The sequence below is a fragment of the Diadema antillarum genome, unplaced genomic scaffold (assembly GCF_040938485.1).
Source record: "Diadema antillarum isolate AM-2024a unplaced genomic scaffold, OU_Dant_1.0 seq00000501_RagTag, whole genome shotgun sequence".
In the NCBI taxonomy this organism is placed as follows: Eukaryota; Metazoa; Echinodermata; class Echinoidea; order Diadematoida; family Diadematidae; genus Diadema; species Diadema antillarum.
This window is the reverse complement of record NW_027271458.1, coordinates 417,450-489,538: the sequence shown is the minus strand read 5'-3', so window position 1 is coordinate 489,538 and position 72,089 is coordinate 417,450. Positions and strand designations below refer to the sequence as shown.

General features: G+C 38.8%; 1 protein-coding gene across 1 annotated transcript; it reads right to left on the bottom strand.

Moving 5' to 3' along the window:
* Positions 1 to 31,241: 31,241 nt before the first annotated feature.
* On the bottom strand, positions 31,242 to 59,987 carry LOC139733873 (uncharacterized). The gene is made up of 19 exons (XM_071644675.1): positions 59,936 to 59,987; positions 58,134 to 58,253; positions 53,265 to 53,473; positions 52,419 to 52,563; positions 50,906 to 51,031; positions 49,364 to 49,569; positions 48,811 to 48,958; positions 46,937 to 47,062; positions 45,886 to 46,094; positions 44,962 to 45,109; positions 42,596 to 42,753; positions 40,594 to 40,786; positions 39,697 to 39,834; positions 37,779 to 38,113; positions 36,772 to 36,919; positions 35,994 to 36,178; positions 34,022 to 34,177; positions 32,822 to 32,969; positions 31,242 to 31,705 (listed from the first exon to the last, which is right to left on the bottom strand). Exons 1-19 carry the CDS (start codon positions 59,985 to 59,987, stop codon positions 31,701 to 31,703), a joined length of 2,955 nt encoding a protein of 984 aa, XP_071500776.1. The 3' UTR covers positions 31,242 to 31,700.
* Between the last annotated feature and the right edge of the window lie 12,102 nt (positions 59,988 to 72,089).

Sequence of the window (72,089 nt, the reverse complement as noted above, 5' to 3'; positions counted from 1 at the left end):
ATCCATCAAAGTTATATGGACTTATTGTATCTTGTTAACACGAAACTTCGCATTATCGAACCTTATATCATTTCTGACTAATATAATAACACAAATTCTCCTCGGTAACAGTGTGTATAAACACAAGGAGCAAACGCAGAGGGATTCCTTCCTAACGTATTCGTTTGACCTCCCCAGTTAAACTTCGTATCACATTTCTTTTGTTTTTCTATGTTAATTTTTTGTCATATTTAGCTGTGACCATGTTCGTTATAAGCAAATTTTACATTGTAGACTTTAAATAACAAATTTTGGACCTGAATCCTTACTTCGTGATAACGAAATTTTGATAAATATATTCGTTCTCAAGGATGGACTACGTCACTGAGATTACACGTACGTTTGTACGTTCATTTACGAGAGATGGAAAAAAAAATTGTTTTCTTTGATTCCTCAGTATGAAAAGATAAACAAGCTTTTATAATTGAGAATTTGTAATATCTATTTAAGATTTTGCAGAGGAGTTTGTTCTCGACATGAAATTGCTGTTTGTTGTGAGTAGAATGCGTTTTCCAACTCAAGAGAGCTGCATTGTTTAATATCTAGTTTGTTCCGAACGTCCGTGAGCTATATGCGAACCTCCGTGATGAAAAATGTGCTATGTTTGTTGGGTTATAGAGACTGCCTGGATCAGATACATCTTAAAAAGGTATGTCATTATTTGGGAGTGAGGATTAAAGTATGGGATAGTGAAATAAGAGGTCAAAATATTGAGTTTCAGTAAAATGCGCGTAAAGTGGAGAAAGTGTTTAGCGGAAGAGCAATATTTCAACGGAAATTACGAATTTGGTTTCATCAGTACCATTACGTACAGGTTAAGAGTACAAGCTTGATAATCTGCCAACGCGTAAACATGTCCCTTAAGATATTTCGTTACCATTTTGAAGTGAATCGGATCTTTGCAAACTATGTTAAGTGCTATTCAAATGTATGCGCAGTACTATTCCTCACGGACGTTCGCTGCTCTGGACATGGTAAACTTCCGCGATGAATAAAAACTTGTTCCTCTTGGAAAATCCTAGTATAATCGGGTTCATATTAAAGCTTGACTTATATACTCTTTCAGGTAAGATAATTGATTTGGAGAATTTCCTACTTTTTAGATTTTGCCTTGGTTTGGCTCAATTGTACATCGTTCAAAATTCTGACCCGTGTATACATTATACACTGTTTATACTGTAATACTTATAACTCACATTTCAAATAGGCCTCCTCACTACTTGTCTGTTTAAACAATGTTAAACATACGCGCAAAGTTAATACATAAGTTGATAAATATTCATAATTTCGTATATGTGTGTGTTGCTTTTGTCCTGATGACGGTCTACAAATTTGACTTCATATAAAGGTTCAGATTGTAAGTTAGTGTGCACTTGTATACAATAAACTCTTTACACAACTGGGTCGATGTACTAAAAAGCAAATCAAGTTACATGAAATTGTTAACTTGCTTAAATAGTGAGAAACTGTTAGTTTCGTGTTGAATTGAAAACCGACACTGACTAAAAGCCTGCTTACATAATCATCTTTTACTATAGTCTTTGACGCCATAGTCACTGCACAGGAAACAGAAACAAGTCATCTCTTTAATGCATTTATTGTCAGAAATCACGTGCCACCACATCATGAATATTAGATACCGCCACTCATAAGGATGGTGCGAAGTAAGAGATTATGATGTACTGTAGAATGTGTGCCAGGATGGCGAATATTTATGATATTCCTTGCTTCATGATTTATCTAAAGATTTAATCGTATAAACATGCAATCCCATCACCTTAAAGGTAGGGGATACCTTTTACAGACCTCCCAAAATGCAGCAAAACATTAGATATGAACCTCAGGGGACTTGTTTAGGCCACTGCTGAGAAATTTGGAAGTCAACAGTTATCTACAATTTGAATAATGCAAAAAACTCAACTACTCTGTAGTTCTGTGTGGCAGCCACACTTAAGCCTTTTTGTTGCAGTCTTTTGTATTTTTTAGTCTATAAACACAAATCTAAAAGTATAAGAGCTGATGTAATAACATATAGAGTGTGTGGCAAGAATACGTATAGAAATGTTTGTAAGTTTTGATGAACTTTCTTCACAAAATATACATGATGGACACACATGCAGTGCATGGGTCTGCAAAGGTAGCCTAGTAATGTACTGGAATTTACGGTGAGCCCCGAAAAAAATTCAATTTAAAATCTAACGGTCATTAAAAATGTACTAAACGTTACATTCCACTTTTAATACTTTATGGGAGTTTCTGAAATGATACTCTCTTCAACATACCACTGTATTTATACAACTCTTCATTTAAGGCATGCAAATGGGATCCCCTACCTTAAGATATTCATAACAGAACAACTACTTAAAGATAACAACTACTTAGGGATTCATGATACACTATAGGGCTTTTTACACTTGTAAATTTTTGCTTAGCCCCGGACCAACGGTGGGGCTAAGGGGGGGGGGGGGGGGGGGGGGGGGGGCCTTAGCCCCACCGTTGGTACGGGACTATCCTTAGCCCACTTTCTGTTTACACTCGTTTTTGCCAAAGTGGGCTAGCCCCACCGATAGTACGGTACTATCTGGCCCTGCAAAATAGCAGGGGTTAGCACCGCAATTGCGGTGCCAAGCAAGTGAGTGTAAACAGAACGAAAAAATAATCCTGGGCTAAGCGACGGAGACGAAGTGCGACCCTCACTGACCAATCAGAAACGAGGTAATCAAGTGCTGCCGGTGCGTCCGTGTACGTGTACAGTACACAGCGTAATTATGAATATTCATGTGGTTTGGAAAGTCCGGGGCTAAGAAATACGAGTGTAAAAAGGTCAGTTTTCTCCTTAGCCCCGGACAAGAGATAGTACGGGACTAATTGGCGAGTGTAAAAAGCTGAAAAAATTGGTACGGGACTAACGATAGTCCTGGGTCAGAGAAAGTCCGGGGTTAAGAAACACAAGTGTAAAAAGCCCTATTCTCTTTACACAAATCTTGAATATCTGTATTAGTCTGGGTGCCAGAGGCTGAACCTTGTTTTACCGTCCACCCAATGTTTTTTGATGGTTTTAACCTATTTCGGGGGTGCTGAATCCGAATCTGGATGATGCAAATCTTGCATCCTTGAGGGTTTTGAGATATTCCAGATGGCCGCCAAAATGGCCGCCAAAACCGAAAATCCCACGTGTTTCCTTCTAAATGGTGAAATATTGAAAACAATTGATGGTTTTAACATTTTTCGAGGGTGCTGAATCCGAATCTGGATGATGCAACTCTTGCATCCTGGAGGGTTTGAGATATTCAACATTCAATATTCAACGGCCAAAATGGCCGGCAAAACCGAAAATTCCCACGTATTTCCTTCTAAATGGTGTGAAATTGAGAATAATTGATAATTCTATCCTATTTGGAAGGTGCTGAATCCGAATCTGGATGATGCAACTCATGCATCCATGAATTTTTCGAGATATTCAAGATGGCCGCCAAAATGGCCGCCAATTAAAACTGGAGATTCCCATGTATTTCCTTCTGAATGGTGAGAAATTGAAAACAATTGATGGTTTTACCCTATTTCGAGGGTGCTGAATCCGAAACTGGATGATGCAACTCTTGCATCCATGAAGTTTTTGAGATATTCAAGATGGCCGTCAAAATGGCCGCCAATTAACTCTTTATGTGCCATGGTGGGAAACCCCCTGAAGTGTGCCACGTTATTCCGAGACACGAAGGTAGTCATGCTTTGAAAAAGAATTCTGTTTTTTCTAATTTGTATAACCTCTACAAATTTCTGTTAGGATGGGCAAAATAGTAGGCAAAGTTAAAGAGGAATGTCAAACTTTGTTTCGACACAAATTGTATGACGAATCTATTTTAAATTTCTCTTTCGAATGACCAGTTGCTACATTACTGTAAAGGCATGACTTCTGCACATAAAACCGTGACAGAAACTTAGAATGTACAAGCAAATATAGACGGGAACACCGCTTGATAGTCAATCACTACATAGACTGCAAGCCGTGTATGAGAGAAACAAAAGCACGAAAACCGCTTTCATTGTGCCGCGGGATTAGCAGTGATTAGGGATTTATCGATCGGTTTTGGCGGCTTTGTTTGTTGAGCAGAATATGCGAAGTTGGCACGCCGTCGACTGAGCCGGACGTGCGAACGTGGCACATAAAGAGTTAAAACCGGAAATTCCCACGTATTTCCTTCTAAATGGTGAGATATGGAAAACAATTGATGGTTTTACCCTATTTCGAGGGTGCTGAATCCGAATATGGATGATGCCACTCTTGCATCCATTAAGTTTTTGAGATATTCAAGATGGCTGCAAAAATGGCCGCCAATTAAAACCGGAAATTCCCACGTAATTCTTTCTAAATGGTGAGATAAGGAAAACAATTTATGGTTTTACCCTATTTCGAGGGTGCTGAATCCGAATCTGGATGATGCAACTCTTGCTTCCTTGAGGATGTTGAGATATTCAAGATAGCCGCCAGAATGGCCGCCAAAACCGAAAATCCCCTCGTATTTCCTTCTAAATGGTGAGAAATTGAAAACAATTGATGGTTTTGCCCTATTTCGAGGGTGCTGAATCAAAATCTGGATGCTGCAACTCCTGCATTGTTGAAGATTTTGAGATATTCAATATGGCCGCCACAATGGCCACCCAAAACGGAAGTTCCCATGTATTTCCTTCTAAATGGTGACAATTTGAAAACAATTGGTGGTTTTTATCTTATTTTGAGTGTGCTGAATCCGAAGCTCAGATCCAACTCTTGCATCCTTAAGGGTTTTGAGATGAAAAGGATCGTCGCCAAAAAAGTCCGCCAAAACGGAATTTCATATGTAGACCCCCTATTTCCTTCTAAATGGTGTAAAATATAAAACAGTTGGTGGTTTTACACTATTTTGAGTTTGCTGAATTTGAAGCTCCAGGATACAGCTCTTGCTTCCTTGAGGGTTTTGAGATAATAAAGATGGCTGCCAGAATGGCCCCTAAATGGCCGTGAAAAACGAAATTTTCCATGTAAACCCTATGTTACCTTCTGAATGGTGTAAAATTGAAAACAATTAGCGGTTTTACTCTATTTCGAAGGAGCTGAATCCGAACCTGGTTGATGCAACTTTCGTGTTCTTTTTTAAGGGTTTTTGAGATGTCCAAGATGACCGCCAAAATAACTGTCAAAAATTTGACAATTTTAGACCCTATTCAGCACCCTCGAAACATGGTTGTTGAAATTCGTCCATTCTTCAGATTTTTTGGACGTCCAAGATGACAGCCAAAATAAGTGGCAGAATTCCAATGTTAATCAATGTTAATATATCTTTTTTTAATGGTAAAAATTTTAAAATAAATTGATGGCCTTACCCTATTTCGAGGGTGCTGAAGGTCTTTGAAGGTTTTGGGACATCTATAAATGTCCTGTATGAACGGAAACTCCTTAACATTTTCTTATACTTAAATGGAGAAGTATTGTGCTCTAACGGGAAGTGGGGGATTAAACCCATGCAGGGTGAAAAGCAATAATTCGTATTCTTAAATTCAACTCAGTTGAGCGAATTTGTCAAATCAGCCAAAAGTTATTGACATCCAAAATGACTGTCACAATGGTATTGTAATACACAGAGATATTCCGATATATCTCAAACGGATCTTTAACACGTACTGGAAAAGAAATAAAGTGATATTGACATCATACTGAAACGTACAAACACAAAGATACGACTGAAATGTTTTTATGCATAATTGTTATAAAATAATACTTGTCGTCGTCAATAATAAGGCTCCACAGATGTGTAGTGAATCCTTTTCGGCTATCACTAGAGTAAAATTAAATTATGGCATGTTGGTATTTGGTGTTGAAACTTGTCTTGTATTCTGACGAGTCTCGCCTCGTATTCTTATGAAACTTATCGCATATTCTGATAACGTCATTGGAAATGGTTGCATCCATGACCACGATAGTAGATATCAATTAGGGTAATTTCAAAAGCACTCCGCGCGATTATGATATTCGTAAGTACTGGATTATCAATTATTACCTTCGTGTGTGTTTGTAATAGATTACCTATATACAAATATATACATATTGTACATATACACATATATAATGTTACATCATATTGAAGAAAAAATTGAAACATAACTATAAAAATGTCCCACTCGTGTCTTCAACAATGTCATCAAGACCACCAATATAAACCAAATAACCAATTTGAGTGTTCATGGATGAAGAGATCAAAACTTCTCATGGATTAAGACAGGTAGGCCTAATGTTGGGTAATTTCAGTACACTTCTCTACATCACTATCACAATATGGTTTAAATGAACATGTCTTGTCCATTGATGGTTAGTGTTCAAAACTTATCCACTATATGTAGAGGAAAAAGTGTAATCTTGCAATTATTTAACCGCATCTGTAGTCTTGAAGGGTTCATTGCTGGCACACTCGTATCGTACCAACTCAAAGATATCCGGTAGAGCTGGTTTCAATGTATATACAGCAAGTTCAAACTATGCCACTGAAGAAAACATGAAATCTTTCAGAAAAAAAAAAAGAAAAGGGTAAAACCATCAATTGTTAGCAATTTCTCACCATTCATAAGAAGGAAATACGTAAGAGTTTCCATTTTTGCGGCTATTTTAGCGGCCATCTTGACTATCTCGAGGTGCATCATCCAGATTCGGATTCAGCACCCTCGAAATAGGGTAAAACCATCAATTGTTTTCTATTTCTCACCATTCAAAAGCTAATACATAGAAATTTCCGGTTTTAATTGGCAGCCATTTTGGCGGCCAACTTGAATAGCTCAATACTCTCAAGAATGCAAGGTTTGCATCATCCAGACTCGGATTCAACACCCTAGAAATAGGGTCGAACCATCAATTGTTTTCATTTTCTCGCCATTTAGAAGGAAATACATTGGAATTTCCGGTTTTACTTGGCGGCCATCTTGAATATCTCAAAAACTTCACGGATGCATGAGTTGCATCATCCAGATTTGAATTCAGCACCTTCCAGATAGGGTAGGATCATCAATTATTTTCAATTTCACACAATTTAGAAAGAAATACGGGGGAATTTTCGGTTTTGGCGGCCATTTTGGCGGCCATTTTGAATAGCTCAAAATCCTCAAGGATGAAAGAGTTGCATCATCAAGATTCGGATTTGGCATCCTCAAAATAGGGTAAAACCATCAATTGTTTTCAATTTCTCACCATTTAGAAGGAAATACGTGGGAATTTCCAGTTCGGGCGGCCATTTTGGCGGCCATCTTGAATATCTGAAAACCCTCAAGGATACAAGAGTTGCATCATCCAGATTCGGAATCAGCACCCCCGAAATAGGGTAAAACCATCAAAAAACATTGGGTGGACGGTAAAACAAGGTTAGGCCCAAAAAGTGGCTTTGGCACCCAGACTATTTATATAAAACCATAAAACTACACTTAATTACCAGCTCTTCCGACTTCCGAGGTTTTTTTCTTTATTAATCCTTCTTTCCGGCTCTCCAATTACAGCTGGTAAGCATTTGCATTGTTTTACAGTTATGCCATGTTTCTTTTTTCTTTGTTTCACTTTTGTTTGAGTATGTATGTGTGTGTGTGTTTTGTTTTTTTTTACCCCGTCTCTGGTATTTACTTGATTCTAACTTGATTTTTTCCCTCGATAGTTTGAGTAGGATAAGACGTCTAATTCTTAATTTTCTTAGGTCGTAGATAATGCACCGAGTCTGGAGTTGCTTGATATATGTTAATTACTACTAAAACTACTTATGAATGATTAAGAATAAACGAGGAAGATGAAGATAGCAAATATTCTTGGTAAAGAAATTGTTGTTCCAAGAAAACCGCGACTTCTTGTCGACTAAGCGCCCTGGCGTGGTCGATTTCTGCTCACTCACAATTGCCGCATTATTCTGAAAAGATATGGAAAGGAAATAGAAGTAGAATCTTTGAAAAATACCTTGAAATCAACCGAAATATTCATTATTGAAGTCTTTGAACTCTCAATGTTTTGGGAAACCATATACAAGACATGCATGGTGGGTTCTTATCAGTTAAACAAAATAAAATATAAAATGTTTAAAATTTGTGTTTTCCTTTTCAACAAAGGTAATTATGTAATTTTGATTCTCTGTTATGGACCAAGATGCGTCTGTTTGGTTGAATGATTCACATTTTTTTCATTTTTTAAATTTTTTTATTTTGTTGTGTTTCTTTTATCAAGTGGTAGACTATTTTGTCTGACTCCTGTCGAATTTAAGACTTAAAATAAATTCCAAATAGATATATGAATATATATATATTTTTTTCTATTGTGAGCTTTTTTATCGGACACACTCTTATTTCACTGTATAAAGCTATAACATGTTTTCAATGAACCATTGGCACAGCAGACCTTAAAATTTAAATCCTCTTTTCTCCCTCTTCTCTATGAAATCACGCCCCTAACTTTCTCTTTTTTCTAGTCATGTTTTAAATGTGTTAAATGCGTTTTAATGCGTTGAACCCGTTTTAAATGCGAAATGATTCGATTTTTATAGAGTTAAAACCGAGAGCTGATTCTGTAAACTGCATAAGCTGAACCCGAAAATCTGACAATGACATGCTACCAGTAATCAGTTGTAAAAAGGTACGGTTTACCATTGGGAGCGTTGATTTAAAAAAAAAATGTAGAAATGCGAAAATTCATTTCGGACTATACTTTTTTGTGAGTTTCTGACTTGGGCCGTCATATAAAGAAGCCGTTTTGTTTTCACCAGAAGAATAAGCATTGGGAATATAGATTGCCACATGATAGTGATATATCCTAGCCAAAATCTAGTATATCAAAAACTCTTACTGATGTGTTCTTCAAAAAATCCTTGCATACACTGAACCCGAAAGCAACTTCATCATTTCCTAAGCTTTGATCCAACTTTGATGAAATTTTCTGTGCTTTTAAATTGACACCGTTGCCATTTGCAGGCAGGCATTTCTCTGAACCTACTCACTATCATCAAGAAAATGTTTATTTTGATTTCTTTGCAAAACATTCAATTTTCTTCTCACCTTCGGTATTGTCGTCTTCCCCGGATTCAACATCTACGTTTCGAGGTGCTTGACTTTCTTCGGTATGCTCTGGTGAATGTAGGAAGAATACACGAAATTAAAAATGCGAAATAGCATCGACTGATTGTAGTAAACAGAATTACTGTGTACATGAACATTTGTGACCCTGCACCTCAAAACAAACAAAAAGTCGCCAGACATGAATTTTTAGTTAAGACCATATTCTGAAAGAGCAGACTTTAAGCTTTGAAATAATGTATAACTCAAATCAAATGGACTCTCCTAACCTATCTAAATATTGGAAAGAAGCACAAACTCAGGAAAAGTGTGAACTGAGAAAAGAGGCTCTGAAGTACAGTGTCTATTCAAGCGCTTAATCTTTACCAAACCGTGCTGGCTGTGCGATGAATAGGACAAAAACAGGAAGTAAACCACCAGGGTAACAACAATGAAGAAATTATCAGATTAAACTGAAATTAAGCATGCCTCATTAACACTTTCTGTCCATAATTAATGCCAACTTTCAAAGCAGTAGCACTATCCTTTCAAAAGTTGTTAGAGTTGAAAGTGAAGAGTGTGGACAAGGTTTTTAAGAAATGAAAAAGGGATTTTAAAGACACACCTGTTTCACACTATTCTACCAAAAATGTTCGAGATAAACACCAAATTTTAGCATAATATAAAAGAAGACCCGCTCTTTCAGAAAATATGAAAAAGTCAAGTTCGGCTGGGTTGACCCATTTCACTTATTTTCAGTTCTCACGCAAAATCAGTGTGTGCGACTTTTTGTTCGTTTTGAGGTGCACGGTCACATTTGGTCAATCAAGACTTTGCAACGAGTTTTTACAAAAATTATTCACCTTTTCTACTTGCTGTACTTGTCCTTGAATAAAACCTTTTGTTTGATATTTATTGTCACGAACTTCACGTGAAAAAAGAATTAACTAGCCTGAATGGGATTTGAATCCCCTTCACCTGATTATAGCTACTGCGTTCTTAGCAGCGGCCCTTAGGTAAAGCTTGGTAAAGGCAGTGTCACACCTGTCCGGGCAAGCTACGCGGGCTTGTGGCGAGGAGGTAGTTTAAAGCACGTAGAAGATTTTCCGCGGGCGGACAAGAATGTTTGCAATTTTCGCACTTGTTTCTTACTTACAAGACGCGTGCTACTTAGCTTCTACTTGCGTGCGTTCCGTGTGACTCGCGTGAGAGCTTTGAAACCGATCCATTTTCTGTTACGAGCGACTTACGGGGATTGCAAAGTACCTGCTTTGGAGTTGCCTGTGAGGTGCTACCGGTAAGGGTTTCCTACTTGTGTTCTGCGCGTACCTCAATGGGCAACTCCCGTGACTCTTCCGGAACAAGTTTTGAGCATGCTCAAGGCCTTGTCATACCGTATCTGGGGAAGTTTTGCGGCTTGACTTGCGGGGAAACAAATTTGCTACCCGCAGCTCTCCGCAGTTGGCCCGAACTTGACAGTACCTAGCACTTATGTCGTCCTTAGTTGCCCGAAGGTGCGCACGCTAGTCCAATTTTCCCGCAGCAAAGTTTTGAGCATGACCAAAACTATTCCCGGATGAGTCGCGAGGATTGCCCGAAGAGTTCCACGCAGAACACCCGTAGGAGGGCCGTAGCCGCCGCAATTCACAGGCATTTTGACCCACTTGAAGTAGGTAAGTTGCCCGCTGATCTATGCCTATGTAAAGGGAGTGCGTGCCATTTGTGGGCTCATTCTCTTCTTTGTCCTCTGTCCTCTGTGGCGTCGAGGACTACCTGGTCCCTTTGGGACAGGACTTCATCCGCCGAATGGACTTCAGCAGCAATTTGATGCATTTGCTTTGAATCTTCCGGGCTTTGTGGCTGTCCATCCACTGGACGTTCTCTGCCCTTGTGCACTTTCCGTCTACGGGGGATCTTCACTTCTTGAAAGCTAGTTGACAAATGATTGTTTGCCCATCCACTCGAGCCAGCCTATTGTTCAGACTAGCACTCACCTCGCAGGCGACTAGTACGCAGATAACACGCAGTTGTGGCGCAGGTACTTCTCAGAGCCCGTATGTCGCCCGTAACTGACATAAAAGAAGCTATCACGAAGCTATCACGTGACACCCACGCGCCTAACATGCAGTTCAACGGAATACACGCAAGAAGGACTTAGGTATCACGCGTTTATCATGTAATACCCACGCCAAACTCGCCCTAAACCTTGTCCGGCCGTAGAAATTATTCTGCGTGCTGAAAAATCCCCATATGCAATAAGCCCGCTTAGCTGGTGTGACAGGGCCTTTTTTGGCAGCGGGTAAATAGAGCCAGCGTGCGCACCTCCGGGTAACTACTTTTGAGATACATGCTAGGTACTGTCATGTGCGGGTCATCTGCGGGGACCTCCGGATTGCAAAAATGTTCTTCGGAAGTCGCACGCAAGGCTGGTGTGACACGGCTTTTAAGCTTGAATAGTCCCTATACTTCGGAACCTCTTATCTCAGTTCTCACTTTTCAAGAGTTTCTGCTTTCGTTCCAATATTTAGATAGGGTAGAACCTTCCGACTGAATTCAGTATCACATTGTTTTTAAAGCTTAAAGGGGCTGTACAGTACTGGTTGAGGTGGGGATTCATGTTTTTTTTTTTACATTCCTAAGTGAGATAATGAGAAACATCTTATGAAATATGAAAGAGCATGTTATTTTAAGAAGGATTCAACGTTTTTTTATGAAAATTGGTTTTCAAATGGCTGAGATATCCAAAACAGTAATAATGATAAAAGACTACTGGCCACAAATTTATTAGGATCTCTTTGTTTCACCTTGTTTTTGGATATCTCGGCCACTTCAAAACCCATTTTCATCAAATAAACTTTTGAGAACCCTTAGAATTGCATGCTCTCAGACACCTCACAGAGTGGTTTCTCAATATCTTGCAAAATTTTAAAAGCTAAATCATCACCTCGACCAGAACTGTACACACCCTTTAAAGTATGTTGTTTTAGAATATGTCCTTAACTGAAAATTCACGTCTGGCGACTTATGTTGGTTTTGTGATACAGGGTGTCTTTTTTCTTGTACTCTTTAACAATACAAATAATTTTGAACGTTTCTGTATATGTGACCCGCTACAACAAAATGGTCCTAAAATGGTCACGGTCGAAGCCGTGAAAATCGAGTTTGAAGTCAGAGCATCAAAATTGGTCAAAACTTACGATTTTCTGAATTTGACATATTGTTAGAGTCTGAGATGTCTTCTATCATCTGTCGAAATTTTGAAGCAAAATGATGAAAGGAAAAACCAAAAAATAGCGTTTTTCTGGGCCATGTTTTGTTGGCGTTTCAACGAAGCAGAAACTGGTTCGAACATTTGGAGTGAGCGCCACACATAGGCTCTGCCCCTAACAACGACCAGAGTGATCTCATTGGTCAGTTTGCTGCTTGCCGCTAACCGAAGCGTGAAGCTCGCACACTGCCCAGTCGACTGGTGCGTGCTGGCGGGGTGCGCTATGCCCAGCTGCTTATCCTGTCATCCTGGTCACTGATTGGTCGGTGAGGAGACCGCCGACGCTGTGTTTGAATGAGCATTTCGGGGGTTGCTAGGGCTTACCTTCTATTGTTCGGAGGTGAAAACTGACTCGCGTGTCCTTTGATCGTGATTGCGTCGCAAGGAGAACTTTTAGGGCGCTTTTCTCGAAACAGTGATTTCCCAGACGTATCGACGTGCTCTCTTTTAAACATCGATATCTCCGCAGCCGATTTTTGTATGATGTGTTATTATATCAATTTAAAGCAGAAAGATTAGGGATTTGTGTCATGCAACTTTCAAATAATCAACCTCGCCCGACTTTAGGATCATTTTTTTTTTTTTTTTTTTTTTTTTTTTTGTAGCGGGTCACATATCTTGGCGGGAAACAAGAAACATGAATTAAGGACAAAGCCGAGTTGTCAAAATTGTACTTCTTTATAAAAACAAAACAAAACACTGTGAGATAACCCAATGCAATTCTCTATGTTTTTGTACAGTTATACAACAATTGTCACACACAAACTGTAACCACGCACACACATACACTCACACATCAGGGGCGTCACCAGCTTTTTTTCAAGGGGGGTGCGCTTTGACACTAAATGTTTACGAGATTTTTTGGACAGACATTTGGAATATAGGAAGCTCTCAATCCCTAGACTTTTACTGTTTTTTGAGGAAAACCAAGCAGGGAAAGGCACCGGCGTAGCCAGGATTTCATCTTTTGGGGGGGGGGGGGGTTAGTATGTGAGGGAGCGAGCAAGGATGGGGGGAGGGTGTGGAAGTGTCAGAGGGGGTTGTACCCCCTATAAATGGATTATGGAATGACGGTGTGAAACGACAAATTACTGGCAGCGATATCAGGAGAATGGCATAACGACTTATACATGCGAGCGAGGGGGAGCGAGTGAGCTTGAAAATTTTGACATTTTACAGTCCTAAAAACTGCCATTTGTAGCCACACTTTTTTGCTTTGTAAATTAAGGGGGGACGCACCGGGCGCAACTGCTGGCAATTACTGGCAGCAACATCAGGTGAATGGCATAAAGATTAAATGCGAGCGAGCAAAGAGAGCGAGCTTGGAAATTTTGACATTTTACAGTCCCAAAATTGCCATTTGGCGCCATATTTTTTCGCTTTGGAAATAAAGGAGGGGTTGGGGCGCAACGGGCACAACTGCCGGCAATTACTGGTAGCAACATCAGGAGAATATGTATAACAATTAAATGCGAGCGAGCGAGCGAGCTTGAAAATTTTGACATTTTACAGTCCCAAAACTGCCGTTTGTAGCCATATTTTTTTGCTTTGGAAATTAAGGGGGGGGGGGCGCACCGGACGCAACTGCAGGCAATTACTGGCAGCAACATCAGGTGAATGGCATAACAATTGAATGCGAGCGAGCGAAGAGAGCGAGCTTGAAAATTTTGACATTTTACAGTCCCAAAACTGCCATTTGGAGCCATATTTTTTCGCTTTGGAAATAAAGGAGGGGGGCACACCGGGCGCAACTGCCGGCAATTACTGGCAGCGACATCAGGAGAATTGCGTAACAATTAAATGCGAGCGAACGAGCGAGCGAGCTTGAAAATTTTGACATTGTACAGTAAAAAACAAACAAACATGCCGTTTGTAGCTATATTTCTTCGCTTTGGGGGCGCAACGGGCGCAACTGCCGGTAGTTACTGGCAGCAACATCAGGAGAATTGCATAACAATTAAATGCGAGCGAGCGAGCGAGCGAGCTTGAAAATGTTGACATTTTACAGTCCAAAAACTGCCGTTTGTAGCCATATTTTTTTTGCTTTGGAAATTAAGGGGGGCGCACCGGGCGCAACTGCTGGCAATTACTGGCAGCAACATCAGGTGAATGGCATAACAATTAAATGCGAGCGAGCGAAGAGAGCGAGCTTGAAAATTTTGACATTTTACAGTCCAAAAACTGCCATTTGGAGCCATATTTTTTAGCTTTGGAAACAAAGGAGGGGGGCGCACCGGGCGCAACTGCCGGCAATTACTGGCAGCAACATCAGGAGAATTGCGTAACAATTAAATGCGAGCGAACGAGCGAGCGAGCGAGCTTGAAAATTTTGACATTTCACAGTAAAAAACAAACAAACTGCCGTTTGTAGCTTTTATATTTCTTCGCTTAAGAATTTAAGGGGGTGCAACGGGCGCAACTGCCGGTAATTACTGGCAGCAACATCAGGAGAATTGCATAACAATTAAATGCGAGCGAGCGGAACGAGCGAGCTTGAAAATTTTGACATTTTACAGTCCAAAAACTGCCGTTCTTAGCCATATTTTTTCGCTTTGGAAATTAAGGGGGAGGGGCACCGGGCGGAACTGCTGGCAATTACTGGCAGCAACATCAGAAGAATGGCATAAAGATTAAATGCGAGCGAACGGAGCGAGCGAGCTTGAAAATTTTGACATTCTACAGTCCCAAAACTGCCGTTTGTAGCTATATTTTTTTCGCTTTGGAAATTAAGGGGGGGGGGGGGCGCACCAGTCGCAACTGCCGGTAATTACTGGCAGCAACTTCAGGAGAATGGCATTACGACTAAATGCGAGCGAGAGGAGCGAGCGAGCTTGAAAATTTTGACATTTCACAGTAAAAAACAAACAAACTGCCGTTTGTAGCTTTTACATTTCTTCGCTTTAGAATTTAAGGGGGTGCAACGGGCGCAACTGCCGGTAATTACTGGCAGCAACATCAGGAGAATTGCATAACAATTAAATGCGAGCGAGCGGAACGAGCGAGCTTGAAAATTTTGACATTTTACAGTCCAAAAACTGCCGTTCTTAGCCATATTTTTTCGCTTTGGAAATTAAGGGGGAGGGGCACCGGGCGGAACTACTGGCAATTACTGGCAGCAACATCAGGTGAATTGCGTAACAATTAATGCGAGCTAGCGAAGAGAGCGAGCTTGAAAATTTTACATTTCGCAGTCCAAAAACTGCCGTTCTTAGCCATATTTTTTTCGCTTGGGAAATTAAGGGGGGCCGCACCGGGCGCAACTGCAGGCAATTACTGGCAGCAACATCAAAAACAGCCGTTTGCAGCTATTTTTTTTTTCGCTTTGGAAATTAAAGGGGGGGGGGGGACGCCCGGTGCGCCCCTCCCCCTGGATCCGCCACTGGTAGTCAAGGGTGTGGGTTTATGTTCATGACTGGGGGAGGTATGACAGCGAGGTGGCGTCGAAGTGGCCAAGCGTGAAAAGGATGTCCAAAATCTGCACTTTAGAGCGTCCCCTAAGCTAGTTGTGCGTGTTTGTTTGTGTGTGTGTATTATATACATGGAAAAGTTAGGAATTAACCCAGGTCAAGTCTTTTTATTGGTAATGCAAGACATTTTTATATAGACTAGTATGTAAAGCAACACTGCAAAATCAATGATCTAGCTTTGATAATAACGAAGCGTAAGGTACAAAGGTGTACATTCTACATCACATTGCGCAACATTGTAGCGACTCTTCGTTCGGATGTACTGAGTACACTTCGCACATCCTGCTTATATGCAGAAGGCCAACCAGGAATCACAATCTTTTGTCGGGTCCGGGCTTTTTGAACAATGTTTCACAGCGACTACAAAGGGAAAATGACGGACCTCCTCTCCACGGATTCTTACCGGGTGGCGCACTGCCCGACCCGGCTCCGGCGGCCGCGGGCCCACTACCACGTCCGCATACACGCTATAACTTCGTGCACGCACCAACGTGTGTTATCATTCATTCACTCGAGTGATTGCTTGAACTATCTCCAGCTCCAGCTCCAGCTTCAGCTTTACAAAAGAATCTCAAGGTTACTGCTCCAGGTCATTATCGACTTGGTACCATTGCACTTAGTATTTTTAAATATAAAGTGCCTTTCGCCCTATTACACTTGGTATTTTTCAATATAGAGTGTAATCACCCGCATTTAGGCCCTGCCGAAATGCCCCATCAGCCATCACAGAAGAGGACCTTATCTACAAGCAACGAATGGAAGATTCACACGAACAAGAGGAATCGCCGCAGCTCAGCATCGGTCAACTCATCGTTCAGGGAGGAGCTCAACCTGTCGTCGGATTCAGACTCCAGCATGACGGCAACAGCATCATCAACACCAGCCAAGACGGAACCAAGCAGCCAAGCAGTGAAGATCCATCCGCGACCCAAGTACCAGATTGTGCTCACAGAGACAATCACATCTCAGGCACTTGGGTTGCTCCATCTTCAAAAGCACTTCGGGAAGCTACGCATCAAGACACATCGGAACACCAAGGGGACCACCATCATCCAGCCGCTCGACCAGGAATCATCGGAAACTCTACAGAAGCTCACCAAGGAAGATGCCAGCCCAGTCCGCCTTCGTCTCACCAACCGCGACTACGTGACAGCAGTGCTCAGCAGGATTCCAGTACAACTATCGCCAGAGGACATCATCGCCGTCATCCCGGAAGTCACCGCAGCAGAGAGATGTACCCGCTACGACCCAGCAACGAAGACAACCATCCCGACAAGATCCATGAAGGTGTCATGGACTTCCAGCGACCCACTTCCCAGCATCGTGAAGGCAGGCTTCCTCGGCAACTTCGAAGCACGACTTTGGACGCCACCCCCGACTCGCTGCTACAGATGTCAGAGCTTCGGACACGTCGCGAGGGATTGTCAACGCCAGGAAAAGTGCGGAATCTGCGCCGAACATCATCCTACGAAGATCTGCCTACAGAAGAGGAACAGCAACCAGGAGACCACCAGGAGATGCGCCAACTGCAAGGGGAACCATGTCGCAGCTTCAGCCGCCTGCCCAGTTCGCCGAGAGAAAGCCAGGGAAATCACCAACGCCAGATGCCCAGCACCACGACCGGAACCAGCACCAGCACCAACAATGGAAGACTTCCCCGAGCTTCCCGCAGCACCAGCCAAGATCACCCAGGAGGAACCAGCCCAGCAGCCAGCCCAGCAGCCAGCCCAGCAACCAGCCAAGAAGGAGTCTACCAAGAAGCCAGCCCAGCAACCAGCCAAGAAACCAGCCAAGAAGACACCACAACAACCAGCCAAGAAACCAGCACAGCAGCCAGCCAAGCAACCAACTCAGCAACCAGCCAAGAAATCAGCATGGTCTACCCAGCAGCCATCCAAGCAACCAGCCCGTCAACAGCAGCCAGCCACCACCAGCCAACCAGCCAGCCCAGAGATGACCTCTATCCAAGCAGCACTCCAGTCCATCCCAGCAACCGGAGAACCAGCAATGCAAATGATGATGCACCTGCTCACCCTCGTCATCCAGATGGTACAGCAACTCACAGCCAGACTCGACCGCATGTAAGAGACATCCGCCTTCTTCACTTCAACGCACAAGGAGCCAACAACAAGACAGCCACCATCCAGCAAGTAATTCATCAGGATCAACTCGACATCGTCTGCCTACACGACACCCGTCTGCTTCCTCATCAAGTCATCCCAGCCAAGTCAAGACTCACGATCGCGAACTTCGACATCTACCACCGCCCTATGAACGACAAGGATCATGGAACATGGACAGCCATCAGAAGAGACTTCCCAAGCCAAGACGTCACCAACCAGTACAACCTACCAGATGACATCAAGGACAACATGCGGACACTCAAGACGCCTTCAGACCAATCTCTCTACTCTCGTGTGTCAACAAGATCATGGAAAAGATGGTAGAATTATGATTATGTATAGGGTGGGGCAAATGGTGCGCTTGCCTTCCAATACTTCTATGGGGGCAACATTTTTGTTTTCTTTCAAAAGCAAGAAAATCTTCTCATTTCGGGAATTTTTAATTATGGGGGGGGGGGCAAAACTAAAATAATTTATGCTTGCCCCTACATTTTTTTTTTTTTTTTTTTTTTTAATGAGGCTGAGGCTCGCTCTTGGGCGGGCAATATGGATTGGTCAGAAGTAACGTACATATACCCTACATACTTGTAAGTACCACACGTACATGCAAACGTGTATAAGTGCTCCGTATCGTACGGATGTACAGACTTGAGTACGGTCGATAAATAGTAAACACTGTAGAATACTAATAGATATGTATAAAATCAGTGCTGCCAGAACCAGGGGTGCGAATATTGTTTTTGCCGTCGATTTTTTTTTCGTGTGTGTGTGTGTGTGTGTGTCCCTGGTGCAAAATATTTTAAAAAAAAGATAGAAAAGAATAATTATTTAGCGTCCGGCGTTGAGATCACTCGCAGACTATTTTTTTTTTTAAGGATCTGAAGGGGGGTGCGTTCGCACCCAACGCACCCCCCCCCCCCCCCCCCCCTGGTGACGCCCATGTCTGTGCGTATGTATAAAGTCTAGTGAGGTATAGAGCTTAGGGGAAAGTCGAATCTCCTGTTCTACGGCTTGGAGAAAAAATCAGACGAAAATGTGGAAAACGTGCTCCGAGAAGCGTTCGTGTGTCTCGGCTTGAGCGACGAAGAAGCCCAGTCAGTTGCCCTAGTCAACGCTCACCGACTTCCGAGGCGTAACGACGCAAATAAGGCTCCCCAACCGATCATCGCGAAGTTCGTGTACATGTCCCAACGGAATCGAGTGCTCTCCGCCTTCGAAAAACGACCACGACATCCCGTAACCGTTCAACCCGGAATCGCTCAGCCCAGGTCGAGAATCAGTGTGCGCACCGACCTCCCCCCGGCTCTCAAAGCTGAGCGTGGCAACCTTGCTGCTGTCGCGTATAAGCTCAGGAAGGAACAAAATCTCTCCACCAAGATCGCTGTCGTTGGTAGCAGGGTCCTGTTATTCTCCAAAGCAAGGAGTGCTACAGAGTGGCAACCATACAAAGGATGAATGGTGAGCTTTGATGGGTTCTAGGCCCTATTTCCATACTGTCTTGGCGAAATTAATATCTGGTACTGAAACTACAATAATAGATTTAAACAGATTGTATGGATACATTTTTTGTTGTTGTTTTGTCTGTTTTTAGTGGGCTATAGCGATCCTGATTGTATTATGGCAGATTGTTCTGTTGTCATATTGACGATTGACTAAATGACCTATATAAAAGACATGTTTAAATGATGTGTTATGAACAAGATGTTCATTTGTTGGATTATTATGATTGGATGCATTGTATAACAAACAATGACAATCTAATGAATTCATGTATTTCACTCTGGACCACTTGGATTTAATAGGTGCAACGCACATGCTGTTTATACGTCCGTCATTTCACGGTGTAAATTCTATATCCCTGGTATGTTATGTATCCAACCTGTTGGTTTTTTCAGTACCTACACTAACCCTGTTCGATATGCATTATCATAATGACACGAATGGTATTTAGGTATCCAACATTTATTCCGTTTGTCTCAAGCCTTCAGCATAGCCAATAAGAGTTTTTACTCTTGATAATAACCTTTTTTGATTTTTTTTTTACAGTAGTTTTCGGATATTCAACATATAGTAGGTATCATTATTTTGAAATACACATTGTATGTCAGTAATTCTGTATGATCTCTATCTGCTAATACTTATTTTTAATGTTGTTTTTTGATAATAATGTCTACCCTACATCTAAATTTCCCAGTTTTTTACCTATTTGATAAATAGATGTGTGAACGCTTTTGGATTCTTTTTTTCTTCGGATAAAAGGTACAGCTTTCATCAGTTTTTCCAACCATGTGATCTAATCGGAAGACAGTATGGACTGTAGTTTTTAATGTTCAAAGATATATTTTCATTACCCATAATGATTGTATTAAGCATAGATAACGTCCCCGGGTAATTAATAACCAGCATGATAATGATAATTACTGTTTCGTGAGTGTGCTTTGGTGACCAGTATGCCCTTGTACTTTAGCTGTGATTGACCTACACACGTACACTAAGAAGAAAAATCATCAGTCGTTTTTCTTTCGTACCCGCATTGCAGAATAATGATTGCTCTGTGCCAGTTATAGTCACACAGATCTCACTTCAATTTTTTATGGCCCTAGAGAGTTTGAGGCGGTATGCAGGTAACCACCTGGGTTTGTTTGTTTGTTTGTTTTTTCAACCCTATGCAATAAACACCAGGTGAATGTCACGAACAAATACATTGCTGGCTGTAATACCATCGTAACTAAGTACACTCGCATGCAACGACTTTGTATAATGTACATTCCTATTCTGACGTTCCGTGACACTCTACACAAACACAAGCATTTTTTTAACCCTTTAATTCCAACACACTAGTATTGATCGACTGGCCCGTGATTACTGTTTCCACCTGGGTTTCGATTTTTTTTGTCTTCTCTTTTTTCCTCACTCTATGCGGTAAACACCAGGTGAATGTCACGTTCAATTGCATTTCTGGCTGCATGTACCACTATTCAAAGCAAAGTACATTAGAACGCTGTTGACTCTGTACATTCATACTCACACGTTCTGGAACATTATACACAAGCACAACCCCCCTTTTTTTTCTACAACATGATTTGATCCCACTGAAATCGATCGCCTGATTATGAAGTTCAGGATATAATGTATTATTTGGGAGTAAGTTTTTTTTTTTTCTCTCTCTCTCTCTTAATTATATTTTGACCTAAACTTTGGAGCTGTGAAATATGAATTGATAACACGGTGCATGCTTTCTATTACATATCATATTGTATGCATGTAGACCTTCAGTATGCATGTAGACCTTCAGTAAGCGCCTGTCTGTGATTCGTTTTCCGAATCGATCCATTTGTTGACAATAATTAGTGCACCTGCAGTTTAAATATGAGCAACTCTTTATCTGTCACTGGTGTACATACGGAAACAACTGCTAAAACCATACGAGTTGTTTCCATATTTTTACCTGCATCGCAATAACTGTTTCGAATATCAGTTGGTGTTTTTATTATTCGGTGTATTCTGTTGCCATATCGGACCGCTTGAGGGGATGTGTAGTACACTTGTACCACATGCTTCACATTTGCCGATTTTGTTTTCTCTTACAATATGCTTGACGAATGCCACGATCAGTTTATGCATCCATTGAATATACACCAATCGTAAATTGTACATTTATAAGTTATGATAATGTACATTTCTTTTCTGTGCAAGTGTTTAAAGTCTTAAATGCCGTCTTGTGCTCATCTATGACCTATAGTACATCGCCCAATGTTATCCATGACCTCTTTTACACTTTTGAGGTATAAAGGACAGCTATTCTATCTTTGGTTGTTAAGTTTTCCTTCTAATTCATGATTTGGTTATACACCGAAATGATCTGATTGATTGATAGCCCCACCTGGGTAGTCTTCTTTCCTGGCGCACTGTCACTGGGACAACCTATTTTGGCACTGTCTTTAAATCATATCGTATAAACACAATTTGCTTTACAATGTATATCTGTGAGCTTGTTATATTGTCACGATTATAACTGATAATTTTTATTACTCCAAATATTTGAGATTGAACTATTTATAGCAAGATGGCTTTCTGCAGTCAGCTACAGTACCTTTATTAACGGGAGTGAGTGTAGAGGCAGTTGCATTTTTATTTTGTACCCACATTTCAACATTGCAGATAATATACAGCACTCAGTTAACTTCTATGGTTCAGATAGTTTGAGGCGGTATGCAGGTAACCAACTGGGTGCCTTATCTTTTCCACCCTATTAAATCAAATGATTAATGAGAGTTATGAATAGTTGGAATGTAATGTTTGACACCCATCGTTCAAGCTAAAGCCAGTTTGTACGTTATGATACTGTACATGTATATTGCTTCTATTTGCTATTGAATACGTGTATATAGCAAGTTGGCTGTCTGTAGTGTCAGCTTCGGTATCCTTATTTGTGTAGTGTTTTTTCTTCTTCTTTTTTGTACCCACATTTTAATATTGCTCCGCAGTTATTATACAACACTTAGTAAATTTCTATGGTTTTGGATAGCTTGAGGCAGTATGTAGATCTCAATCTAGGCTCTTTTTTCCATTCACTCTAACTAAATCCCTAATGAATTATATGAATAGTAGGAATGCAATGTTTGACACCAAGTAAATTTCTATGGTTTTGGATAGCTTGAGGCAGTATGTAGATCTCAATCTAGGCTCTTTTTTCCATTCACTCTAACTAAATCCCTAATGAATTATATGAATAGTAGGAATGCAATGTTTGACACCAACCTTCTGATCGTCTGAGCTAAAGTAACCTTTATGTTATGATACTCTTCTGGTATGCATACTGTTACAAGAGTCTTTATAAGAGTCGTTGTCTTTGAGATGTTGTTGTTGGATATAATAAACTAAACGGAAAGGTTGTTTATTAAAAAAGTTTATTTGACATGCTTGATAACAGATATAATTTGGAAAAGATATATTTTTTGATACAAACTATAACATTGAGACACCGTGTTGGAAATGCGGGATATCTTACTTGTAAGTCGCAGATTTGAGTATTGTATCACAGTCCTTACATTACATTCCAGTGTATTCCACTGCATTTGTACCCTCCAGACATTCATCAATTTTAACGAGTGGCGGCAGTTCCTTAAATGTCGAGTGTGTAGCTTATATTCATTGCTTCTACTCCTATCAAAGTGTAAAATGTATTCCTTGTTTCGTTTATTTTTTTCGTGTGTTTGTCTAGTCATATTGTCCTGCGAGTTTAAAATGTCGATGCGCCGCTCTCCTGCATACCGTATATTACTGCCCCTGTTCCTCCTCCACTTCTCTCTGGGTCTTTGCCTCATACACTTGACTGCACTCTTATTCTTACCATCAACGAACATGGTAATGCCATCTATTTATGATGGATAGTACGACTCAGGTTGTGAATTTTCCTTATCACTCTCTAAACAATGATGATTTTTTTGATATGTTTAATCATGGTTCGGTAACTCATGAAACAAATGAATCCTACAGTAAACGTTTCTGTGCAAACTATGATTTTAATTCTCATACTAAAAGTGTAAATTTTGGTGAAGATAATAATGAACAATATCTTAGTTCTGAATACTTTACAATCAATCAATTCAAAGCTTTAACTGAAATTACTCAAAGTTTTTCGTTGATGCAACTCAATATAAGGAGTTTGAATCGTAATTTTGATAATTTTTGCTGTTTCATGAATGACATTCATAAATCATCTTTCTCTGTAATTGGTCTGAGTGAAACATGGATCAGTCCGACTTCTATGCCTACGTTCTCTCTTCCCGGGTATGATTTTATAGAAAACAGTCGTCAGCACAAGAAAGGCGGAGGAGTTGCCCTGTATATAAAGCAAAACCTTGATTATATTATTCATAGTGGATTGAACTGCATGAGTGAAGCTGTAGAATCACTCTTTATTGAAATTAACGTGCCTGGTTCTAGGAACATACTTGTATTAGTCATGTACCGACCTCCGAATTCTGAGGTTCAAGATTTCTTTACTTACCTGCAATCGTTATTGCAAAATCCAATTTTTAACAATAAAGATTGTTATATTATGGGAGATTTTAACGTAGATTTATCTAAGTTTCAGACATTAACTTCTGCTCAGAATTTATTAGATATTATGATGTCCTCATCTTTTTTACCCCTTATAACAAAGCCAACTAGAGTAACTAATCATTCAGCAACACTTATTGATAATATATTCTGCAATATCAACCCATTACCCTTTTCTGGCATTGTTTTATCAGATTTGTCCGACCATTACCCCATATTTACTCATATTCCAGTTAATCGCAAATTTAATTTGAATTCTTCTGTAGTGTATTTTCGAAAAGTTACACCAGATAATATAGCTCGGTTGCAAGATGGTTTTAATGCAGTAGATTGGTCTGAGGTATATGATGCTGAGGACCCAAATTATGCTTATAATTTATTTATGGGAAAATTGAATTTACTCTTAGATAAGTATGTTCCTTTAGTTAAGAAAAATAATAGTAATTATAAAAGATTCCCGAGACTCCCGTGGATATCAAAGTCCTTGTTGCGGTCAATTAACCGAAAAAATAATTTGTATTACGCTGATAAAATCAAACGTACTGAGGAATCTCGTCATAAATATATTTCATATAAGAATGTTCTTACTCAAATTTTGCGTTGTGCAAAGCGAAAATATTTCAGTGATCAGATACATTATTTTAAACATGATATCCAAAATACTTGGAAAGTTATTGATTCGACCATTAATAGAAACAAAGAAACATCCCGTATTACTACAATCAAACATAATGATCTTACAATTGTTGATTCAAGGTTTATAGCTGATGTTTTTAATCAATATTTTTCACAAATAGGAAATAATTTTGCTAAAAAGATTCCAAAATCTCAAAAGTTATTTGTTGATTTTTTACAAACGCCTAATCCCAGCTCCTGTTTTTTTGCTCCCACTCACCGGAACGAACTAATTGATATAGTTCGGAATTTAAAGAGTAAAAAAAGTGTTGGTTATGATAATATTGATAATGTTCTTTTAAAAAATATCATAGAGTTTGTTGTTGACCCTTTGGTTCATGTGTTTAATTTGTCTTTAAGTAATGGCGTTGTCCCCGAGGCTATGAAAGTATCTAAGGTTATTCCTATTTTTAAGAAAGGGGATAGGGAAGACATCAGTAATTATAGACCAATATCTTTGTTATCCACTATCTCTAAATTACTGGAAAAAGTTGTACATTTTAGACTTTTGGATTTTCTTAATAAGCATAACATTATTTCTAATAATCAGTTTGGTTTTCGGCAAGAACACAACACATCTCATGTAGTCCTTACTTTCTTAGATAAAGTCTCCAAAGCCATCGATAAATTTCATCATACTATAGGTGTGTTCCTGGACTTCTCCAAGGCCTTCGATACCATTGACCACAAAATACTCCTTTACAAATTATCCCATTATGGTATTCGAGGCATGGCCTTGGAGTGGTTCAGGAGCTACCTTACTAATCGCAAACAATTTGTTTATATTAATGGTCATAAATCTGTTATACATGATATCACTTGTGGTGTACCGCAAGGAAGTTTACTTGGTCCACTTTTATTTGTTCTTTACATCAATGATATTGAACATTCATCAAGTATTCTTTCCTTTCTATTATTTGCTGATGATACAAATGTGTTCTTTTCGAGTTCTGATCCTGTGTTATTGATTGATACTATGAATATCGAGATAAAAAAGTTACTTTACTGGACTAGAGCCAACAAATTATCAATTAATTTTCAAAAAACTAAATGTATGCTTTTTAGTAATTCTTTGGAAAAGTTATCTCAGAACATTTATTTGGATAATGAAGTTGTAGAAGAAGTTTCTTCAATTCGATTTTTAGGTTTGATCCTTGATAATAAGCTCACTTGGAACTTGCATATTGATTCAATTTGCCGTACAATTTCTAGAAATGTCGGCGTAATCAATAAAGTTAAATTTTATTTCCCCCAAAATGTTTTATTTATGTTATATTCATCTTTAATTTTACCCTATCTGAACTATGGCATTCTCGCCTGGGGCAACACTTACTCCTCATATCTAGAAAGAATATTATTATTGCAGAAAAAAGCTCTTCGTATTATTTGTAGAGAGTCGTGGAGATGTCATACAAACGATTTGTTTTATCAAAATAATGTTTTAAAAATTAAGGATTTGTATTGTTTGAATTTAGGTCAGTTTATGTACAAATTGATAAATAATTCCCTTCCTTTTGCGTTTGATTCCATGTTTATTCAAAATAAAACTGTACATTCATACCCCACGAGACAAATCAATGAATTCCATTTACCACTCTCTAGGACGGTTTTGGCAAAGTCTATATTCTCCTTCGCTGGACCTAAATTTTGGAACTCCCTTGACAGCAGCATAAAAGAATCTCTAAGTTTTAACACTTTTACTTTGAAATTAAAGAAAATGTTTATCAATTCTTATATCACTGGGGATTTGCATTTCGAAAGTTGCTAACTGACTTCTTTGCTATTAATGTCTTTACTTTGTTTAATCTATTTCATAACTGTTATACATATTACTTATAGATAGTCCACTTCTTGGTAAGACCAAAGTCTCATGTGCCCTGGCATTGGCCCTTGAACTCTTCCTCCTTTGCCCTTTTCTCTCTCTTCCTCTGTCTTCCTGTCCCCCTCTGGCCTTTGACCTCCTATTTATTCTTTCCTCGCGTATGTAAGAGAGCAGCTTTGTTTTTGTCTGTGTGTGCGTTTTGTGTGCGTATACTTGTTTTATTTTCTGTTTCCCGAGGACTATGTCAAATTGTCTTGTTACATTATTATTATAATTTTCACGACTCACGAGGGGACTGCATTCTACAAGCTTGGCTTTTTAGCAGTCCCCTCCATTTCCGACCTTTTCTTTCTTATGATTCAGTCACATTTTGCCCATGTATTTTTTCAGCTAGTATGTTTATTGAGTCATGTAAACAAATGACGTGCATCTAAATTTCATTTGGAAATGTAATAGTTACATTGTACTTAATTTGTTTATATGAAATTGTCATATTATATGTTTTGGCCGGAAATGAAATAAAAATGAAATGAAATGAAATGAATGAAGGTTGAAATTGAGATATCTTGTATACGCATATTTGCTGGAATCAACATTTGAGAAATCACCAAAAAAAAAAAAACCTGATTTTTTTTTTTTGGGGGGGGGGGGGCTGAGGGAGGAAAGGGTCGATTAAAAGTGGAAATTCCCCTTAAGATACATGAGGGAACCTTCAGTTTTCGGAATGTAAGTGATAAGTCTTGTGCACTCAGAATTATTCAGAATTTTTTGTAAATCTAAAAAGTGTACTTGGCTAGGGAAAGAGGCACAGAGGGGGAGGGTTTGGGAGGGGGATACCCCCTCCCAAGCACGAGAGATTTTGCATATTGTGAATTGAAATTCAACGATCTGGTGCACACTTTGAGTGAAATATTAAAAAAAAATATCTTATTTGATGAAAGGTTGCAAAGGAGACCCGCTTCATGTGTATGCATACAGTATACACGCATTTTTTTTTTCCGCCTCCCAAATCCCCGGTCCAAATCTTAGGGGGGCGACCGCCCCCATCGCCCCCCCCCCCCCCCCGGCTACGCCAGTGCCCTTGAATACATGTCTATCATTGGCAAAAACATCACTGAAGACTGACCAGGGTGGTATACTATCGATGAAGCGAGCACATCATTCCTTGCCAGTTTGGGGTAGCCTTTCGGAAACTGAAGGATAGCTCCCACAAAATATCGATGCTCACACCAACAGTGTGAAATAATAAGACAACGATGACCCAACTCAAAATCGATATTTTGTTTTAGATTTGATTTCATAATCTTGTGTTGTTGTGAAATTACAAAACAAACCATCTGAATTTTGCACATATTATCAAGGTGTCAAATAGACTATTGGTGCAAGTTTTTGAAGCAACAATGAACACAGGGACAAATAACTTGTTGTTATACGACAAAGGATCGCACAAACTTGAAACTGAAATGTATAATCAATAGCCGAGTTAGTAGTTATAGAGTAAGGAAAATACACATAAATGTGATTCCATATCAGAATTTCAAGTTTTGTTCCACTAGCACTTGGCAAGAAATGATTTTTGCCTGGATTATACAGCTTACCTCCACAATAACGGATTAAATCCAATCCAAACATTGGAAGTATCAGATACGTACCGGGTATTTTGAGTATAATGAATTATTGGCTGTTTTACAGATATTTTAACCCCATGATGGCCATTTTGGATGTCATCTTAGATGCAATTCCTGGTTTTAGAAACTTTCCCTTCACTAATCAGCGTGACAAAATAGTTTTAGTTGAATTGTTGACCTCCAAAATATAGAAACTGACACAAACATATCACAAATACACGGCATTTATTGACAATTTAATAGCAATTTTATGTCCATGGCCACCATTTTGGGGGCCATTTTGGACACCATTTTGGATTTAAGGCTTTCCCATCACTAATCACTTTGAAAATGATATCAGTGGATTTGTCGAGACCTCCAAAACATAGAAACCGGCACATATATCACACATGGTCGGCATTTATTGACAATTTAATAGCAATTTCATGCCCATGGCCGCCATTTTAGGGGCCATTTTGGAAGCCATCTTGGATTTAAGGCTTTCCCATCACTGATCAACTTTGAAAATGATTTCAATAGATTTGTTGACCTCCGAAACATAGAAATTGACACAAAAATCGCAAATATAGGCCAACTAGTGCCTATTATATGTCAATTTAAGTCCACGGCGGCCATTTTGGACGCTATTTTTGGTCTTTCCTTTGATCATTTAGCTTCAAAATTTCGACTGATGATAGAAGACATGTTAGACTCCAATAACATATCAAAATCAGAAAATCGTAAGTTTTGACCAATTTTAATGCTCTGACTTCAAACTCGATTTTCACGGCTTCGACCGTGCGCGACTTTAGGACCTTTTTGTTGTAGCGAGTCACATAAACTAGATCAAGACTACCTTGTCATAGAATTTTATGCAACAACAATCATCATGGTCTAAGCATCGTCTATCCAACGTTAGGCCTACTGTATGACTACTGCACTGGGTGGTTATTCTCGGCGTAGTCTTCTAACTATTGTTACATTCATTTGGGGGCCTAACCGTATTTCCGGTCATTGGAAACAAGTGGTGTGATAAGGACAAGGATTTGTTCGGCGCGACATTTTCCACTGGTCTATTCAACGCGGCGCCACGCTTCTTGTTAAATAGACCAGTAGATAATCTCGCCCCTCAAGCAATACTAGTATTCGTGTTCAATGCACGCGAAAGTTGTAAATTATTCGTATAATATATTGTCTTAGTTGATTACACCCAGAAATCATGCATATATTTACATACACAAATATATAGATATAAACTATATGATGGATGCCTACATATACATAGGGAGAGAGAGAGAAAGAGAAAGAGAAAGGGGGAGTTTGATCTCAAAACGGGTAAACTCCCTTCTTGATAAGTTGAAATATTTGCTAATAAGCTTATCAAAAACAAATAAAAAAATTGTTACAAACATTTTTGGTATGTTCAATCATAATGTCAAACACATTCCCTTTCCCGTTACATAATGTAGGTATCTCCAGAAAGATTTCATTTTTACCATACTCTTCTGACTTTATAATTTTGGATATACTTTAAACTGTCTGTAAATGACGCTTAGCCTTTTTTTTTGTAATGAAATACGCTCATATACATATGTATATATTATACGCCCATATATGTATCTGTATGTATATATATGTCATGCCGTCAAACCCCCGTTTGCGGCGAGACCCCATCGCCAAACGAAGCTGATGGGGTGCTATACCCCCCTAACGATTCCTCGTTTGAGAAGTGGGAGTAGATGTATTTGCCCACTGCAAAATAACTTTCTACTCAGGCGTGGCAAACCTGGAGGCCAAGCCAGGGTTTAATGACTGCAGCAGCTGTCATATTACGTAAGAGCATGATAAGGATATCTGCCTGTGGCAGACCATTCAAAGTGCACTCAATTTTCTCTATTCTTTCTCAAGTTTTAGATTTTATATTCTATTGAGAAATTCTGTAGTCATCCGTTTTGAATTTCGAACGAAAAAATTTGACCCATAAATAACGAAAATACAGGAATAAGAAAGAGAGCATTGTAGAAGTTTGTCGACACACACACGCACCATGGAGCTACATAGCCCATGCCAAAACCAAAACAATCTCCTCCTTTCGCGGGTGAACCCCCCCCCCCCCCCCCCGTGGCGGTGACTGATGCTTAGATTAGGGTCAAGAAACAGGTGTTTAAATATCTTTGGTTTTTAAGTCCTTGATTGCCAAGATATACCTGGCATTGTCTACAGGGGTGTAGCTTCTTCAAACGAGAGATTTGCCTCATGATACACATACACTATAAACACACACACACACACACACACACACACACACACACATATATATATATATATATATATATATATACTTATAACTCACATTTCAAATAGGCCTCCTAACTACTTTGTTTAAACCTACGCGCAAAGTTCATACATAAATTGATAAATATGCATAATTTCTTATATGTGTGTGGTGTTTTTTTTTTTTTTTTTTTTGGGGGGGGGGGGGGTCCTGATGACGGTCGACAAATTTGACTTCCTATAAAGGTTCAGATTGTAAGTTAGTGTGCACTTGTACACAATAAACTATTTACACAACTGCGTTGATGTACTAAAAAGCAAATCAAGTTACATCAAATTGCTAACTTGCTTAAATGGTGAGAAACTCTTAGTTTCGTGTTGAATTGAAAACCGACACTGACTAAAAGCCTGCTTAGATAATCATCTTTTAATACAGTCTTTGACGCTATAGTCACTGAACAGGGAACAGAAACAAGTTATCTCTTTAATGCATTTATTGTCAGAAATTACGTGCCACCACATCATGAATATCAGATACTGCCAATCATAAGGATGGTGCGAAGTAAGAGATTATGATGTATTCTAGAACATGTGCCAATGATGGCGAATATGTATGATATTCCTTGCTTCATGATTTATTTTAATATCTAATCGTATAAACATGCAATCCCATCACCTTAAAATAAGTATAAGAGAACAACTACTTAAAGATAACAACTACTTGATGGATTGATGATACACATTCTCTTTACACAATTCTTGAATATCTATACAATTATAAAGGCCATAAAACTACACTTAATTACATGTCCAGCTCTTCAGACTTCCGAGGTTTTTTTCTGTATTATCCTTCTTTCCGGCTCTCCATTGACAGCTAGTACTACAAGGCATTTTCAGTGTTTTACAGTAATGCCATGTTTCTGTATTCTTTGGTTCAATTTTGTTTTTGTATGTATGTGTGTGTGTGTATGTGTGTGTGTGTTTACCCTGTGTCTCGTATTTGCAGTTACTTGAGATTCTACTTTTGTCACCGTTTGTAGAGTAACTTGATCTTTTGTTCCCTCGATAGCTTGAGTTGGATAAGACGTCTAATTCTTAATTTTCTTAGATCATAGATAATGTACCGAGTCTGGAGTTGCCTGATATTTATATGTTAATTTGTTCTAAAACTACTAATGAATGATTAAGAATAAACGAGGAAGATGAAGATAGCAAATATTCTTGGTAAAGAACTTTTCATTCTAAGACAACCGCGACTTCCTGTCGGGTAAACGCCCAGGTTTGGTCGATTTCTGCTCACTCACAACTGCCGCATTATTCTAAAAAGATATGGAAAGGAAATAGAAGAAGAATCTTTCAAAAATACCTTTAAATTAACCGAAATATTTATTATTGAAGTCTTTAAAGCCTCAATGTTTTGGGAAACCACATACAAGACATGCACGGAGGGTTCTTATCAGTTAAACAAATACAATGTTACAATTTTGTGTTTTCCTCTTTAACAAAGGTAATTATGTACAGTAATGTTGATTCTTTGTAATGGACCAAGATGTGTCTTTTTGGCTGAATGATTCAAATATTTTTCATCTTTTTATTTTCTTTTCGTTTGTTGTGTTTTTTTTTCTATCAAATGGAAGAGTATTTTTTTTCTGCCTCTTGTCGAATTTAAGATTTGAAATAAATTCCAGATAGAAATATGAATATTTTTTCTATTGTGAACTTTTTTTATCGGACACACTCTTATTTCACTTTATAAAGATAATGTGAAGAGTATGTTCGCAAAAACCGATAAGTCCATATTTGCCAAATGGAGATATTTGCGATTAAAGGTCAAGAAAAATGAAAAGAATAACAAGAAAATTTTTGCTTCTTTTGACCATAACTTCAAAAATGTACCTTTATATGTAGTGACCAACATCATTTAAAAGGTACTATTTTGTACTTTATGACAGAGATCATATTTCAAAATCTTCAAAAATGGCCTTATCGGTTTTTGCGAACAAACTCTTCATGTTTTCAATGAAACATTTGCACAGCTCGAGTGTGAGATCTTAATATCTAAATCCTCTTTTCTCCTACTTTTCTATGAAATCACGCCCCTAACTCTTCAGTCACGTTTTGAATGGGTTACATGCGTTTTAATGCGTTGAATGCGTTTTAAACGCGAAATGGTTCGATTTTTATAGAGTTAAAGCCGAGAGCTCATTCTGTAAAGTATGTAAAAATGCGTTAATTCATTTCGGACAACTTTTTTTTGTGAGTTTCTGACTTGGGCAGTCACATATAGAAACCGTTTTGTTTTCACCAGATTGAGAATATAGATAGCCACATTATAGTGACATATCCTAGCCAAAATCTAGTATGAAAAAACTCTTGGCAACTTTTGTTTGCTATGTTTCTTGAAAGTATTGTGCTATCCCAGTCTTTGTACTAACCGTGCACTGGACCTTCTCCGTACAGTTCCATGCGCATGCTGATGTGGCCATTCCAGGTCAAAGGCAAAATGCGCACGTACTGACAGATGACGGGTACTGGAAGCTGGTTGGTCACAATGGTGTCGCGATCCGAGTTTCCTGTGAAGATCTTAATTTCAAAGTAAACACGAGAAGAAAAATGGAAAGATTTAGAAAAAAATCAGCTCACCATGTTATGGACATTTCCATAGCCCTCATCAAAGCAGTCAGCCATTATTTCAAGATATGATGCAACAAAACTTTGTTACACCAGAATAATTAAGTATAAGAAAGGCAATTGTATGGATGATAAATTTGGGACCATGGTTTATGCTTCGTCGTAAAAAAAGATGTTATGAATATGTTTGGTACAATAGCAGTTCACTGTACTTATTTGTCCTTAATATTTGGATTTCAAGGCAGCAATGCTTTGAAATGTAATGATATTAGGATGCTGTAAGAAAGCTTTATCAAGATAATTCTACGAAGCATCATTTAGCGATGAAGAGTGAATACTCAATCGACATCTTGAAATGCAGAGAGTTAAAGGGACAGATCGAGTGGTCTCTCGTTATGTCTTTTAAAAACCAAAAAGTATACGTGAAGGGTAATTGCTCTTTGAATTTACTGTACACTGTCACGTCCGGAGCTTTCTTTTCCAACGACGACGGATATCTATCTCAACCAAAGTTAGATTTTCTTGATTTTTGTTTGGATTTTTTTTTTGTTTTTACTGATGTGTTCTTCGAAAAATTTTTGCATACACTTTACCCGAAAATCTGACAATGTCTTGCTACCAGTAAGCAGTTGTAAAGAGGTATATAAGGTTTACCATTTGGAGCGTTGATTAAAAAGAAAAATAGTTAATCACATTTATCACATGTGATGCATGATGTGCAGGCAGTTGTATTACAAAACATGCTTTCATAAAATTGCAATAAAGCCTAGAATATGAGGAGATATCAACATTTTTCTCAATAAACCTAATAACTGTAGACGGTTTGGTCTAGAAACAATTTTATCATAATAACTGTTCACATTTTGTATATTTGACATACGTAAGATTGATTATACTGATCATGCTGATTATCTTTTTTACATTGGTTGCTTGGAGCATTTCGAAGCACTGAAGTTGGGTTTTTGCTTTATCTGGAAATGGGAAATAATGCCTTAAATCCTTACCCTGTCTGCCCCGGGATTGGTACAGATGCCCTGAACAACGTCAAAGGTTGTTCCATCCAAACTGCAAGCCACCTTGTAGGTTCGTACCCACTGACTGACGTCCTGGCGTCCCTGAGTAGCCACGGCAACGACGCGGTAGGGGGTCAAGAAGTCCACCTGTGGGGCATTGGGGGATAGGAGGGGGAAAGTAATAATTTTTCAAGTGTGATCGTCGAACTCCTAATGTCATGTATGATCCAGGTAGGTTTTCATGCATTTATCTCACATAGTTCTTTTTTTTTTTTAATTTGGCATATTCGCAAGATGTGACCGTGCATCACATGACCAACCAAAAGTCGCATGCACGACATCCTGATTGTACCGGAGAAATCAAAATAGGTGAAAAGGACCAACGTAGTCAATCTCGACTTTTTTTATCTTTTTAAAAAGAAATTATATTTACAAAATCGAGTTTGATATTATAAAGCAATTAGAAAATCGAGTTAAAACACTTTTGTATGTTCTTTTTTTTATTTTGTAGAATAGTGTGATTAGGAATATCGTTATGTGTCTTATTTTCTTAAAAACCTTCACCTCCTGTAACTTTTGAATGGATATTGTTACTGCTTTGAAAGTGAATAGTCGTGAACAGAATGTATCAGTAGATTGGGCATATTTTCAGTATGACATTAAATCTCTCCATTGTTGTTGCTATGGAGTTTTACATATTTTTTTGTGTGTTTGTGTGTTTGTGTGTGTGTGTGTGTGTGTGTGTGTGTTTTGTGTATTTTGTGGTCCCATTCATTGCACAGAGCACGCGTTTGGTAAAATTATGGGCTTGAATAGACCCAAGTAACTTTTCTAGAGTGTGTGCCTTATTTCCAATATTTAGATAAGTCAGAAGAGCCTATGCTATTAGGATAGAGTTACATACCATTTTAAGGATTGAAGTATGTTCTTGTAAAATCCGTATTAACTATTATGGCGACCTTTTTCTTTTGTGATGCAGGATCACAAATTACACAAACTGACACACAGACCAATTTGGAAAATAACAATCAATGAGTAATCAACTAACATGAAATCGAAAACGAGACAACCAGTAAATGCAAAAAGAAAGAATGTCAGTCAAAACAATACGCATATAAACTCAGTTGGAATGCAGCTTGAGCGTTTGAGATTTAATTATCCATGTGGTCTACCAACAACTCGCTTTATGAGTGCGGTTGGTATTTCAGCAACAAGTGATCTGATCAGGATGGGCAGGGTAAGCTAGGTATATTGTGGAAATGATCTTAAAACAAAAAGCAAAACAAATTAACGACATTGTTTTACTGTAATTTTTTTTTGTATTTCTGGATTTTATTGATCAGATCGAAGAACATCGTGATTTTTCACAGGGTATATGACAAATACATTTTTGAAATCACAAAACAAAAGTTTGATAGCATTCAATGATAGTAAAACTACCAGGCGTCTGATCCTTTTTTGGACTATAGTCTCTAATACACGTTAACACCAATAGTTCTAGAATCGTATACACAGAAAACGAGGGGAAAAATAAAAATAAAAACAAAAAGGCTTCTATGGAAACACCAAATATTACCAAAGACCAGACAAAACAAAACCAACTGTAAATTTACTGTAAATTTTGCATTCACTTCACATTATTGCATTTTTTTTGGTATTGATTTGAGGTATTTATCTTTGTTGTTGCAGGTGCCATTGCAATAAAATCGTCATTAATTTACTTTAGCATCATTGTGCAAAAAAAAAAAAATTAAAAAAATAAAACTTCTAAAAATTTTTCATTCAGGCTGACAAGAAGAATGACCGTATTTTAAAAAAAAAGTTGCCGTGATAGCATTCCTATTATTTCGCAAACACTTCTTACCAAACCGTTTGTTACACAATCAAGGCAATTCATTTTAATTTAAGTGCATCATAGTGTACATAATCACAGAGCCATACTACAAAACTAAATATCAATTACCTGTATCCACTGGTTAACATTGTTATGACGAGCCGACCACGCTCCTCTCAGATTCCCCACACGGGCCAGGTTGAGGCGGCATCTTTTCGGCCCGTGATCTGCGTTATATTCACTTGACGCAGACAGCTGAGAGTCGGAGACGACATTACTCTCCAGACCTAAAGGAACTATGTCCTTTAAAATATCTTTTAGAAAAATAAAAGACAATCGATTCAAGTGATTTCTTCCATGCTACTTCTAGCATTATACTCTTGTACTTTTTGAATATTTTTTTTTTATTTCACAAAACAAAGATTACAAAATAAACTGTGACTCCCCAGCTCGAACAGCCACGAAGAGAAGGCCAAAATAAAATGCCCTTTGTTCTAGTTTCAAAAAAGAGGATTTCTACATAACTTATTAATATTGGACCATCTTGATCGGTTCAATGATCAGGATAACTTGGACATGTCCTGAAAAATAAATTTGAAATCATATGTATTCTATTCGTAGTGAAAACAGCGGATGTCAGAAAAAAGAGAGGATACAAAGGTTTTATTCGGTTTTATTTGAAAACGTCAACTTCTGAGATTAGGTCGTAAAAAGATTAATCTTTCAGCTATTTCAGGCAGGTTCCAGGAAAGGCAAACTAAAACAACAGCAACAACAACAATACAAAAAAAAAAAAAACATGAGTCCGTCAAAAAAAAAAGACTTATTTTGGTCTATGACAGAGAATTCTATTCTGCAACTTTCTGTGGATGTTGACCTAGGGGGTCCCAATTTTAAATGGCCTTACCAGCGACTGGACCTGCTCCAAGAAGCTCAACTCTCATGCTGATGTGGCCTAGCCATTCGTGAGGGCGGAAGCGCACGAAACGTGCGGTCAGTGGCGGAGAAAATAGGTTGGTCACCTCGGTTGTGCGATCGCTGTTTCCATCAAAAACCTTTAGAAAGAGTTATGTCATGATGTTTAAAAAGTGGATTGTTTAATTTTGTTTGTTTTAGTTCTTTCTATTTCTGTATTTAAATATGCCTACAGGAATGTATAGACTCACCTATCTCAGTTTATTGAAAATCGAAATAAAAAAAGAACTGAATATAAACGATTAAATGTAAATGTTAAGAAGACACGAAATGTTCTGCTGTAAAAAGAACGGTCGAGGATTTTTTGTAAATTATTGGAAATGTTCGTCTTTCACCGTACAAGACGAAATTTGAGCCATGTCTTTCTCTTTTTCTTTGTCTCCGCTCGGTACGAATGCGCATGACGAATCGTGGGTATGAGTAGTAATTCTGGTGCATAATTGCTAAGATGCGATAAAATGTCGATCATCCCATTACGAAAATCGTACCCTGAATTATAATGCGAATTTCCACCGCCTTGAAAGAATAACTGAGAGGTAAACCTGCAGTATATCTTTAAAAACAAAATCAGGGTAAATAGTTCATGTAATTTTGCAACGTTTGCAATTTCCAGGACTTCATATATATAGGGTTATTTCTGCTCGAAATGTCATCCTCTCAGTACGGAATTCACCGCAGGAGCTGCAACAACAACAAAAATAAGCAGCTGGTAATTCAATGTCCTCTCCTACGGCACTACATACAAGATGGAGCAAAAGGCAAATAAGTACAGAAATATGATAACAAAAATACTAAAGCGAGAGAGCGAGAAAGAGAGTGTTTGCTTGTGTGTGTGTCTCTGTGTGTGTGTGTGTGTGTGAGCGCGAGATGGAGAGAGAGAGAGAGAGAGAGAGAGATAGGAATAAGGAAATGGGTCTGACGATAAATGCAACTAGGCACCTTGTCTTGGGGAGGCAACCCGTTATCCTTTACCACCGTCCAATCTTGGCCATTCAAGCTGTGTTCGACCTTAAAGGACGTCACCCATTGGTTTGCGTCAGCTCGACCCTGCGTAATGACCCCAGTCACTCGGTAGAGGCCGCGCAGGTTAACCTGCAGGTATTGGGAATGGTCGTTGATCTGTGCGGACCAGCCTCCCTTCCTGGCCCCTTGCAATGGAAGATTCAGGCGACCGCGTGCCGCGTTGTGGTTACCGTCAAAAACGGTAGAGGCGGACATCGCGGTATCAGGGATCCGGTAATCTTCCACGCCTAGCTTTTTGCTCGCTTCAACCACTAATTGATATAAAACAGATAACGCAAAAACAAAAGAAAAAAAAAGAAAGAAACTGTAATGATGACTTCCCTTGTGTACGGAGGCGACTTCCTATATCAAATTAACGTTAAAAGATGCAATCTCAAGTATTGATGTTAAAACCCGTACATGGTACCCACACATGTGACAATGGGATCACAACCGATTCATTTATGTGGGTTCTTGCAACCGACCTTAGAAGATCTTTTCAGTTGTGAAAACTTGTTTTTCTTCAGATAAATGAATAGATATATGAAGATTGAAATTTACAAATAACTATGAACATACACTTTTGATAGTTATACCATATAAGTGTAAATGTGACCCGCTACAACAACAAGGTCCTAAAGTCGCGCATGGTCGAAGCCGTGAAAATCGAGCTTGAAGTCAGAGCATTAAAATTGGTCAAAACTTACGATTTTCTGATTTTGATATATTTTTGGAGTCTAACATGTTTCTATCATCTGTCGAAATTTTGAAGCAAAATGATGAAAGGAAAGATCAAAAAATAGCGTTTTTCTGAGCCATGTTTTTTGGCGTTTCAACGAAGCAGAAACTGGTTCGAAAATTTGGATTGAGCGCCACAGATAAATTCCGCCCCTAACAACGACCAGAGTGATCTCATTGGTCAGTTTGTTGGTTGCTGCTAACCGAAGCGTGAAGCTCGCACACTGCCCAGTCGACTGGTGCGTGCGGGCGGGGTGCGCTATGCTCAGCCGCTTCTCACATCCTGGTCACTGATTGGTTGGTGAGGAGACCGCCGACGCTCATGTGCTTGAATGAACTCTTCGGGGGTTGCTAGGGCTTACCTTCTATTGTCCAGATGTGAAAACTGACTTGCGTGTCCCTTGATTGCGATTGCGTCGAAAGGATGACTTTTAGGGCGCTTTTCTCGAAACAGTGATTTTCCAGACGTCTCGACATGCTATCTTTTAAACATCGATATCTCCGCAGCTGATTATTTTGATAAAATGTGTTATATATCAATTTAAAGCAGAAAAATTAGGGGATTATATCATGCCATTTTCAAATAATCGACCTCACCCGACTTTAGGATGATTTTGTTGTAGCGGGTCACAAATATTTACACATGTATGTAATAGGACTAGCTGGAGTGATTAAATGCAAAAGTAGATGAAGTAATTCATATCGATATTATGTTTATGAGATTAAGAATGCATTATTTCTTGTTATCTTAACATTTCCTGTTATGTAACGAGTGCAGTATAATTGGAAATATATTTTCCCTATCTGATGACGGCCTTACTATAAAAACGTGAAAGTGCTGTTTATCTGTTTTGCCTTTACACGTTTGAAATACATACCTGTATCTTATTCATATTAAGGTTATTCTTATGTCTATGCAAAGAGATTACAAAGAAACTATGGAATTTGTTGTTTTGTTTTGTTAATCTGAACAATGAATTCGTGTGAATAAAGTATATTTCAAAAATACATATAGGGCATGCAGTCTTCTCTCAACTTTGCATTTTTTTTTCTTAGCAACAGCGAGAACAATGTTACTTTAAACAACAAAAGCTGCAGAAAAAAAAAGTGCTCTTACAGGTGAATGGTCCCTCGCCAACCAGCTCCCACCTCATGCTAATGTGATTGTGCCAAGTTTGCGGATGCAGCCGGAAAAATCGTGCCGTCACTGGCGGGCTGATGCTGTTTTGTACCGGACTGCTCCTGTCGTAGTTGCCTTGGAAGACTACAAATCATGAAGTTTACTTCAGTTTTTTACAGTTTAGCCTGTTCCTCAATATAAAAATCACGCCCATCATAAGGCGACTGACCTAAGGAGGCTTATGGATATACACCATAAGCCATACAAGCATGTTTATACCTATTTCGAGTAATACTAGTGATGAAAATAAAATACCATGCTCCTGCCAAAAGCAAAGTAAACGTCCCTTCAATTTGTGGACTGTTTTGTTGTGTCTTCTACTATTCGTGTATTATTTGCTTACTTACATTTTCAAAGATGTGTTGTCTTGAAATTAACGTTGGTTAGTCTTAAAAAGTTGATCTTTCATTACACACACGCCAATTGATTGTATGCGTATCAAGTTCGAATTTCATAACTCTTTTTTTTTTTTTGGGGGGGGGGTTAAGCTTCGACTGTGTTATTTGCATGACCTCTCCTGAAATTAGATTGCATATGAGGTGAAGCGTTCCTTTAAGCTTTTATTGGTATTATCCGTGTTTTACTGATTTGAGAGTGACCGAATTTCTTATGTCACTCATAAAAACTGCGTTTGGACTTGTCCTCTCCTCATCCTTAAATGTCCATAACTCCATCTTTATCAGCCAAAGAAATTATAGGCAGAAACCTTCGTAGAATACTTCACACATACCTATACATTCATTCATGAAACGGTATCATCATTACCGTGGGGATTTCTGATGATAAAGACATATTCCCCCCCCCCCCCCCAAAAAAAAAAAGAGAAACAAGAACAATAATAGACCTGGTCTTCGTTGCAATCAGTCACAAAAGTCCAGTCTTTGCCGTCTATGCTGTAAGATATTTTATACGACGTCACCCACTGGTTAAAGTTCGTTGATGATTCATGCCTCCCTTGCGTGATCACGCCCGTCACCTCAAAGGCAGAGCGAAGGTCAACTTGGATCCACTGATCAGCATTATTTACCTACAATGTTAGGAGAACATTTTTTTTTTCAGTACATTTTCAGTGATAGAAAGTATTATTCAAATAATACATGAAATCGAAATTGTATTTTGGATAAAAAAAATGTATCCTCTTGTGATTGGTTGAAGGGGCGTCGCGTGAATATAAATATATCAGCTATGTTTAAATGTCGACATGTTTGACACTCCTTAGGGTACTCCTTGCAAAATGACGTTACTTCTTTGACGCCATTTCGTAAATATTATGCTACATGTGTATTTGCAAAATGATATCACAAAGCAGTTCTGAAATTGTGCGCAGATTTGCACCGTCACACTGTGAATAGTAACAATGTCAATCAAAACAACTGCGACAAGACAAAGCAATTCTGATATCGCGCACTGCTTCGAAGTTTCACTTTGTGAGATGTAATAATCTCTAACAAAACGATTGTGACATCACGAAGAAGTTCTGACATCGTGACGCGCGCTGATTCTTAGGGTCAGTATATAGAATCCTTTTACAACATTGCATCCATCACGAGTCATAACTCGATCTCTTCGCATAACTCCATGCATCCCTCCATTTACGCCTCGGTGCCTCCGAAAAGAAATACCACGTTTCACTGAGAAGCTGGGGCTTTTCAGTTAAAAGGTCTTTTGGAGTCAGTTCTGCCAATAGTTTTAACGAGAAATTCTCATGGCAAATTTTATTCGAATACAGTACTCTCCGCATAATCGGGTAGGCTCGGGCAGAGCTTTTCTTACCCGATTAAGCGGAGTACCCGATTAACAGAAGAACACGTCTCATTCACAATTGACACACACAATGTGTATGTACATGCATTTTACACTGCACCAAACACCTACACTGTATGCTTAACAAGCGTGCTTGCACGGCACATTATACATACCTTCCAATAACACTTGCTCAGTCACGAGCAATAATTTACAATCTTTTATGAACAAATGCGTCTTCAGAAAACTTCGTCGTTTGACTATAGACTCCTCGCTAACACGCAGGCGTTTTCCGAAATGAACACATCTTTTTGCGTGCAATTATATTCACGTAGAACGTAGGGTTACTTTTCGAGAAGTGACTGCATGGGGAATAGTAGAATTATGAAGCTGGTGCATGGCCTGCTTTTCGTTGCAAACTTCAAGGGAGGAGCGCAAGTGTGATCAACTTCTGTCTGTCTATGCAGTTGTGAGTGCCAGCCACATGTGTAATGTTCGTTTCCGTGTGGCAAGTCGGTACACATGTGTTTGCATGATAAATCAATCCCAAAATGATCGGTCTTGTTTGCAAATTAAGTAGAGAAATCGATTAGCAGTGGAAAATTTGACATTCATGATTTCTTATTTAAGTGTTTATCTGCGATAAAATATTGGTAAAAATTAGATAAGAAGAAAATTATTTACCCATTTATGCGGAGAGGCAACCCGATTATCAGGTAATTTTAATGTGCATTGGAACTAATTTTGAAATTACTACCCATTTAAACGGAGTACCCGTTTAAAAGCGATACCCGATTACGCGGAGTGTACTGTACTATAATCGCTCATATAGTGCATAAACATAAATCATTAAAGTGAATTAAAACGTTTTCGTGAGGAGCTAATACGCGTGTTTTTTTTTTGACTATGCAAGGCCTTCGTAAAAAGTATATACATTCAGTCTATATACTCATTATGCCAATGCATTCATCATTTATACGACACATTGTACATTATATATTATTTGCTGTATGCATTTATTAACATTAATCGACATAATGAAATATATGTAACATTGTTATTGTAGTTGCCATATCATTTCACACCAGCTTACCCGAGCTGACCATGATCCCACTCGGCCGGGGATTTGGGGTTGGTTTAGCCGAGAGCCAGCTACGTCATGATTGCTGCGACCGTAGCTGGACGATGCCGAGAGGCTGGTGAGTGCGATCCGGCCGTCTTCGATACCGAGTTTAGCCGCAACTGGCACCACTATTGATTTCAGGTAATTGAGGGCGAAATATACTTCCAACTAAATCAAGCTGACTTTTACAAACTACGATCTTCGCAAAACTGAATGAAACGGGAGGAATTCCTTGAAAATCACACATATAGAATAATTGGATTTATTATTATTATTGTTTTTGATATTGGAATTCTTTTCACAGAAAATACCTACATGTGCCACGTTGGCATACCCGACGGTGTACATACTCTGCTCAAACGCACAAACCCGCCCAAACTGATCGATAAATCGCCAAATGCGTCGACACAATGAAAGCATTAATTCTTGCAATTTCATTTCTGTTGGAGTCATGTAGCTTGCTTTTTGTGTTGGCGATTGGCTATCAAGCGGTGTTCCGAAGTTTCTGTCACTTGTGTTCTGTGCGAAAGTGATGCCTCTGCAATAATGCAGATACTGGTCATTTGAGGAAAGAAAATCATAGATAAGTCAAACACTTTACATCAAAGCAAAGCTTGTCATTTTCTCTACAACTTTGCTCATTGCATGTCCAGGTTAACAAAAATCAAAGTTACATGGCTTTGAAAAAACAGAATTTCATTATTTTCCCAAAGCATGTATATGTTGTTGTCTCAGAATAATGTTGCACACAGAGGGTTTACACTATAGGCACATAAATAATTAAATCTCCAATGGACCTACACACGTGTATTCTTTTTTTTTTTTTTTCTTTCGTTGGTTGTAAACAATGCCTTTACTTTCATCTTGCGATAATCTTACAATACTTTGTCATTAAAACAGCTCGACTAACACATTTATTTCTTACTTCTGGCAAAGTCTAATACACTGTGCGTATATTTAAAATAATTCTTAAGGTCAAATACAAAGGTCTTTAAGTTCTAGAATTATAGCAGTTCCACCAACTACAACATCAGCTGTCAATGCATGGTGTAGTTTTTGGTTAAGAAGGGGATACTCAGGTTTCCAAAGATCTTTTGTGTGTATGTGTGAGATAATGAAAAACCTCTTATGAAATATGAAGAAAAAAAAGAAACATAATTTCAAGAGGGATTCAAAGTTAAATAATCGATGGATATTGCTTTTGAATTGGCTGAGATATCCAAAACAAAGGGAATCATAATCACACATTAAAACAATGGGACCCGCCTTTTTTAGGCTCGCTTTCCTTTATTTTGTTCTAGGATATCTCAGCCATTTCTAAAGCATTTTTTTTAATAAAATAAATTGTGAATTCCACTTAAAATTGTTTGACCTGTAGCATTAGATACTGTTATTTCTAACTATCTCGCCAAAAGTTCAAAGCTGAATCTTTATCTCAACCCGTACTATACCATCTCTTTAACGCCTCGTTTCTAAAGAGAAAAATCGAACGTTTCGTTAAACCGACATTTGTTTAATGATATAGTGACATCAAAAACTGCATTGTAAAGCACCTTAAAGGGCACGCAATGCCCGACGTCGTGTGAAATCTAATCACTGTGAAAAGCAAAGCAGTATAATCATACATTGCTCAAGTAGCGTATAAAAATTCCATTTGCAGTGAATGAATGGTTACCATTATCTTTATTTCACTTTGGTTTTCACACTAACATTACACACATCTTACTTTCTTCAGTGACAGAAATAATGCATGCAAATTTGTACAAAGTTAACGGTAATTGAGACCTTACAGTAACGACATAGTTTGATCAATGCTGCGGTAATCAAAGTGAAATGTCAATAATACGCATTGCATTGTTACGACAATTTTAATTCTGACTGTTGTATCAAGTTTCAGGATAAAACATACACACGAACACAGACACACAGACACACACAGTGGCTGAACCAGGAATTTTAAGGGGAGGGGGTAGCGCAAAAGATACATGTGGTGCCACTTTCGGGTTTAATCAACTGGATTTCATCGGCTGACAAACACACAAACACACACACACAAATAATAATGATAATAAAAAGACTTCAGCGCAATTTTCTGGTGCCGCTACTAAATATTGGCTGACAAAGATGGCTTCTATAAGAAAAAAAAAAAAGATAAAATGCAAATGAATAAAAGGGGGTATGGGAGATTGAAGCACACGCGCACCCTTTCATTTTTTTTTTCTTTGCACTGCTTTTATTTTCCAGAAAATGTCAGGAGTTGCGCCCCACTCCCCCCCCCCCCCCCCCTAAAAAAAGAAAATGGATTCGCCAATTCACATACGTAGCATTTATCTCACCGTTAATTGGCCCGTCACCAAGCAACTCGAACCGCATGCTAATGTGGCCATACCAGGTGAATGGCAAAATTCGGACGTAGCGGGCAGTAACCGGCATTGACAGTGTATTGACAACAAGACTATTCCTGTCGGTGTTTCCAGGAAATATCTGAATTTAAAAAAAAATGTAGGAACAAACAAACACAAGTGCAAGGTTAATACGTAGGATACTTTTGGATAAGATATGTAGGTACCCTGTCATTTTAAGTCTCGGGTAAAGTCTTGGAAGAGAGAAATATTACATTGTGTATACCCCAGCTAGTACCGACTGAAGATTCCTTGAATATCATAGCCGATTGTTCCGTAGAAGGAGTCGCAATATTACTCTCATTTCGACAATTTTCGAAGTTATATAATATCTATTTGCATGTTTTTGTTTGACTTTTATAAGATTTGCAAGCCTATTAAGACTTTATCAAGAGAATGGTGTGTCACAGACTTAATTCTGATATACTCTTTTGAAATTCTGACATTTTTTTATTTTTTTTTTTAGTGGGAAGGGGGCTGATGATAAATCATATCCAACCGGAAGTAGTCATGCATTTTGTCGGTCATCAAAATTTAATAATTAATGAAAATATGACATTCCCTTCTGAACCTGTTCACTGCATTGTCCATGGGGAATTGGTCTTGCGCTCTTGGCGGTGACGTAGCCGTATCAATCATGCCGATGAGCTAATTTTTGTGGGCGGGGCATAAACTGGTTGTATATCAACGTCTCGTGTCAAAAGACAAGCCGTACATTTTCACATAGATTGTTTTTTTTTTTTGTTGTTGTTTTTTTTTTTCCTGCAGACCTCGTTTTCAAGTCCAGCTACGAAATGAGCGTGAAAGTATACATATGTATCATTACATAGGTCCTTTAAAGAGTGGAGTCAGCCGTACCCGAGGTTGTGTATTGTCCCCGATAACATCCAGTAAAGTTGTCCCGCCGTCCGGCCTGTACTGCAGTTTGTAGCTCATCACCCACTGGTCAAGATCGGATCTACCCTGGGTAATAACTCCTTGGAGCTCATAGTCGGTACCTAGATCGACTTGGATCCACTGGACGTGGTCGTTTATTTGCGCTGACCAGGCTCCCGTCTGCCCTCCACCTGATATTCAGATTGCAAGGTGAAATCAGAATAGATAAAGTCTTATTATTTCTTTTTCTTCTTCGTCTTCTTTGCTCATTGAGGAACCCCCCCCCTAAAAAAAAAAATCAATCAATCAATAAAAAACAAAACAAAACAAACAAAAAACAAAACAAAAACAGACAAGTTGTACAAGGACAAGCTTCATTAAATACATTATGATTATTTATCAGAATTCTTTTAATTTCAGAAAATTTACCATTATGTTTGTCCGTGGGTAAACAGAAAATAATTATTACATTCCCATTCAAGTAAGATATGCTATACATGCATGGAAAGAAAGAAATGATTTATGTCCTTCCTACTTGCTTAAAGTGATAGCACAATTTAGGTTGAGGTGAGGGTATAGCCTTTTGATTTTTTGTCAAAATACATACAGAACTACTTTCCTGAGCATACGATTCAAGGAGGACTTCAAAATCTATTTGATAAGAATTAGTTTTGGAGTGACTGTGATATACCAAAAAAAAGTAAAACAAAGCGATCCTAATGAAAGATGGGTCTCGATCACATATATTACTATTGAATTGTATCTCAGCCATTTCAAAACCAATTTTCATCAAAAACAAATGTGATTTCCTCTAACAATAGTATAATTTCTATTATGCTCTTTCATAATCTATAAGAGGTTTCTCACTTTCTCAAAAAATCATCAGAAACGCTTGAAACAGGTAGCCCCATCTCAATCGAAACTGTACCACCCCTTTTATCTTCAGAAAACAATGTAAATGATCGAAGTAGGTCTATACTCGAAGGTATCAGAAAAGCAAAGATGAGGAGTGAGGTAGGGACAGGGTACATACTGGCAACTTGGTTAAGTCTGGCTCTGTTGACACAGTGATTCGCATTGAAGCATGTACTCGAAGACAGCATGGCGTCCGTGATCCTTCCGCTTTCCATACCGAGCTTGATGGGTTCGAAGCGTTGACCTGCGAGCACGACGGTGGAAAAAAAAAGATGATAATAATTACTATAATAACGATCAGACCACGACGACATTTCGCATTTCATGTCATAGTTATACGTACTTTAATTCCAAGAGCTTCACTGCTAAAATGCTACTGAATGAACTTTTCTTTTTTACGACTAAGATTAAAAACTGATCTATTTTGAGTTAAGGCATTCACCCTCGGCATATCAAATTTTAGTTTCACAAAATCAATAGATATTCCATGGTGACTAGAAGTTGTCACTCTGTGCATTCTTTTCTACGTTCTCCCTGTTTAGCTGAAGAGCGAAGTCCACTGTGAAATCTCGTTGACGTGAAATATCAGACATCATTCTCGCCAATAAGTGATGTGTCATGTGTAGAATAGATTCACTGTACATTTGCATGCGCTATTACCTATTACTAGGGAAGATTGAAAGTGCACGTATAATTCAGCAAGAATGTATAGGACCTCGTTGGTGTAATGTTTACTCCACACATTTCTTACTGGTTCACTTAATTATCTAGACATGTATACAGTCTAAAAACATCCGGGTCACAACTGAACCGGAAAGGGTCCATTGGGGACACACTCAGTTCCGAGTCAGAAGTGAAAAGGAATGGGGTCAGATATGACCCCAATTAGAGTCATGAATTGGGTAAGGGTGACCCCTTTCCAGGTCTTCATGACCAAATTTCAAGTCAATTTTTTTTACCACAACGGGGTGTGACCCCCAACGAACCTTTCTGGGTCAGTTTTGACCCGGATTTTTTTTTTTCGTGTATTATCTCTTACATGTATCTTTAAGTTGTACAGCAATCGTGTTCAGGAAAATGGGCAATGGAAATACATAGCAAGCTGTGCGTACAGCCAGCTGCTAGTTTCTAGAATTCTATAGATAATCATTTTTCATGTGACTTGCACTCCGCACGTTAACGATCTGAAGAACACTCATGTTTGAAAAAAAAAGCAATCTCACAAATTCTGAAATCCATCGGGTAAACATTTAGACTAACAAACAGATTCTAACGTGACCAACTGGTTACTTTACTATTATCTAAGAAGACTACTGCTCTAGTAACTGATAAATTGCCGAAGTAGATATAACCTGAGTGGGTGGAGCCAAAGGGAGAACTAGACAAAATAGTAATTAAACAAAGTGGATAATATTAAAATGAGCTAGAGTCAGACGAATATGTGCTTACATAATGTATTCATAGACCAAATGGCAATAGACTAAATGCAGTGGCGGATCCAAAGGGGGCGCAAGAGGCGCACGCCCCCCCCCTTGTTTATCGTTAAAAATAAAAGAAATGAAAAGAAACAAAAAATGAAATGAAACCCTGAAGTGGCGCCAGAAATATTAGTTGCGCCCCCCCCCCCCCCCCCCCCCCCCTTTACGGAATTCCTGGATCCGCCCCTGCAATGGATCTGGTAAGCAGACAAACTAGTAATGAGGCTAAGTGGCAAATGGACTATTTAAATTGTTACTAGACAAACTGTTTTTAGACGAAATGGGATCAGACCATGCTCGTCGAGATTAAACGGGTATTAGACGAAGGGGGAGAACACCAGATCATAAATTACCTGTGCGTATGTGTAGCTTAAACTGGTATGAAAGAAAGAAGTCTCTCAACTTTCAGAGTACCTATATGCATTTGCAATTATATAAAATCCTTTGCTAAATCCCCTGTGGTACAAATGTACGGTTTTCTTACAGTTTTATGAACTTTCCTTATACTCATTACCTCCGACAGGGCCCTTGCCAAGTAATTCAAACCGCATGCTGATGTGATTGTTCCACGTTGCTGGGAGAATGCGGATAAATCGGGCCAGAACCGATCTCGCAAAGCGGTTTGTTACCTTGGTGTTGCGGTCTGTGTTCGCTGTAAATGTCTAATAGAAAAGAAAAATGTGAAGCCGGTCATATTCATGCAATAACTTGATACTGAAATCATTCAAAACAATGAGTAGCGACACTTTGTTTGTTATTATAGTCTGTTCAACATTGGTAGGATACTTTCCGTCTCTCTCTCTCTCTCTCTCTCTCTCTCTCAGGTACACACGCGCACACACACACGGGCACACACAGAGACACACACAGACACAAACAAACACACGAAAACACCCATGTAGAGTATGAAGTGGTGGGCAGAGTGCAGAGTCACAAACAAGTTACACGTACTCATGCCAAATAGCAAATGTGTCGCGAGGATTGTATCTTAAGATCAAAATCCCCCCCCCCCCAACTATCAAACGAGACAGGAAAGAGAGGTAACATGTACAAGGCCAAAATCTTACCTTTGCATCTCCATTGCAGTCCAAGATAGGAGTGAAAGTATTTCCGTCCTCGCTGTAGGAAACTGTATAAGTCCTTACCCATTGTTCGTAATCCTGGCGACCCTGTGAGATGATGCCTGTTACCAAGTAAAACCTGTTCAGGTCCACTTGGATCCATTGGTTAACATTATTGACTCTGGCGGACCAGGCACCCGTCTTTCCACCACCTGTTGCACACACACACACACACACACACACAAAAAGAGCAAGGACACTTATTCAAATATATAAAAAAAGTAACAAATCAGAACAATACATAAGGAAAAAAAAACAGCAGATATCTCCCAAATCTATCGCCACAAAATGCACGGAAAACAAATCTTAGGGTTTCACGAATCCGGACTGCGAGTACAGCGACTTTCAAACATCAGATCAGGAAACAACGCCGGCTTATCAACAGAGACAAATGGAATCCAGCTGTTCATTTTGCTATTATTAAAGGGAGTGTACAGTTCTAGTCGAGGTGAGGATTTAGCTTTTAACATTTTGCAAGAAATTCAGAAACCACTTATGAGATGTCAAAGAGCATGCAATTCTAAGGGGAATCAAAAGTTTGTCTGATGAAAATCGGATTTGAAATGGCTGAGATATCCAAAAATAAGGTGAAACAAAGAGATCCTAATAAAAGGCGTGGCCTGTGGTCTTTTATTATTATCAATTTTTTGGACATCTCTGCCATTTGAAAACCAATTTTCATCAAATAAACGTTGAATCCTTTTTGAAATTACATGCTCTCTGATATTTCATAATAGGTTTCTCATTATTTCACTTAGGAATGTTCAAAACATGAATCCCCTCCTAAACCAGTACTGTACAGTCCCTTCAAGACACGATATCTTTAGTATACCTTTAGCGGCGTCGGTCATCTTTGAGTAGTTAATTCTCTACTAATAATACCGTTATTTTTTTTTTACATGACATAATCATTGTAGTTGCCCTTACTGCAATTCGTGATAAATTAGCTACCACAGTCATCACCATCATCATCAATGTTATCAACATTCTGAAAGTACTCTAGTCTTCATACATTATCACGTCGGTTCACTTGGTAACCGTGTTTTGAATCAAAGACGCGTTTCATGAGAGTTCATTTCTGATTATTACTCAAAGAAGTTTAAGCGTAAAACACTCTTATTTGTATATTGCACATCAAAATGGCACGTTTTTACATTTCTGGGCGTCCAATGCTTACATATTAACGGTTGATATGCCAGGGTGAATATTTCAAAATTGCACAAGGGGGGGGGGGGGGCAAAGAGAAGGAGCTTAGCGGGCGAGGTAGGGGTAAAAGGGGATGCTCCCTCCCATGTTACCGAAATGTTTTATATTTATGTTGGAAAATTGTGCAGTTTCATGTATAATTTTATTTTATTTTTTATTATTTTTTAAACTCTTAATGATATGAAATTCCTCCATCCCCGATCCGTCAGTGGAGATGGGTAGGGCTGAAATAAATAATGGGAGAATAATCATAAATTGAAAGGAAGACGTAAGTGAGGCTACCAGCAACAGTGTCCACACGAGCTCGTGCTGGTCCATGATTCGCGTTATATTCACTCGAAGCAGTGATGGCGCTGTCGGGAATTTCACCATCTGCCATACCCAGTGCTTTCTCAGGACCTTCGACCTCTGCAAGAATTTAATGGCAAAGGAGTTTAGACATACAGACGGAATATCGAAACTGTAGGCCCATAGTCACGAAGTGGTTCAAATTTAAACCATGAACTAAAATGTGCGTGAAATACACTGTAGGTGTGTCTATGACATGCATGGCATGCGCCTATTAACACCCGTATTTGTGTCCATACTTGGACGTCTGTTTCAGAATTTACAGTAGTTAGGAGAAAGGATAAAAATATTTTTTTTTCTAAAATCATTACAGAATCATACTAAACGAGGGCAATATCATAGCTGTTTCAAATCAAAATGTATAACTTGATACCCAAGGAAGCAGGACAAAAAAAGAAAAAAAAAGAAGAACCATAAATTCTACACAGGTGAAGCTGTCCACGGCCGTGAGGGGGATACGATATTATTGCCTGAACTAGAATTGTATTGCCCGAGTCGAAGACGAGGGCAATACAATTCTAGTTACGGCAATTAATGCCGTATCCCCCGAAAGCAGACAGTCCATACTTATTCATTTCAGGCATCTTGAGCAGCAAAATAAATCATTAATGTAAATTTCAATAATTTTCCCCTCGACGCCAGCTCCAGCTCTACACCACACAGTCACTGCGCGCTGCATCCCTATAGGCCTATACACAGCTCAGGTACGTGGCGCGCGTATAACTAATTCACACAGGCGCAGGCAAAGGGATTGTCCCCTATTTGTACGTGTTAACCTATGTCAATTTGCCCGCTGTCGCGAAACTTGGGTATGCTGCGTGCGTAGAAAACAGCAAGGCTCACACAGTAGTAGCGATCGTCGTTTACTTTTACGTGTTAACCTATGGGAATTTGCCCTTCGTCGCGAAACTACTCCGCGAGAGACTGCCATCAACAGCAAATTTTCCTCACTGAGAGCTCAAGTGCCCGGATGCTATATTCCCCTCTTTTCAAGACGCAAATCCCATTCGCGTTTGTACAAAGCGGGGAATATGGAAAATTTGCTCCTCAACTCCTTGCTGGCGCGTAAGACGAGGGGAATACAACTTTGAAGAACCACAGCTTAGATGCCTGATGATAAAACGTATGTTATAAAATGTAAAAATAAAATGTAATAAAAAGTATGTATATCATAATAGAATTATATATATATATATATATATATATATATATACATATATATACTATTTTAGAAAATTGTCTGGAATATCCCTTTCAAGTATAATCTTTCGATTGTTTTGTAAATGAGGTCTACTGATAACCTTTCATGTCTTCAATGGTCCAGAAATGGTAGCACTCAATACTTCGTCATACCGCTGTCGACAACAGCAACAAAAATAATCCGATAATCAATCTATTATGATTTGTCCTTGATTGGAGTATAATGAAAAGTATAAAATGTGCTTACTCGAATACGGTTCACCCAAGATCTCGAACCGCATGCTGATGTGACCAGACCAAGTCAGTGGTAGGAAACGAACAAATCTAGCAATGACTGGCTCTGCAAAGTCATTGGTTACCACCGTGTCACGATTTGAATTTCCTGTGAACGTCTGCAAGAATAAGTCATTACTGTGATTATAATAACTTGGCCGTTTTAAAATCAGATATCCATGTGCATTGTAGACACAAACAACAACAACAACAAATCAAAGATTGTCTGAAAAAATAAAATCAAGGAGAACAGCAGAAGAAAATAATCCCACACTTGTTTGGAGGACATTATTTGAATATAGGCTTAATGCGAGATATCAAAATACATGCAAGTGGTACCAAAATAAAACAGACATACGCATGCACATCAGGGCTGTAATGTATTAAACGTCAAGTTGCGTATTCCCGCAAGTAGAAACGAGGCGCATTGCTGCCCGAAACGTGCGATTTTCCTGCGTTTCTACATTCCCAATGACGGAATAAAACATCTAGTAGAATTTTTGCATTGAACACAATTACAATATTTTATGCAGATAATGTCTTGGTTGAAGTAACACTTAATGATAAGGGTTAATGATAACAAGACTTTATTCGCTCATTAAAATGACCCACCTACAGTCTCCCAATAAAATCAGAAAAAAAACCCCGACTGTTACTTTTCAGTAGTAGGCCTAGTGAAGTATTCCGTCTCACGTCTAACTAGAACCCATTGAAATGAACTATTCAATCATTTTCTCGCATGCAAAATTAAACAAAGCATATTTTCCTTTGACATGATTTAAAATCATCTTTATCCTGTGTGAATGCAATAAATAGTCACCTGGGACGTTATCTGTATGCCATTTAATGCCGAAGTCCAGGTTAGGCCGTCGAGACTGTACTGAACGGCAAAGCTCGTAACCCACTGATCGAGGCCGTTTCTTCCCTGAGTCTGCACCCCAGCGACGAGATGCAAGGTTCTCAGATCGACCTGGATGAACTGGTTCTGATCATTGGTCTTAGCACTCCAGGCCCCGGTGTATCCTCCCCCTTGACAACAGTTTCGGGAGAAAAAAAGAAGAAGAAAAAGATATGATACCCCTTTCCCGTGTGTGCCAGACGAGCCTTCCCGTATTTGAAATGGGGTTAGACATCGCGTATTCTAATTACCTTATCAGAACCATCACCACAGGAGTGACACCCTATCGCATGAGTTGACACGATAATTTAAATTATGGTAATAGTAGCGCATTAGATATTAGATATGAGCCTAACAATAACAGCAATTGCAATAGAAATCACAATGACAATGTCGGTGAAAATTAAGACACGGCTTTTTTTTTTTTTTTTTTTTTTTTTTTTTAGGTGGCAATTAAAGAGGAAATACATCTCCAAAATGAATAAACTCTGAAAGAAAGTCGCTATACCAAACATTCTAAAAAAATATATATATATCGGATAAGAAATGAGGAACCCTGCTGGAAAGCACACAGTGTCCGACATTGTGAAACAGAATATGGATCACAGTATGAAATCAGATTCTCTTCACAATGTTAAATTCGAGCATTTTAACAGTGTGAACACATTGTGAAGATTCACAGTGTGAAACAGAACATTATTATGTGAATACCTCATGAAAAACCACACCACACTGTGAAATATTCTTCACACTGTTAAATTCGAGCGTTTTCACATACTATGTACATGTAGTCGACAATGTGAACACACTTTTGGACACTGTGTTCTTTCCAGCATGGTTAAGACGTGACATTTTGACATTTCATGTAATTATCTTCTTTTATAGGAAAACATTTTTCTGATCAGTACTAATGAATGCTCAACTGAGTGTGATGATACATGGTGCCATGCACTCACAATTTTTCATGTATTTTATACATGAGATTCTGAAAATCGTTATTTTTAGCAAAGTACAGGGAAAAGCATATTCCCATACGAAATATATCAGACTTAACATTTTTCTTTTGGGTGGTTGAAAACACGTTTGATAGTTGTACAGCTAAATATCAATTTAAAAAAAATCGTCATAATTATGACATCAATAGACAGGAAATGTGACATCGTCGACTTGCTGATTTGAATATTCATAAAGCTGGTCAAGAACTGTATTCCGAATATGTTGAAAAATATTAGTATGTCATAACTTGTTTATATTTTGTCTAGTTTTTTGCCAGTTTTTTACTGCTCTGCAGAGGCTTTTTTCCTCTTTAAGAAATTGACAATTGACTTTTGGAGTGGATTTCTTCTTTATGAAGGTTTCAGCAGTGCCACAGCTTCTCGTCAACGTTTGAGAGGAGAGGGTTACATAGTAGCATGCAGGTAGCATGCAAATATTTCAAATCACAGAAGGATGAACGAAGCAAATTTCACTCGTTATCATTTTCCTTTGTATTTTTCTGATTCTCGAGCCACCTCAGAAATGGAGTGACGCAGGTTTCGAGTCTCTTAAAAAGGAAATTCCTCCCCCTCCCCCCCCCCCCCTCCCAAAAAAGAAATAATAATAAATGAATAAACTTCAAGAGGAAGAGAATAATATTCTCTACAGAATGATACACACATGACAAAAAATCAGATTAAAAAAAAAAATCATCTTTTATTTTTCGGAAAACATTTCTCGACCAGTACTTATAAGTCATCAAATCAGCACGTTGACAACGTCATACTCTCGGAATTCCTTTTTCATTTTTTACGCAAAAATGACAAAATCACACCCCAAATAAAAAAGAACAAATGTTAACTGTGATAAGTCTGGCTAGGGGAATCTTGTATTGGTTAGAAATAACTATTTTCTCCGAATTACATAATACGTAAATGAAAAATTGTGAGGTTACATCATTGGTTCGGTGTAAATATGGCAGAGGTAAAAATGGCAGGGGTAAAAATGGCAGAGGTAAAAATGGCAGAGGTAAAAATGGCAGGGGTAAAAATGGCAGGGGTAAAAATGGCAGAGGTAAAAATGGCAGAGGTAAAAATGGCAGAGGTAAAAATGGCAGGGGTACAAATGGTAGAGGTAGAAATGGCAGAGGTAAAAATGGCAGAGGTAAAAATGGCAGAGGTAAAAATGGCAGAGGTTAAAAATGGCAGAGGTAGAAATGGCAGAGGTAAAAATGGCAGAGGTAAAAATGGCAGAGGTAAAAATGGCAGGGGTAAAATTGGCAGAGGTAAAAATGGCAGGGGTACAAATGGCAGAGGTAAAAATGGCAGGGGTAAAAATGGCAGAGGTAGAAATGGAAGAGGTAAAAATGGCAGAGGTAAAAATGGCAGAGGTAAAAACGGCAGAGGCAATAATGGCAGAGGTAAAAATGGCAGAAGTACAATGTCAGAAGTATAATGAGAGCGATTTCGTGAGATATAAACGTATGAAGAGGTTTCGAATGATAGCCTAGCCAGAGCAAACTGTATTTATCGAATTTTCAATTCCAAATTGCAGGTTTGAAGAATATTGAATGAATTATGTTTTCTGGTTCTGGTTCTGGTTGGGTTCTGCGCAATCACTGCCTGAAGGCTGTTATCCCGCGCAGCCGGTGTGAACGGATTTATTTCTTAAAATTTTAAATTCTGAAGTGAGCTTTTTGACCAGCTCTTCCACATTGATTGCGTCAAGCATAATTTTGAAGTCCTTTAAGTTGGTAACACTTCTTATCTCTGGTGGTAGATTTAAAGAGATTAGAGCACTCTCAGCATTCTGGGTTTGATTCAAGTGCAGTGGCGTAATCTGTCTGTGTGCAGAGAAATAATAAACCAGCTAAGAGCCTAGTAGTCCTATGGTAAATTATTTTATTATTCAGTATTATCATTATTATTATCATTATTACAATTATTATTATTATTATTATTATTATTATTATTATTACCTATCATTATAAGGGGGTTCCAACAATGCTGCAAAGCCCTTAAACAGTTTAATCCTACGTTGTTTCGCCCAGTGAAGTTATCACACACCCACACACACACACACACACACACACACACACACACGAACCCACTTTTGGTATAAACATATACGCAGATACATACTCTCACATACACACTCTTACACAAACGAATTCCGCTCACGTCCAGGCTAGTATATTGTCATTATTTTTCATTTCTTGAACTGTTTAGTGTAAAGAAGTGAAGGAGACATAGTCGAAGCAAACCGCTAATTTTTCACCTGTTCAATATTATTTTCTCACATATAGGTTTCGTAGAAGCCTATTTATCTCACAAGGCCTGATCACGGCATAATGTAGAAGTAAAAATACAAAACGCAAAAAAACAAACTACAGCAGATGTATCGGCAGACATAAGTAAGCTCTTGCAAAATATCTTATTACATTGTTCAAGTATGATACGGCGCAAAAAAAAAAAAGCTTTTGCAAAATATTTTATTACATTGTTCAAGTATCACATGGCGCAAAAACAAAAATCTCGAAATTTCTCCTAGTGGTAACGGAAACCAAATGGAAACAGTAAAAGATCCGTGCCAATAATATCATTTTTCATACCTGCATGTCTGTTATCAAGCAATTTTATTTTCAGAAGTTTGCACGCTTTTAAAAATACTTATTAATATACTATAGGACCTACCAGATCTAAAGTGAGTTTGATATTTTACTGACAAGATACCTGTAGAGCTGTATAGTGGTTAATATGTCCATTTTCAGGTGTACCGACGCTCATCTTTTTACTGATATAATTGGATTGTTGACTGGCCGAGCGTTTTTCAAGTTACATGAGTGTCCCATATTTCTCCCCGTGTCCCATTTCTCCCCGGTCTCCCCAGTGCTTTATTTCAGGAGAAGAAGGCACGAAAAGCGCGTATTGCGAGAAAGGTGTCAGAAACATGAAGGAAAAAAATCTCTGTCACTTTTACCTCGTCCTCTCACATTTCAACGACTAAATTTTCATCAGTGGCATTTTTATCTCTAGCATTTTGACCACTGACATTTCGACCACTGACAACTTTACCTCTGACATTTTTACCACATAATCATTTACCTCTGCCATTTTTACCTCTGCCATTTCACCCCTGCCATTTTTACCTCTGCCATTTTTACCTCTGCCATTTTTACCCCTGCCATTTTTACCTCTGCCATTTTTACCCCTGCCATTTTTACCTCTGCCATTTTTACCCCTGCCATTTTTACCTCTGCCATTTTTGCCATTGCCATTTTTACCTCTGCCATTTCTACCTCTGCCATTTTTACCTCTGCCATTTTTACCTCTGCCATTTTTACCCCTGCCATTTTTACCTCTGCCATTTTTACCCCTGCCATTTTTACCTCTGCCATTTTTACCCCTGCCATTTTACCTCTGCCATTTTTACCCCTGCCATTTTTACCTCTGCCATTTTTACCCCTGCCATTTTTACATCTGCCATTTTTACCCCTGCCATTTTTACCTCTGCCATTTTTACCCCTGCCATTTTTACCTCTGCCATTTCTACCTCTGCCATTTTTACCTGGCACCACATCATTAATTCGCTCATTTGAATATTCATAAGGACTGGTCAAGAAATGGAATGTTTGAAAAAAAAATTCAAAGTGTCATAACAATATCTTCCTTATTTCTCTTCCAATTTTTCGTCACATTTGTATCGTTCTGCCCTGAAAAAAATTCTCTTTCTTGGAAGTTTATTTATTCTTGAGGTGGATTTCCTCTAAACTTATGTTATAGAAGCAAGACAATTTTTGACTGCAGCACGGCTTACCTTGTGGTTGATTCAGACGTGCACGATCCGTGCAATGATTGGCGGCCCAACAGCTTGATGCGGTGATCTGGGCATCGGTCAGACGACCATCTTCCATTCCGAGACGGGGGAATAATTGACCTGTTTTTTTTTTCACACCATAACAGAAGAACCATCTTTTATAGTCATCAAAAAAAAATCTGGAAAGATTCATGACATTATTTGACCTATGTTCGTGGTGCCAACAAAGGTTACCTGCATTACTCGGTAGTTTTTGCATTCTATAAATGCTTTATCTAGTCAAAATAACATAAAACAAGCATAAAAAAGTATTTATTCAGCCCCCACCCCCCTTTCAATTCATTAAGTGAACATAAAATCAAAGTACACTGTATATAATATGTGCATTGAAGAAATGCAGAAAATTTAGAACGCATCACCAAAGTTGGAAGAAAATCGGGCAATCTGTGTAAAAGTTATTTTCATTAAAGCTTCGGTGGTCTTCGACATGACTCCTCATACTTATCATTATCAATTGGTTTAGGTTCATGAACACATCGAATTAATATTTGCAATTAAAAAAAAATCGGCAATGAAACACATGCACACACAAAAAACAACAACAACTTAATGGCTTTTCGAAAAGCGACAAAATGACTTTATATCTAGACTTAGGTGTTAAACATGTACACATCATTATTTTAATAGTTAACAAACTTAACATAAATTAGACGCCTATGTCCGGGAGGTCCTACATATAGGGCTACATCTGTCCAAATCGTGTTTCCAACTTCTATTGCACCATAATTATAAAATAATAAGAATTTTGCATATGTAACCCTGCATAAAAAAAAAAAACAATAAAAAGTCTCCAGATATGGATTTTTACTTGAGGGCAGACTCTTAAAAGAGCAGACTCTAAACTTTAAAATTATCTATAACACAATGCAAATAATCTCCAAGCTCATTTAAATACTAGAAAGAAAGCATACACTCTGGCACTCTAGAAAAGTGTGAACTGAGAAAAGAGACTCTGAAGTACAGGGTCTATTCAGGAGCCTAATGTCTGCCAAGCCGTGCTAGCTGTGCAATGAAAGGGACAAAACACAGAAAGTAAATTACTGGAGCAACAACAATGACGGGATTATCAGATTAAGTTGAAATTGAGCATGTTCTATTAGCATATGCTGTCCATGATTAATTCAAACTTTCAAAATAGTAGATTGATTCTTTCAAAAGTTATTAGACTTAAAATTGAAAAGTGTGTAAATGATTTCAAGAAATGAAAATGGGACTCTAAGATATACCTGATCATTTTATTCTCCCCAAAAAATGGGTTGTAGAAAAACTGCTGAAAACACACTTTCCCTTTCATGTTATGATCCCAAATTGAAGAATAATGTAAAAAAAGGATAGCTCTTTCAGAAAATAGGAAAACTCAAGATTGACTTGGTTGACCAATTTCACCTTGTTTGAGTCCTCACTTAATATTAAATAAAATCAAGGGGTGCCACTTTTTTTTTCGTTCTGTGATGCACGGTCACATATGATAATGCAATGCAAAACTAAGTTCGGCTATATCTTTATAATTCCTTAGTGGCAAAAAGACGCATGAAAAATTTATGACAAAGCTTGACACTGTTTAAAAATAGTGTAAACAACACCGTGTAAGAACTTGAATAGAAATCTTCACATTTTCTGCCGTTATATTAAAAAAAAAGAGGCAATCACCCATTTTGATAAAACACATGCACACAAACATGCATTCCAGCACACATTCGTCGCTATGCTCATCTTTAAAGTGCTTACAGACTGTAACTCACCCCTTGCAAACGTCACAAGAAGAAGGATCCCCAAACCTTTCAGCACATCCATGGTAACTTCCTACCTGAAATTAAGAGGAGGGAAGCATTTCAAGATATTCGAAGTGTGTGGATATAGTCCTATTTGGTTTAATATTGCGAGAAAACACGCATACAAATATATCATTATTCATGTATATATACATAGAACGAAGGACACCATAGAGAAATGCATTAATTGCTAAAGCAAAACAATAAAATTAAATTGAATAAATACCAAATGGCAATTGATGCGTTTCTTTATCGTGTCATTCCTTCTGTTACTGTTACTGTCAATACGCGGAATGAAATTATGATAGCACAATTTCGAGCAAGACCAGGGAGGTGACAAGACTAAGTACGTTGTTGCATGTCTCAAACGTCGATGGGATGTATTTTCTCTCCCGGCTCTTCTCCTTACCTCTATGCTTGTCCGCTGAAGACTGGATCAAAATCGGCAAAAACAGTAATGTTTAACCATTGCCCATATCCCGTATAACACACAGGAGATGTCAAAGAGGCGTGGCAATAGTTTGAATTCTAATTTACATTTTCCTACTTTAACTATCTAGGCATCCCGGATCTTCCGCAGACAAACACTTCAGCAGTAGCTGCTGCAATTGAGTGGGTTTCCCATTCCTCACTTTACCTTGAGCTATATTTTTTCTACCAGTATTAATTTGTGTTGACACAGCCCTCACATGTGGGGATCACGCAAAACTTTACCAAAGTTTTTTTTCAAGAGAGTCACTAAAACTAGTACGAAGTACAATCTACTATTGAAGATGAGAAATATAAAAAGATATGATATCAAATTGACAAGAAGAGGAGTTACCAAAAATGATTCCATTCTATTGGTAGGGGGAAAAAAGAAGTGTGGTCAAAGGTGAACATAAAGGTACCGCCAGTTTGGATATCCGGGAAGGGAAGCTATCATAGCAAGAAATGTAGTGTAGTAAATTGTAGGAAAATGCAAAAAGTGTAATTTTTACGGTCCATTGCATTTTCCATTGCAATTAAAATATAGATCTTTGACCAACCTAATGGAACAGACTAATTGTAATAAGCTTGATGCTACTGAAATGTGATGCTTTACCGCAGAGCGGTAAAAATCACACAGAATTCATACAAGACATGACTGGACAGGGCTTTCCAGCTCTTTAGGGCTCACACCTGTAAATAAAATGGAATGTCCCAGACATCTTCACGAATTCTTACCAAAGATACCAAAATAAATGAAGAAAAAAATAATTAAAAATCATTAATGCAGTTTGGCATAAAACTGAATAGCTGCAGATATTGAGTATGAATTCCTCTACAAACTGCATTTTGGTTTGAAGATGAAAGCTTTTCTCATGGAATTTGAAGGGACTATATTCATTGGTGCGTGTACGGAAAATAGGTGATTTTTTTTAGTGACAAGAACTCGTAGTCTGGCTTTGCGGACCCTTGGACAGAGTTTGAGCCGAAGAACCTGCCTTGCAAATTTGATGGATGACAGGGTATAGCTCACTTATCCAGGTTAGTGAAGATGAAACACCTAATTTCTCCCAGCTATTTCTCATATTTTTTTTTTTGAAATTTGAATGTTAACACACGTCTCTATGGAGAATTATTTACCCGTGTGAGCCCTTTGTGTGCCACGTTCGAACGTCCGACTTAGTCGATTGCGTGCCAACTTCGCATATTCTGCTCAAACGCACCAATCCGCCCAATCCGTTCGACAAATCGCCAAATGCCGCGGTACAATTAAAGCGTTTCTCGCTCTTCCGTTCCTGTTACATATAGCTTGCATTTAATGTAGAGATTGATTATCAAAACGTGTTCTCTACTGGATTTGAGAGTAATTTCTAAGTTTCTGTCACTGTAATGTGTGCAAAAGTCATACCTCTGCAGCAATATAGCTGCTGGTCATGCGAAAGAAAAACAATCATAGCTTTTCACACAATAATACATCAAAGCAAAGCTTGGCATTTTCTCTACAACTTTACTCACTATTTGTCCAGATCAACAGAAATCTATAAAAGTTATATGGACTTGAAAAACAGAATGTTTTCTCAAAGCACGACTTCGTTTGTGTCTCAGAATAACGTGGCACAAAGGGGGTTTCCACCGTGGCACATGAAGAGCTAGAGAAGACTAATTCACGTATGCCAAATCATACGTAAAGGGATAGTATGCCAGAGCTCCCACTCTTTACAATCATCATGAGAATAACATTATGAAAAAAAAAAAAATCTATTGAAGGGTAAGTGAGAGACAAGGAAGACCAATAACATTGTTGACTGAAAACATGAAGAAAATAAGTTGTTTTTACAGGACTTAAAATTGTAATTTTGCTCTGCTGCGTCCAACAGGCAACAGAAAGGGGAAGCTGAATATAAAAGATTTACTAAATCTAAGCGTAACGTTTTAGGCATTGGATATACGTCTGCAATAGGCTAATCATCTGCTAATAGATAAAATATGTATCACAATTCAAAGTATGTGCGATTTTAAGATTGATGTACTGAAAAATACAGGTTAGTACAATGTTGATTGCTTTGTTAAGAATGTTATACTCCTCAGCAGCTTCGTATTCAATTCTTCATTCTTTATACGCCACGTTCGCATACAGTCGATGGCCTGCCAAGTTTACATAGATGTATTTCGCTCAAACGCACAAACCCGCCCAAAACGATCGATAAATCGCCAAATGTCACAGTGCAATGAAAGCTTTACTCGCGATTCCACTCCTCCCAGAGCTACTGCATCTTGCATTGTGCGTTGATTTGATATCAAGCGGTGTTAATTCGCTGTTGGATTTCTGAGTAAATTCAAAGTTCCTGTTACTGTTTTGTGTGCAGAAGTCATGCCTAAACAATGGTGCAGCTTCTTACTCATTTTAAGGCAATATAATCATTAAAGACAGTGACAGACTTGTCACAAGTATTTACTTGTCTGCTCATTACATATCCAGCATAACAAAAATCTGTACACAATTACATGCAGGTGAAAAGCTTGCGGAATGTTTTCCCGAAGCATGCCTGCGTTGCAGTCTCTGAATAATGTAGCACGCAGGAGGTTTACACCATGGCATATTAGGGTTACTAGTTACTCTATAGGAGGCAAACTGACACAACTGCAGTAACATTCAACATGGCATTCGATACTGCACCACGTGACGCCTTCATGCTTCTAAAGCTCTTGGTGTGGGCATTGGATTTGCCATACATTAGATTACATAAATTACAAAAAGAAAGAATGAAATTCTACTCTACCGGTAAAATCATGTAAATCATGTGATATGTGAAGCAAACATGTAGGGTCTGCCAATACTAAATTAGATACTGTCATAACATATTTAGTTCATCAAACCCCTATCTCCGTATTTGTACTGCGCCGATACCAGCAAAGCTGAGTAGGCTAACATCCAGAATTACCTATCAAATTATTTCTCTCAAAATGATTGGCAAAGACAGAGTATTTCCTCTTCCGAGATTTGATTCTGTGATTAGGCCTACTGGTGGCCAGTTTGCATTTATAATGACTTGATTTCTAGTTGTGCAGACTGTAGAAATAACACTTGCCAAAATCAACGTAATGATTTTTTTTTTTTTTTAAGGAGGGGGTAATATTTTTGTTCAAATCCTTACTCTGATAAAAATAGCAACCCTGTATCGCATCTGAAAATGTTTTTTTTTTCCCTTATCATACTTCTGTTCAGACTTTTAACCTCTTCCATATATCATGCATTTTGTGATATGAATCACACAATGATTACGGAGGTCAGCATCACTTGTCTAATCAATTCTTCCAATCATTTCTGTCCATCTAGAATAGATTTCTTCATTCCTTCACTCCTTTAAACGTTATCTGTTACTTTTCATTTGACTCGTATTTGAGATGTATTTAACAATAGTGATATGTGATCATATATCAATATTATAAATAATTCAGTTGTAAACGATCTGCTTCTCTCTAGAGAGAGTATGTTCGGTGAACAAGTGTCAAGAGTGGCATGGGCGTAAATCCCGGGGGGGGGGGATGGGAGGATATATCCCCCCCCCCCCACTTTTGAAGGAGGGGGGGGGGGATGGCCTGTACAAATATCCCCCCCCCCTGAAATTCTCCCAAGAAAAAGATGTAGGAACAAAAAAACAAACAAAAGGAAATGTGGTGATATTGATTTCAGCATGATGGATTATTGCATAGCCTATAATCTAGGCGGAGAATGCAGTTATTGTCTTTGTAATTTTGCTGTGAAGCTAAACGTATGATGCAGCGAGATAATTGTCTTTGCCAAGCGATACATCTGATGCGGCGAGACTACGAACAGTGGACGCATCTATACCGCGTCCGCTAGGCGCCACGATCGGTGGCAGTTTTTTTTTTTTTTTTCCGGATAAGAAGACTGCCACCGATTCAAAAAAAAAAAAAAAGAAGAAAACAACGACAATTAACAACTGGATCATAGGCGGTGTATTCGCGCGCATCCACTGTTCGTAGTCTCGTCGCATCAGACCAGCTGCATCCCCACCTAGGTTATAGGCTACATACTGTAATGCCTGAGCCATGACGTTCGCACGCCCGCCTCGTGACGAGAGCATACTGCTGAACAGTGCTATCAGCGCTCGCGTATTTCTCTCGCACGCCAATGCATGTAGAGCAATATCGACCGTAATGCATGCTTCGGATGTTGAACTACTATAGTAGCCACACAACCAGATGGCAACCAGCTGCATGCAACCAGGGAGGTGCTCTTCCCACCTCCTTGATGCAACACAGTCTGTATAGGGCCATGGACGTAGGCGTGAACGAGTGCACCATGCCGAGCGCGATACGACTCACGTCGAGCTCCGCATGAGTTACCCAAAGATCTAGATAACAAACGAGTTCGTTAACAGCCTTGTACGAGTTTCAGTCTTAGGAATTGCAACACATTTACCCTCTCCATATTGGCAGTGATTTTACTCAGTTAGTATAATTCGTTTGCCTCCAGAAAAAACAAAAGGAACGGGTGTCGATTCCCTCCTTTAATCTAATGAACATTGCTTTAGATTGATAGTTCAGACCTATTAACCAGATTTCTTTTTGTTTTCAATTTCATGGGAGATGTGCAAAAAACACAAGAAAGTTCACCTGTTGTCAAACATACATCAATAGATTAATAAGACAAGTTTATTCGCAGCCAATTTTATTGATATGCAACATTCATCTCACGAACAGAAAAATTGATTCTTTAATCCCTAATCAAACAATCCCACAGAAAAGGCAAGACATTCTAACAGTTTGCCAGAATACTACGAAAAGATTTTCACTTTTTTTTTCCAGTCAATAGGACCTACTTGGAATTGAGTACTGAAACGGATATTGTACCTTACCAAATCATTTTCACGTGTTGGTAAGAATGTATAAAACCTGAAGTGTGCCGTGATCCTGAATGAATTTTACAACTGGTATTTATGAGCCTGTAATGTTGTTCGAAATTAACGTTGCTTATCATGCCATTGTGCTTAGTAGGGGCCAGATATGAAGCCATTAACTTGACAAAGATGGAAAAAAAGGTGAGCAAAATAATAGAACTAGGCCTATCTCTACGAAAAGGAAGGGCTGAACTCATTTTGATTATTCTGCAAATATGAATGGTGTTTAAATGGTAATGAAATATACAAAAGAATCTTTAAGAAAAAATCTCAAGAAATTATTCAAATTGTCGGCATCATATGCACAATTATGTTTGAACTTTCAAAGGCTGATAGACCTGGGTTTCAGAAGTGCTCTGATATGTAGGCCTATGTTGCGAGATTTATAGTTGGTAAACGTTGGGTTGTCTTCAATTGAAATACGGTTTGCTTAATCTATTCCTGTGAGGTAACTGAAGTTAAAGGACAAGTTCACCCTCATAAACATAAGGATTGAGAGAATGTAGCAATATTAGGAGAACACGTCATTGAAAGTTTGAGGAAAATCGGACAACCCGTTCAAAAGTTATGAATTTTTGAAGTTTTTGTGTAGTAACCGCTGGATGAGAAGACTACTGCAGTGTATGAATAACTTAGATGTCACATGCGTACAACAATATAAGGAAAATATAAAGAGAATTTCCACAAAATTCCATCTTTTGAAAAGAGTACATATTCCCTTGACTCGTTACCGACATATGTTAGGGGTAATATTATTCCCCCTGCTTTTAGAAAGAGACAAGTCAAGTGCTCTTTTATTATGCGAAAAAAATGAAAATATGTTGAATTTTCTTTACATTTTCTTTATCCTGTTGTACGCATATGACTCACAAGCTGTAGTAGTCTCCTCATCCAGCGGTTCCAACACAAAAATTTTAAAAATTCATAACTTTTGCATCGATTGTCCAATTTTCCTCAAACTTTCACTGATGTGTTCTACTAATATTGCTGCATTTTCTCAATCCTTATGTTTATGACGGTGAACTTGTCCTTTAAAAGGTAAAATTTCCTTCAATACGAGATGAACTTCCAAGTTTTCAATCTCCGCCTATACGGTCCTTATTATAATCTTGCGTTTCTGATAATGTTTATTGTTTACTCTCCAAAGGAATGGGGTTAGACATAAAAGATTTTAAATTGTCGATTGGAATTACGGAACATAATTATGTTATTAGAGTCCACAAAGATTGTCATAGAGACACATACGGAGAAAAAAAACTGTGCTTGTTTGTTTAACCTTGTTTGCTTTGTTACTGCTTTTTTATGTTAAGGTTTTTAACACATAATGTACAAAACTGATCTCGCGGAATAAATTTATTCAAGTGAATAAAACTATATTCACCTTTATCCAGCAATTTGTTCTCAATAGTGTTTTGATCAGAGGAAAACTAGTGTGTTAGTTGTCGCATGTCATAAGTTATCCCGGGTTACATGAAGAGGTGTCACTATACCTTGCCACTACAACTCGACTTCTGTGGAAACCGTTCTTCGTTATTCTGCCAAGTACCATTATATCCCCTCCCCCCGAAAAAAAAAGCGCAAGCGTGCGAAACCGAGCGCTTTAAAAGTTCAATCGTGTGCAGTGGATGAAGTTGGGGGAGACAAATCATTTTGTCCCCCAAGCAATTCCCGAGATGAGGACAAATCTCGAACTTTCTTTATGGAAAATTGGACAAATACCGCCAGAATTATGCACCGGATCGCTGAATTGCAATCATAAATATGCAAAAGTTACTGGGTCCCTTTCGATAGACTTTGTACACTTTTGAGATTGACGTTTTATTTCCTTATATTTATCAAAGAGTGTGCAGCAGATCTTTCACTTACAAAAGCTCCCTCATATGCAGAGGCGTCGATGGAGGGGGAGGGGGATGGTTCCCCCATAAAAGTATTGGGGACAAACAGATCCTTTTGCTCCTCCTCGTAACTCCCGTGATGTGGAAATGTTCTTACTTTTTTTGATAGAAGACTGTCTAAATATTTCACCCAAAGATGGCTGAATTTCAATTCTGAAAATACAAAATCTCCCTCGCGTAAGAGGGGGATAGGCCTAACCCCTCCCATACCCTCCCCGTTCAATCATTCTACTTAATACACTTTAGATTGACAGATTTCAAAATGTTTCATCCAAAGTGCGCACCAGGTCTGTTACTTCAGTTTAAAGAAATGCAAATGTTCCTTGGGTGGGAGGAGATATCTAGATACTTTCAATTAACGGAGGATCCCCCCCCCCCCCTAAAAAAATAGTATACACTTCTGGGATTGAAATTTCCCCAGATTACATCATAAATGTGTTTACGAGATATTTGTTGCTGCCAGTAATTGCCAGCAGTTGCGCCCGGTGCGCCCCCATCCCTTAATTTCCAAAGCGAAAAAAGTACAGCTACAAACGGCAGTTTTTGGACTGTAAAATGTCAAAATTTTCAAGCTCGCTCGCTTCGCTCGCTCGCATTGAATCGTCATGCCATTCTCCTGATGTTCCTGCCGGGTAATTGCCAGCAGTTGCGCCCGGCGCGCCCTCACCCCCCTTAATTTCCTAAGCGAAAAAAAGTAAAGCTACAAACGGCAGTTTTTGGACTGTAAAATGTCAAAATTTTCAATCTCCCTCGCTTCGCTCGCTCGCATTTAATCGTCATGCTATTCTCCTGATGTTGCTGCCGGGTAATTACCAGCAGTTGCGCCCGGTGTGCCCCCCCCCCCCTTATTTTTCAAAGCGAAAAAAATATAGCTACAAACGGCAGCTTTTGGACTGTAAAATGTCAAAATTTTCAAGCTCGCTCGCATCAGGGAGGTGGGAAGAGAAACACCTCCCTGCTCGCATTTAATCGTTATGTCATTCTCCTGATGTTGCTGCCAGTAATTGCCAGCAGTTGCTCCCGGTGCGCCCCACCCCCCTTAATTTCCTAAGCGAAAAAAGTCAAGCTACAAACGGCAGATTTTGGACTGTAAAATGTCAAAAATTTTCAAGCTCGCTCGCATTTAATCGTCATGCTATTCTCCTGATGTTGCTGCCGGGTAATTACCAGCAGTTGCGCCCGGTGCGCCCCCCCCCCCCCCCCCCCTTATTTTTCAAAGCGAAAAAGATATAGCTACAAACGGCAGGTTTGGGACTGTGAAATGTCAAAATTTTCAAACTCGCTTGTATTTAATCGTTATGTCATTCTCCTGATGTTGCTGCCAGTAATTGTCAGCAGTTGCGCCCGGTGCGCCCGCACCCCCCCTTAATTTCCTAAGCGAAAAAAGTCAAGCTACAAACGGCAGTTTTTGGACTGTAAAATGTCAAAAATTTTCAAGCTCGCTCGCATTTAATCGTCATGCTATTCTCCTGATGTTGCTGCCGGGTAATTACCAGCAGTTGCGCCCGGTGCGCCCCCCCCCCCCTTATTTTTCAAAGCGAAAAAGATATAGCTACAAACGGCAGGTTTGGGACTGTGAAATGTCAAAATTTTCAAACTCGCTCGTATTTAATCGTTATGTCATTCTCCTGATGTTGCTGCCAGTAATTGTCAGCAGTTGCGCCCGGTGCGCCCGCACCCCCCTTAATTTCCTACGCGAAAAAGATATAGCTACAAACTGCCGTTTTGGGACTGTACATATGTCAAAATTTTCAAGCTCGCTTGCTTCGCTCGCTCGCATTTTATCGCAATTCTATTCTCCTGATGTTGCTGCCGAGTAATTGCCAGCAGTTGCGCCCGGTCCCCCCCCCCCCTCCCTTAATTTTCGAAGAGAAAAAAATGTAGCTAGAAACGGCAGTTTTGGGACTGTAAAATGTCAAAATTTTCAAGCTCGCTCCCTTCGCTCACTCGCATGTAATCGTTGTGTCATTCTCCTGACGTTGCTGCCAGTATTAAATTGCCAGCAAATGCGCCCGGTGCGCCCCCCATTAATATCCAAAGCGAAAAAAAAAAAAAAAAATATATATATATATATATATATAGCTACAAACGGCCGCTTTTGGACTGTACAATGTCAAAATTCATGATCGCGTTCATGATCTTCAGTGCAAGAATTAAGACAAGAAGTTTCTCTAAATGATACCATTTTATAGGCAAAATTGTTCAATTATAATCTACATAAAATGTACTGCTACCTTAAATATGTTGGACTGTTTCAAGTCGATAGAACACGCAAAAAAAAATGAATCAAATTGCACCATTTACAACATTGATATGCAAAAAGTTCTCACTGTAGGAGGGGGAAACCCCCCTCCAACACCCTCCCCCCTCGCTCGCATCGCTCCCTCGCATCTAACCGCTCCCCCTAAGATCAAATACTGGCTACGCCGGTGATAGGCCCCACTATTTAGTAGGCCTTCACAGTGATGTCGCACAGGCGGAGCAAGAGCTGAAATACCACGATGTAGTCATTCAAATATCTATGAATATTTCTTTTTCTTACTTGTTTTTTATATGAAAAAAAATCCCAAATTTCACCCAAAGTGTACACCAGATCGCTGAATTTGAGGTGTGAAAATGCCAAATTTTCCTCGTGTGGGAGGGGGATACCCTCCTCCCACATCCTCCCCCCGCTAGGGTCTGATTTTCCGCCGAAAGTCGGCTGACAAGAAAAAACAAACAAACAAACAAAAACAAGAACAAAAAGTCGTCATATTTGTGCTGCCACTTCCCTCCCACTTTGCATGGAAAAGAGTGGGACATTTGATCCCTGTAAAGTGTGTGTGTGTGTGGGGGGGGGGGGGGGGGAGGGGGGGCAAGCCTCCCCCCCCCCCCCCCCCCGGGCTGCGCCTGTCCGGTTATGGGCTTGTAATCGTGGTGATGGTGACTCGATCGCCAATCATCCCCCCCCCCCCCCCCACTCCTCAATACGGATTTACGCCGTTGAAAAGTGGAAAGAATATTGAGCTCTATGAGGTGCCTTGGAATGTGACATGTTTCGCTCGATAAGGAACATGGACTTAAGTAAAAACGGGTTTTTCTATGAATTTTAACGCGACAAGTGTTGTCGACTATCTTACGACTCTTAACTCTTTGTATATGCCACATTCGCACGCAATCGATAGCGCGCCAAGTCTGCATATTTTGCTCAAACGCACAAACCCGCCCAAACCGATCGATAATCGCCAATATGCCGCAGTATAATGAAAGCTGCCCTCGCGATTCCGCTCCTTTCAGAGGCACGGTATCTTGCACTTGTGTTGAATGAATATGAAGCGGTGTTAATTCGCTATTGGATTTTGAGTGAATTTAAAGTTTCTGTTACTATTTTGTGTGCAGAAAATCATGCCTAAACAATGGTGCAGGTTCTTACTCACTTTAAGGCAATATAATCATAGACAGTGAAAGACCTGTCACAAGTATTTACTTGAAAGTAACGCTTGCAATTTTCTCTACAAATCTGCTCATTACATATCCAGCATAACAAAAATCTGTACAAAATTACATGCAGGTGAAAAGCAGAATGTTTTCCCGAAGCATGCCTGCGTTGCAGTCTCTGAATAATGTAGCACGCAGGAAGTTTAAAACCATGGCATATTAGGGTTACTATAATAGTTACTCTAGGAGGCAAACTGACACAACTGCAGTAGCATTCAACATGGCATTCGATACTGCACCACGTGACGCCTTCATGCTTCTAAAGCTCTTGATGTGGGCATTCGATTTGCCACAAATTAGATAACATAAGTCTCAAAAAGAAAGAAAGAAATTCTACTCCACCGGTAAAATCATGAAAATGTGAATCATGTGAAATGTGAAGCAAACATGCAGGGTCTGCCAATACTAAATCAAATACTGTCATAGCATATTAAGTTCATCAAACCCCTATCTCCGTCTACAATTGCGAATGTGTACTGCGCCGATACCAGCAAAGCTGAGTAGGCTAACATCCAGAATTACCTATCAAATTATTTCTCTCAAAATGATTGGCAAAGGCAATATTTACTTGTCCGAGATTTGATTATGTAATTAGGCCTAATGGTGGCCAGTTTGCATTCATATAATGACTTGATTTCTAGTTGTGCAGACTGTAGAAATAACACTACCCAAAATCAGCATAATGATTTTTTCGGGGGGGGGGGGGGGGGGGGGGGGGGTGTCATTTTTTTCGTTAAAATCCTTATACCCTAATACCATGGCGTATTAGGGTTACTATAGTTACTCTAGGAGACAAACTGACACGACTGCAGTTAGTATTCAGCATGACTTTCAATACTGCACCACGTGACGCCTGCATGCTTCTAAAGCTCTCAATGTGGACAGTCGATTTGGCACAAATTATATAACATAAATTACAAAAAGAAAAGAAGAATTAAAAAGAAAACATATTTAACTTGCAAAATCAAGACGTCCATGTGAAATGTTAAGGAAACAGGGTCTGTCAATCCTAAATCAGATTCTGTCATAGCATATCAAGTTCATCGAACCCCCATCTCCGTCTATAATTGCGCTACTTGTTCTGCGCCGCTACCAGCAAATCTGGATAGGCTAACATCCGGCATTAGATATACAATTATTTCTCTTAATATGATTAGCAAGGACACAGTATATTGTCCGAGATTCGATAATGTGATTACAGCTAGCCAGTGTGCACTCATATAATGACTTGATTTCTATTATTGTGCAGACTGTAGAAATAACACTTGCCAAAATCAACATAATGATTTGTGTTTCGGGTTGATGTTGTTGTTGTTGTTGTTGTATTTTCCTTTTCTTTTTTTCTTTTTTTTTTGGGGG

Excerpts from the sequence above, each read along its gene's own strand:
- LOC139733873 (XM_071644675.1), bottom strand. The coding sequence starts at position 59,987 with ATGGATGTGCTGAAAGGTTTGGGGATCCTTCTTCTTGTGACGTTTGCA. Across the intron at positions 51,032-52,418 it reads CTTGGGTGAACCGTATTCGA|AGGTCGAAGGTCCTGAGAAA; the intron begins GTAAGCACATTT and ends AAATTCTTGCAG. Across the intron at positions 48,959-49,363 it reads ACTGCAATGGAGATGCAAAG|ACATTTACAGCGAACACAGA; the intron begins GTAAGATTTTGG and ends CTTTTCTATTAG.